This window comes from Quercus lobata, chromosome 6 (genome assembly GCF_001633185.2).
Source record: "Quercus lobata isolate SW786 chromosome 6, ValleyOak3.0 Primary Assembly, whole genome shotgun sequence".
Classification (NCBI taxonomy): Eukaryota; Viridiplantae; Streptophyta; class Magnoliopsida; order Fagales; family Fagaceae; genus Quercus; species Quercus lobata.
In genome coordinates, this window is record NC_044909.1 from 35,076,889 (window position 1) to 35,148,977 (window position 72,089).

General features: G+C 40.4%; 3 protein-coding genes across 3 annotated transcripts; all 3 read right to left on the bottom strand.

The window, feature by feature from the left end:
• Positions 1–997: 997 nt before the first annotated feature.
• LOC115950181 lies at positions 998–2,242 on the bottom strand. The gene is made up of 3 exons (XM_031067421.1): positions 2,117–2,242; positions 1,654–1,999; positions 998–1,605 (listed from the first exon to the last, which is right to left on the bottom strand). Exons 1-3 carry the CDS (start codon positions 2,240–2,242, stop codon positions 998–1,000), a joined length of 1,080 nt encoding a protein of 359 aa, XP_030923281.1.
• A 1,365-nt stretch (positions 2,243–3,607) lies between these two features.
• Positions 3,608–4,567, bottom strand: LOC115950182 (glutathione S-transferase T3-like). The gene is made up of 2 exons (XM_031067422.1): positions 4,181–4,567; positions 3,608–4,090 (listed from the first exon to the last, which is right to left on the bottom strand). The coding sequence occupies exons 1-2, from the start codon at positions 4,565–4,567 to the stop codon at positions 3,608–3,610; spliced, it is 870 nt and encodes a 289-aa protein (XP_030923282.1).
• Positions 4,568–22,152: 17,585 nt separating this feature from the next.
• On the bottom strand, positions 22,153–23,951 carry LOC115995267 (crocetin glucosyltransferase, chloroplastic-like). The gene has a single exon (XM_031119770.1). The coding sequence runs from the start codon at positions 23,612–23,614 to the stop codon at positions 22,247–22,249; it is 1,368 nt and encodes a 455-aa protein (XP_030975630.1). The 5' UTR covers positions 23,615–23,951; the 3' UTR covers positions 22,153–22,246.
• Between the last annotated feature and the right edge of the window lie 48,138 nt (positions 23,952–72,089).

The window sequence follows — 72,089 nt, forward strand, 5'->3', positions numbered from 1 at the left end:
AGCTTCCCAAAACGAAAATGTTTCACATAAAATAAAATGCACTGCTGAGAGCATCTCCAACTGGTTTTGCTATCTCATCTTATTTTACTATCCCAAAAACCTACTTTATCAATTACACCATATCATTTTACAATACACCCAGTATCCCAAAACTCTATTATTTTACCATTTTATTAAAATATTATTTTTTAATCTTTCTTTATTATTTCTTTCCAACGCCATTTCTTTTTCAAATTCAACTGTTCCAACTTTTTCAAATTCAACTATTCCAACGGTTAATTTTCAACAACTTGCTAGATTTTTTTTTTTCAACTATTTCAACAACCTGCCAATTCTTTTTTTCAATTTCTTTCCAACTATTTCAACAACCTGCCAATTTTTTTTTTTAGAAAGAACTTGCCAAATATCAATGTACTCAAATTTGCCAACTTTAAAAATCCACATACATATATATTCCATCAAACCTGCCAAATATCAATGTAAAATTCACGTACATATTTATAGATGCATCCTGTTAAATATTAATGTATTCAACTTGTCAATTTTAATGATCCACACACACACACACACACACACACACACATATATATAGAACCTGCCAATTTTTTTTTTATTTTTTTAATTTTTAGAAAGAACCTGCCAAATATCAATTTACTCAAACTTGCTAACTTTAAAAATCCATATACATACATATATATACAACCTGCCAAATATCAATGTATTCAACCTACCAATTTAAAAAATCCACATACATATATATACATACAACCTGCCAAATATCAATGTATTCAACCTGCCAATTTTTAAAATCCACATGCATATATATACATGCAACCTGCCAAATAGAAAAATGTAGTCAACCTACCAACTTTTATAATCCACATACATATATATAGATACAATCCACATACATAACTATCAATGTTGTCTTTAGAAGACTCGTACATATATCAAATTACAATAAAACCCCACATGCATAACTCACACACTTAAGTTCCTACAACTCCCCTTGTAATTGCCATAAATGCTCAATGAGGTCTAATTGGAGTTGATCATGAATTTCACGGTCTTGAATACATTGATGGGTTTCAATGAACTCCGTAAATTCATTTGTGTGCTCCCGTGATAGTTGTATAGTAGGATTGTCATCAATTTGCTCATAATCTACTTCCTCCGTTTCATTTACATCTCGCTCATCCTCAATGATCATGTTATGAAGAATTACGCATGCTTTCATGATGTCTTGGAGTATTTCACTATAGAAAAATCTTGCAAGTCCACGCACAATTGTGAATCTTGCTTGAAGCACTCCAAATGCACGCTCTACATCCTTTCTATTCGCCTCTTGAACTTTTGCAAATAATTTTCTTTTATGTTCTCGTGGAGATGGAATCGTTTTAACAAATGTTGACCACTTCGGATATATGCCATCGGCAAGGTAGTATCCCATTGTATACTCATGACCATTGATTAAGTAATTAATTGCATTAGCACGTCCTTGTTCGAGCTCAGAAAATATAAGAGACCGTTCTAATACATTAATGTCATTATTTGACCCAAGTAACCCAAAAAATGCATGCCATATCCAAAGATCAAATGATGCCACTGCTTCCAAAACAATGGTTGGCTCACAAATGTGACTAGAGTACTAACCTTTCCATGCAGTCGGACAATTTTTCCATTTCCAATGCATGCAATCAATGCTCCCTAGCATCCTTGGAAATCCACGTCTTTCCCCATTGACTAAAAGTCTAGCAATGTCTTTGTTGTTTGGAGACCTCAAGTATTCCTTGGAGAAAATATCAACCATCGCTTTAACAAATTTTTTCAAACTTTCTATTGTAGTGGACTCTCCAATCCGCACATACTCATCCATAAAATCAACTGCCACTCCATACGCAAGCATCCTAAGTGCAGTTGTTATCTTTTGAAAAGAAGATAAACCGAGCCTTTGGGCATTATCTCTTTTTTGGATAAAGTAAGGTTCATAAGTTTCTACCTTGGATTGAATACAGAGAAAAATAGACCAACTCATCCAAAATCTCCTCCGAAATAAATGAGGAGGATATACTGATGTGTCGGCAAAGTAGTCGAGATAAAGTCTTTTATGGCCTACCAAACGATCATGTTCAATATGCCGACGACGTTTACGTTGTGATGTTGAACCCTTAAGAACTTGCCTCATTATCTCATCCTCGTCTGAGTTGTCAAAAAGCAATTTGCGAAGCCTAGAGTAACCCATAGTGACAACCTTGAAGACAACAGTGTTGGGAAATTATCACTATTATTGCAAAGCAAGTAGAGATTACATTATGGAAAGGGAACAAGTAGATATATTATTCGATAAAAAAAGTTTAAAATTTGTCAAAGCAAAAGTCCCCTGGTAAAAATTGATAAGAAATAAAGCATACAGGGGATGCCAGGACTAGCGTTTTACAGCCCAAGACTTTCAACATCATACTAGACAATGACCCCTTAAACTATTACTCATTATTAAATTAATATCTGCAAAAGCAATAATGGTCCCAACTAGAGGATTTAATTCTCTCCACTCTATTCTTTGTAATGCATATCTCCCTCTCTACTTGTTCGTGTGTTTGTGTTGTGGGCTTAGTGCCTCTTCTAACTTGGAGAGTAATTGATCTTAGGATTCTAAGGGAAGCTATGTATGCATAGATTTAGTTTAGAGTCTGATGGTTTAGAGGTGATATTCTGCTTTAAAGCACCCCAATACTGACAAATAATGTATTGGGCTCTGCACCACAGTGTTTCTTCATGAAATAGTGGCTTTGTCAAGTACATAGTAATTATGAAATATCTACAGGTTCTTTCCCTTTCCAGTTATGTCTCTAGCTTTGTCAATAACATACAATATAGACTCAAGATAGTATCTTAAACTCAATCTCAAAGTTTGAACAGCACAATTTTAGCATACAATATAGACTCAAGAGGTCAAGGGCTAAAAAACATTTATTAAATGGTGAATATCTCTAGCTTTAATTCAAGTATTAAACTCTTGTTCACAGTATAGTAAAGCCTAAATATTCATTCATGTACTAAAGTATTAATCAAGAAATTGAAACACTAGCTTGTCATTCAATTTTACCATTAAATAAGCCAGAAATAGGGAAAGGGCATAAAGTTCAATTTTAATGGTAGGGACATAAATAGGGAAAAGGCATAAAAAAGTTGTCACTTTCCATTAATTGTGACCATCTAGTTTAGTTAATCAATCTTATTATAAGCAAAAATACATCATCAAACATAGAAAGGACATAAGTTTTTCATATAAGCAAAAATGATGTGATTACATAAGTGGCACAACCTACTGCTAATTGATCAAGTTGGAACAATACATCATCTACATGTTACAAACCTACGCTTAAAATAAGCCACTACCAAAACAAGGTTGAAACAAAATATCATCTACATATGCCAAACCCCAACCCAAATATAATTTACTACCAAAATATAGTTATGACAAGACATCATCTCCTTGGGTCAAACCCAACTATTTACTCTAATTGTTGCCTTGCAAGGATTTGATCCTTGAGATTTTCAAAATAAAGTCTTTCTTTGTCATTCATGCCACTTGTATCCATGGTCATTATTCTTCCCTCCTCCCAATGGTTTCAAGACGAATTCTTTCCTTTTCAATATCAACTCTTTGCGCCTCCCTAATAGTTTCAAGACGAAGCCTTTCCTTTTCAATATTAGCTCTTTGCGCATCCACTCGAACCCTATCCACTTTGATGCGAAGAGCCTCTCTGTCTTGTTCATGTGATTCTTGAAGATATTCCAATTTTTTCGCCAAATAATCATCAAAACCCTTATCACCATCTGTTCTCTTTCTCTTAGCCTTTTCGGCTTTTCTGCCAATTGGTCTCTCTACCTCCAGTGTGTCATCATCATTACTACCAACTTGATCAATTGAACTAGGAGTTTGAGGGAGCCCTTTTGATCTTTCCTTAGGCATACTCCACTTTGGTTGGTTCTTCAACACAACCCAACAATGTTCAAATGCAAAAGCTATTTTTTTGCCGGTTGTTGGAGTTGGTGAAACTTTATATAGATCCTTTGCATCTTTCAACTAGATTTTTTTAAAAAAAATAAATAAATAATTAGTGTCTTGAAACTATTCAGAAATTAATATTGTGACACCATAAAGTTCAATTTATACCTTGTCCTCGTCAGTCCCACCACTTTTATTTCGGGCTTCAATTTTAGCCATGAACCTAGCAAACCTACTTGTCTCCTTATTAATATTTCCCCATCGACTTTGGAGGGAGGAAGCAGAACGTGTGGTTCTGTAAGTATTGTTCTCGCAAAAGTATTGCCAAATTTTCTCCCAAAATTTTTCAACCCTTTGGTCAGTACCTTGCACGGCATCCATGCTAATGTTAAGCCATGTAGAGACGAGGAGGTTGTCCTCATCTACACTAAAGTTGCCACCGCGTTTTGTTGGATTAGGGGTGACAATTTCAACTTCCAGAAAAGACTCTTGGATGGGCATTGAAGTATTTTGAGACCCACTTAAAAATGGTGCCAGAAAATCACTATCATCCATTTGTGAGATATTAGCATATCGTGTTATCTCTTCTTGTGTACCAATCCCTTTTAAATAAGGAACTTAAAATAGTTAGTGTATGAAGTCAATTAGAGCCAACTCACAAAGTCCAAGAGTTCAAGTATTTGTGGTAAGTGATTACTACAATTAGAAATACAAACTTAACCAAATCAACAAGAGTTCAAAGCCTTCACATATTATGATTGATGGCAGCTTCTTACATATAGCAACAACCTACAATATATGTTGACAAAAATACAACAGTAATTTTTTGTTATAGAAATACAAACCCTTTACACAGCCAAATATTAATTGAATACAGCAGCAAATATAACTTAAAATATACTCTCTGCAAACACAGCCCATACATGGCCAACATGTACAAACAGAAATCAAATAAAACCATAGAGTTGAACAAAACAAAAACCACTAATAGAACCTTTACATACAACATATTAATTTGTTGAAGAAGAAATCAGTAAACAAGAACATCGATTATCTAATAAAATTGGGATTTTGATAAAATGAGGATTTTGGTAATTGAAGTTGAACCTGAGCAAACTTTCTGAAGATGCTAATCTGATAGCGAGCGAAAACCCTTGTGATGAAGTTGAATCCCACCTCTGCAAACATCAACAGCAATTCTTAGACCAAAACCCGAACACAAACACAAGCTGAATCCCCCTTTTTCTTGCAGAAAGAGAAAAGAAACACAAACACAAAAACTCGAACATGGATCAAAACCCACCTAGTAAATTGCTTTGATTTTGATTTTGATTTGATTTGAGACACTGACGGAGCTTCGTTTGAGATTTTGCAAACAAAATTTTAATCCAAACCCACAAACCCTTGAGAACCCTTGAGAATCTCGGTTTGAAGAGAGAGTGATGGAATGAAAAGGTAAATGGGTATCTAGAGTGTCAGGTTTATGAGATGAGTGAATTGGTAAAACGAATTTGGAGATGGGTGAGGGTGAATCAGAATTCGGCAGAGGCTTGGTGATTCGAAGAGAAAAGCGAGGCTTGGTGATGGGTGAGGGTGATGAGGTGAAAAGTTAAATGGGTATCTAGAGTGTTGGGTTTATGAGATGAGTGAATTGGTAAAATGGATTTGGAGATGGGTAAGGGTGAATCGGCATTCGACAGAGGCTTGGTGATTCGAACAACGGCTTGGTGATCGGAGAGAAAAGCGAGACTTTGTGACAGCGGCTTGGTGATCAGAGAGAAAGAGAGAAGCTTGATGGAGAGAGAGAGAGAGAGAGAGAGAGAGAGAGAGAGAGAGAAGCTTGATGGCGCAAGAGAGAGAGAGAGAAGGGGGATGAGAGCCCGGTACTATAGCAAGAGAGAGGGGCTTGAACGGATTAAAATACACTAAATTTTTTTGGCATAGCGCTATAGTACCATCTCATGTGAGATGGTACTGTAGCGCTATGCCAAAAAAATTTGGCCTCTGATGGTTTTAGCCATCCAGTTGCTGACGTATTTTGGGCCTGTATGCCAAATGTACTTTACATTTGGCATTTGACAGGCCCATTGCTGATGCTCTGACAGCCCATGGAATGACTTCGTTTTGCTAAAATCAAAACCCAAAACAAAATTGTTCAATGAGGTCGTATCAACCCATTCCCTAAATCACATACCACAACCTCCTTCAGCTCTAAAACCTAAATCAACTTTCAGATATCCTTCCAACAAAGGATAAAATCATCATATTCAACCCAAGCATTGATCCTTCATGCCCTTTATGCGGTATGTCTCCTGAATCAACCCTTCATGTTTTTATTTATTGTCATGCTACTAGAGTATTGTGGTTTGGAAGTGGTTCAGGTCTAAAACTTGATTGCGTGCAACTAAGCTCTCCAAGCAATTTAATTGAGTTATTGTTATCCCCACCTATAGGATTAGCCACTGTTTTTAACTTAGAGACCTATTTGCTTTATGGGATTCTGATTTTGGATCAAGGAATATAGTTCTATTTGAAAGGGCTTCCTTGGACTTATGAAGATCCTTGCAGCTAATCAAAAGAAGATTCTAAGAGTATTAGGAAGTCAAACTTGTTGTCTCCTCCAATCCATCACCCCAAAGGGCAGCAACTTGGTCTAATCCAGAGAAAGGAGTCATTAAGATTAATTGTGACACCGCAATTGGCTGTGATAGATCGTATATTGCTATTGTTGCTAGAGATTGGAGAGAGATATTGGTTTTTGCTCTCTCAAAACGAGTAGAAACCAATATCCCTATCCAAGCTGAAACTGAAGTAATCAACTAGACAACCCAAAAATTAGTGTCACACAATATTAGTCAAGCTATTGTTAAAAGTGTCGGACTATGAATTGTGTCATTCCACCTCAAAACCAATTGGTGATGAGAAAGACACACTCAAATCTTTTATGGCATTTAACATCACACCACGCGGTCCTATTTTTAGAGTGGTTATTGAGAGTCAAATTGTGGTCCCTCCAACAATTCCTCCCTCACAATGACACTCTTGTGACTCAAACTCATGATCTTGGCTCTGATACTATTTGTCTGATCATGAGTTGTGTAATTCTACCTCAAAACCAATTGGTGATGAGGAATACACACTCAAATCTTTTATGGCATTCGACATCACACCATGCGAGTCTATTTTTAAAGTAGTGGTAGAGAGTCAAATTGTGGTCCCTTTAACAGAAAGTGATGCTAAGATTTGTATAGACGCTATTAATGGACCATCCATAGCATCTCCATGGAGGATCCCAGTTCTATGTTCAGACACTACCAAGGGCAGCTCTTTGTCGGTCTATTCAGTTCAAATGGGGAGGCAAATCAAGCTGCTCATGTTTTGACTTTCTAGTATCTTAAAAATAAGTACTCAGGTTGTTTTGTTCTTAGCTCTGGCCCATCTGTTTTTTGTGATATATTAGCTGATGAGCAAGCTAAGATTATGGTTTCTAGTTTGTAGTTTTTGTTCTTTTTTTTTTTGTTTGTACGTAGTTTCTGTTCCTTTGTTAATAAAATTTGTTGATTATTTAAATTTTAAAAAAAAAAAAAAAAAGCTCCTTTAGCTCAAAACAACTCAACCCATGAACCTATTTTAGCTCTCAGCTCCAACGTTGATGGCTCCAGCTCGACGGCGACCAGATCAGGTCCAAGACGAGTAGATCGCGACGGTGAGTTTCTTTTCACTTTTGTTGATTGGTGATGCAGGGATTTCGAATATTGTGTCAAGGGCAACAGTGGCAACACCACGTTGGGTTCAGGGTGTTCCCAAGAACACCTTGACCCAAAAAAAAAAAAAATTATATATAATAATTTAAATTTTTTAATTTGTTTATCCATTAAAAAAAAAAAAATAGGACACTCTCAAGCAAAATCAGGAATACCTTCAAAATTTTTATGCCAAACAAATTTTGAACTAAAATCTAAAAAAAAAAAAAATTGTAACAGAGAATCTGAAAAAAAATTGGTTACAGAGCAACCCCCAAGCCCAACATCAATCCTCAAAAAAAACCAACCTCAACCAGATTTTTAAATCAAAATAATTATTAACTAAAATAATTATTAACCTCCGGCTTTCATCTCGTTTGTCAACCACATCACTGGATTTCACCGTTTAATGAGAGACCAAGAGAGGCGAGGGAGAGAGAAGAAGGCGAGAGTAACAGAGATTAGAGAGAATGAAGTAATATAGAAATGGAAAATAGAGACCCAACTTACGCTGGCATTAGATTTTCTGGAATTGAAGTTGAATCATGCATGTTCTAAGAGATGTTTTGTAGGCATTCTAGAAGAGAGAAGATAGACAGCTAAAGATATCATTTTGAATTGACGGTGCGGATAATGTTTTGAATATGAGAATATTGGGATTTGTTAATTGATAAGACTAGAGGGAATAGTTTATAAAAAAAATAAAATAAAATAAAACCCAGAGAGAATAAGGCCAGGGGAACACGTGAATGAGATAAGAATGAGAAGAAAAAGTATTGGGGAGTGGGGCCGGGTAGAGAAAATGAAAGAAAATTGAAAACAAGTAAAAGCAAGTTAAAAAATTCATTATGTTCTCCAAATTTTCTGAAAAATTTTAAATAATATAAGAGATATTTTATCATTTTTGTAATAAATTACAAAAAAATCATCTTTTCTTTAATTAAAATATATTTTAACCTCTTTATATATTATTTTAATTAAAATTGTTAAATTTTGTATATGTATTTTATTATTTTTATATTAATAAATTATTAAAATAATTATGACGTCATCACGGTTCGACCTCGGTCTAACCTTAAAAACCTTGAACCATTCTCTTTTACGGTTCATTGAACAGTCCGGATTTGAAAACCATATGTACATGTACCTTTGTTCATTTCTTTTCTTTTCATTTTTTTCCCTTTTGAGATTTTTTGGTATACAAAATGCAAATTTGTTTTGATTTTAAAAACAATTTTTTTTTTTTTTTTTAAGCACAAACTTCATGCTGGCCAAATCTTGAATTTCAGCTAGTATTTACCGAAACGTCCCGTAACACACCAAAATGACCTGAAATTTTTTCAAAGTGGAATAGGGTAGGTTACTGTTCTGATTTGTCCAGGAACACCTTGGAAAAAATTCCTAGAGCCACCACTGAAAGGCTACTTGTAATTTGAGTATGAATTGGTATTATTCTTACAGTAGAGCACACAATATGTTCAGGTGTTGCTTTGAGTGTTAAGTTTTGATGAAAATTCTGAGTATAGTTTGAGGAGAATCAGGTTAAAAAATTAAGTACAAAATGGAGTCCTACAGTATTTATACATGTTAGGAATTGGCAGCCGCTTTGGAGCTTGCCAAGTGTCAAACTAATATTGGCTAATGTTGTTCCAAATATCAAACTAGCTAATGAGAATCTGTTATAACAGATTAGAGTGGTTGCCACCCTTGTAATTGCCTGAAGCCCATTGTTTGGAAACAAGGAAAGTGCAACTAACTAACCACACGACCTTCCAAGCTACATAGCTGCTTTGCTATTTCCACTAGTCTTGGTGGTAAGCTTCAAAAGGACTTTCTCAATCAATTTGCAGCTACTTAATTGACTTCTTAATATCTTGAAATTGCATATAAGATGCCCATGCATCAAAATTTTTTTTTTTTCTTTTCATTTTGATCTCTAACTAGAGCATTTTTTATTTTTAAAGTTTTAAAAATGAACGTTATTAGTTTCTTGTCAATTTTAGTTAACTATCTTGCTATTTTTTTTTTTTAAGTGACACGACAAATCTTTTAATATTAAAAAGGTACACATTGACATCAACCTCACATCTGAAGCAAACTTTTTTATTTTTTAAATCTACTCAATTCAAACCTATTTCCAACGGATCTCTCTTCCTCCAAATTGAACTGCACACCCATCTACAAAAACTAACATCAAATCTTAAGGTAATAAAAGAAAAATAACAGTAATTATGTTTGCCTTGAAATTGCACAAAAACAAACTTTAGCATTTCCTCTTGTTTTCCATTCTTTTCTTTTCTTTCTTTCTCTTGTTTTATTTTTTTTTACTCTTACTTTAATGGTTGCGAAGAGTATTGTAACTTAGTTGGCATCTCCCCATGCATAAAGTGCTTGGAGTCTAAGGAAGGGAAGGTATTTGAGTTATAAGGTTAGCAGCATATTGTAATTATCTAAAAAAATACATATATTGGTTGTCAAATTTACTCTACTACAACATTTTAGATACTACAAACATACTAAAAAGTGGGTTAGAAAGAGAATGACAAAGAAAGAAGAATGTGAAGTTTGTTTCCAAGATCTTGGGGTTAGAAGAATTGTGTACCAAACATGAAGGAGTTAATTAAGAGGAGATGGGTATAAAGAAGGATCAAGAAGCGCCATAGGACGAAACCATGGTTGCACCACCACCATGAGCTATGGTGGGACTAGTAGTGGTGGCACCAGAAGTGCTGCAACCCCACATTTCTCTCTCTCTCTCTCTCTCTCTCTCTCTCTCTCTCTCTCTCTCTCTCTCTCTCTCTCAAATGGGTATAGGGGTTGATTTTGTGATTTTGATTTTGGTTTTGTGTGGCTAAGCTATGTGGAGCTGATTTTGTGATTTTGATTTTAATTTTGATCCCGATGATTTTGATATTGTGAACTTGCTGGTACCGAGGCTTTTTCATCATTATTTTTCATAGGAACCAAACACTAGAAAATTTTTTTGAAGCATTTTCTGAATTGTAATTTAACACCAAAAATAAAATTTTTTCTAGAAAATAATGTTAGGTGAATATATTTTACGCTTGGAAAAAAAATCTAACATTAAAATAAACACAGCATTAGATAGTAAAGAACAAGTAGTTTCTTTCTAATGTAATAGCTATAGATCTATTTTATTTTAGATTGGCATAAAAAGAACAAAATCTTTTATGACTCTATCCCACCTATTGATTTTTCCTTTTGGCTCAACCAATCATAAATTTTCATGTGTTTTTTTTTTCATTTTATTCATTGGCTATTTTATAAAGAAAAAAAAAAAAGAATATGTGACAATTGTGATTAGTGGAGCATAAAATGGAATGCAAAGTGGTATAGAGTATTTCTGTTTGCATGAAACTGCACTCTTACATTAAATCATGAGTCTCATTTGAGTGAGTTAGGACATCATATTTACTGAGAATCATCTCATGGTATGTGGGGTTCACAACTGAGAGAAGAGGGCTAGATGTCGTACTTTGGAACAAACATGCATGTTCATATTTAGTATCTACCTTCCAAACTGTTGCTTTTTTTTTTTTTTTTGGAGAAGGTCCAAACTGTTGCTAAGGCTACTGATTTGCCAACTTAAAGAGAGGATTAGTTTCTTAAATATAATTAGTCATTTCCGATTTACCCTCTTGTGGTTTAACCATGTCATAATATAATTAAAAATTTTAATTGTTAAATTTACACTCCTAAAGTTTGATCTGAACTAAAGCCAATTGGGTTATGTCAAAAATAATAGATTTTATATGTTGTGGATAAATAAACCTTCAATTTTATCACTATTCTTTGGAATTCTTCTTCTACCGTCATTGATCTAACCCATAAAAACACAATTGTACAAAAATTTAATGGAACTTAAAACAAATATTATAAAGTGAAGTCCTTAATTCAATTCCCATGAATATAAAAATTATTAACTAATAGAATAAGAAATTAATCTCAAAATTAACAAATCTTAATTCATCACAAATTCACAATGCAAATGCAAAAGCAAAAATTTTAAGTTTAGGGGGTAAAAAAAAGCAAATTGAAGAACCACCGTCATTAGCAGCCTAGCTCCCAACCCAACAAAAATCAACCACCTAACATATATAATTGCTTTCATATTATAACAAACCTACACTCTTTTAACAAAAACATCTCCAATCTCATCCACAAATGCCTTAACATTGTTATAGGAAGAACCACTTTTGTTGGCAGCCTCCTTAGCCAACTCCTACCATTTCATGGCATTCCCTTCTCATTTATTTCCCTCTCTTTCCATCTCCCACGACCAATTCCAAGTACATCTTAATCTCATTACCTTTTATAATCCCACCATTATTTGTTGTCACCTTCACGCTCATCTTCAACACATCTTCAATCAACTTCACATTTGTCCCTTGATTCGGCCATTTTGAAAATGCTACCATTGGCACCCCTAATGTGTCACAAAGCATGCATCCCATTGAATGATGTGATAGAACATCCACTTGGGAATTTTTATGTTCAAAAATCAGACAACATAAGATAAGGATCGGTTCAAGTTAATTTTTTTTTTTTAAAAGTTCATAAGTTGAATTTATATAAATTTAAATTTAAATAGGAGTTGGTTCCTATTTTTTAGGAGTGGTTAGGATTTCAGGTTTTGCTATTTATGTGCTTTGAAAAAATTAATGAAAGTTGAAGAAAAAAATTAACCAAAAAGTATACTCTTTCTAAAAAATTAACCCAAAAAGTATACTCTTTCTCTCAAGTTCAAGAGGCTTTTCCCTAAAAAAAAAGTTTAGGAAGCCAGTCACCTCGAACCAACTAAGTTATCTTTTATTTTTATGGTTCATAACATTAAAAATAATATTTTTTATATGTTGTAAATAAATAAACCTTCATTTTTATCAATTTTCTTTTTATTCATTGGAATCCATTTTCCAATTCTTCTTCTACATAACGGTTCTTCTATGGTCATCGATCTAAGTGTATTTATGTATGTACAATTGTGTTTATGTAAATTGAAGAACCACCTTCATTGGCAGCCTCCCTAGCCAACAATAATCAACCACCTAAAATATTTGCTTTCATTTCATTAGCAAACCAACACTCTTTTAACAAAAACATCTTCAATCTCATTGATAATTGCTTAAAATTACACTGTTATCTTAGTTTTGGTAGGCAATATCACTTCAATTGAGTGTTTAATTACACGTAAATATATTACTTTGAAAGATTTCTTTGAAATATACTCACTTAGTGTATTTTTATCTAATAGGAAATTAAAACCAATCAGCTAATCATACAGATAAGCACTCCAAAGAATCCAAAGGTCAAGATCAATTAGGACATGGTTTTTGAAGTATTAAACAAGACAAAGATGTGTGAAAATAAAAAAAAAAAAGGAAAGGAAAAAAATTTGTTCAAGCCGAAATTGGGAAAATCTTGATATCTATGACTCTTCCATTCGAAGGTTTGATTCCAATTCTTTTTATGCCATCGCCGGAAGAGATCATGTTGTGTTGGGTTCTAATGCTGATTGAGAAACAGAAGAGTAAGTTCATGAACCGTTCATCAAGCGAGAGCCCGCAGATAGAAAATGAAATATTGTCAATCACCTGGAAAGATCCTGTGCTTTCTTGCTATTTTTACCATAAATTTTTGCACAAATTTCTGATTGCCCTGATTCTTGTGACCACGAAAAGAAGACTCAAAGATATACAATTTTGTAGTTCGTCACTAATTCAGGAAAATCAATGTAATTAATTTTGTTCTGCTCCAGTCAAAACAGCTAAAATATCTTATACCGACATGCAATCCAAAATAGTAATACCACATGTTCAACTTCGGATCAAATTCTAGCCAATTGGAGGAATTTCGGCCATACCAGTTTTGAATCTTTTTATTTTAAAAAAAAAAATCCTACTTTTTTACTTTTGGTCCTCTGTCAAATGTCAATCTGTCTTTGCTTTTTACTTTTGTATTTTGTTTGATATGTTGTCCGTTACTCTTCCATCAATGCATGCTCTGTCCTCCACTCGGTTTTAAAATTTTTCTTTGTCTTGTTTTAGTGTAGAGTAATATTACCTCCAAAGATTATTTTATAATATTTTTATAAATTATTGATATGATAAATTTTTACTAGGTTTCATTTAGACCCACTACTAACATCATTTTTTTACATACCAATAATCATTCAATATATCAGCAGTTTATAAAATAATTTGTGCCTATAGTATTTTCTTTTGGTGTAATACTCTTCCTTCAATGCTCTTTTGCCCACTTGTGTTTTGAACCTGTAAGGACGCGATTCGTGACGGACCGTAACAGTGTCGGGTTCGCACGTGAAAAGGCCCCTAACAATATCATTTGTAGAGCGTAGGTTTGAAAGGCTAGGCCTCGTTCGATAGGCGGTGGGTTTTTCGCGGTGTTCGTATGAACTTAAGCTTTCCTACACCCCTGGAGTCTTTCTCCTGGAGGTGGGCTGGGAGGCTCTGGTTTCTGGCCATTTTTCCCAACCTCCCAATCGGTGCACCTTCCTTTTTATTATATAGTCCGTCTTGGCTGATCCTGACCCTCCACTTGTAGGTCAGGCAGGAGCTTGTTCCTGTGTCCATCCCATCAACTGTCCCGTCTAACTTTCTATTAGTTGCATGGATCGACGTTTGCACCGCCCAAACGTCTTTTCTCATTAACCAACTCTGGGTATTGGCAGGTACATTTACTGAAGGGGGTGGGACGCACTTTCCTTGGTCCGAGTTCACACCCTGCTTCCCTATGGGCCCCATTCCGTTCACATCCCTTTGAGGGGGCTGTTTGGGGATTGCCTACACCAAGGTGTTGGTCTTCCTATTGAAGCTATGGAATGCCGAGGACAGGGTAAGTTCTCAGCCGTTCCCCTTGCTACCTCGGCCACTGAGCATTTGTCTTCGGCAAGGTACCTCCTCGGCACGGGCCCTGGGCCCAGATAGAGTTTAGGCCGGACTGTAGAGCTCTCGGACCCACAATAGCCCCTCAAAATCCTGCTATCCGTCCCCTCGGACGGATAGGAGGGTTTTGATGACATCATGGATCTGCCAATGCCTATCAATCCTTGTCATCTAGCGATTCCCGAGATTTTTCACCTGCCCAAGGCACGTTCCTAGAGCCGTTGGAAGGCGAAACGTGGCCTCATTAAATACGGGCGGCTTGGTGCTTCCCACGTTCAACGGTGTGATGGGAATCGAACGGTGGTGATCTCCTGGCCTCTTTGGGCGGGAAAAAGGGGCGTGCTGTTTACCCTAGAAAGTATAAAAGATTTTTTGGAGATGGATCCGTCTCTCCAGTTCTATACTTAAGAGTTTTAGTGCGTGTATCCAGGGTTCATCCGAACTTCCGCCCAAATTCAAGTCTATCTCAAGCACATATAGCCCATCCGAAGCGTAATTCTCTTTTTATGTAAGTTCCCTACCTCTATTAACTCACGTTTTTTCTTTTCTGGATTTATTTCTCTTTAGCTCCCTTTCTTTTCCGTCGCGGGTTAGGTTTGTTTTAGTAAATGGCGAAAGCGGCTAAACTGAGATTGAGGAAGTTGGTTGATACTGAAGAGGCGATGAATAAGTTCATCGTTGATTATAGGATTCCCCCTAACGTAAGGCTGGAACACTGTAAGATGGGGGAATGGCACATTAAGAGGGGAACGGGCGCGGTTGTAATTCCCGTCCTCGCCTTTGTAGAGGGAGGTATGAGAATCCCCATGGGACCAGTGACAAGGGGTTACCTCAGGCATTTCCGTTTAGCCCCTACCCAGTGCGCCGGCAATGTTCTTAGGATTTTGGGTTGTGTGGACGCTTTAAACGAGAAGATGGGTTTAAGACTGACCCACCATGATGTAAACTGGTGCTATAACCTCCAAAAATTGAAAGGAAAAACCTACTACATGAGGTCGAGGGATGATAGGATTCGGTTGATCCAGTGCCTCCCTGATTCCAACAAGGGACTGAACAAGGATTTTCTTATCGTCTCTGGGGAGTGGCATGATGGCGATCCATGCCCCGTAGTAGAAGGAGAACCAGGTGGGGTATTAGGAATGGAAGAGGGATAACCCTTTAAACCATTCTAAACTTACTTCCTTCGATGACTAACTATGCATATATGTTTGTTGTTTTTGTAGATGAACGCGCCTATAAACGGCATTTTCATTTAGTCAATCGGGCAGATTTGGAGACCGTTTTACAAGCAGCAGTTTTTGTGAATGACAGTGATGGCCAAGTTCGTGCAGCTCACAAAATACTAGGGTACCCTCCGGTTCAGAAGTCGTTCGGGGACGCGAAGCACGTGATCAGTGCCCGCCGTCCTTGGCTTCCAAAGATTACAGTGGTAGAGAAGGGGTTCTTGATCTCGCAGGAGCCAGCTGTCCCCAAGAACATCCCCCTGGTGGGCCCCTCTTCATCCCATCAAGCAGCAGAGGACGAGGGTAAGCCAGATCAGCCGGAGGAAGGGTTTGGGGTATTCGACTTAATCTACCAATCCGAGGACCCTCCGGGTGACCTAGGTGACCCAGCCTTGTTCGAGGCGGAATTATCATTAATAGGCACCTCTTCTCAAGCCGAGATGGGAGTCAAAAGAATACCTTTAACCCCCCTTCTCCAACTCCTCGAGGACCAACCAGGGAAGGATACCCAGGAGGCACCACAACCCAATGCTCCTCCTCCACCAGCTCGGCCCCTTACAATTCAAACCAGGTCATCCTCCACCAAGTCCCAACCACAGTCCACCCGTTACGAACCTCCCACCTCCTCCCAACCAGCTCGGTCTCCTCGACCCGAAGGTGCTGATTCCAAGAGAAAGAGGAGCCCCAAGGGCAAGGACATCGTGGACGAGGGAAAATCCCAACCTCCTAAGGAGAAGGATGAGACTCCGCCCACAAAACAACCGAAGATCGGACCCCAAGGCAGAGGCAAAGGACCCGCAGTTCAAACCTCTCAAGGCAAAGGAAAAGGAATTGATTCCCAATCCTCTCCGAGCGCCTAGCTTCCTGCCCCAATGCTTCACGGGGGTCCATTACTGGAAATTGCCTCTCTGAGGGACCTTGGAGACGGCGAGGGTGGATACGTGGCAGATGCATTAGGGAGAACCATGCTACTTCCTAATGACATGGAAGAGCTGAAGCGAATGAGGATGCAGGAGGTTTTTCTCAGTACTAAGAGATACTTGGGCATGGTAAGATTTCTTGAAACCTAACACTTTACTAATTCTTGTCACCAGTTTGTCACTCACTACACGTTCATCTTTCTTGACAGGCTCTCCAGGCAACCTATAGGATGGAGGAAGAAGTGCATGACATGAGTAAGGTGGCCGAGAACGAACGCAAGAGGCGCATAACGGCCTCAAAGACTCTCGAAGCTACTGAAAAGGAACTTGCCCAAGTCAAGGATGACTTAACAATGACCACTCGCGAGAGGAATAACGTCTCGGCGGGCCTTGCTAGTGCCCAAAAACAGGCCAAGGACCAAACCAAGCGCGCAATTGAAGCCGAGGACCAGCTGCAAATAGCCAGAACTCTGATCGAGGATTTAAATAAGCAGTTGGCCACGGCTCTGCATGAGAAAGGAGTGGCAGAATATGCCCGTGATGAAGCCGTAAGGGCAAAGCAGGAGGCCGAGTTTGCCAGGAATGAGGCGGAAGCTGCCAAGAATACGGCTGAGGACGATAGTTACAACATGGGAGTAGCTGAGACCCAGGCCATCCTTAAGGCGCAGATCCCTGGTGTGTGTAGGTTTTATTGCTCCCAGGTTTGGGAGGAAGCATTGAAGCGAGCTGGGGTGGATGCCTCATCCGATTTGTGGAGGGCGGAGAGCATATTCTACCCGGCAGCCATCCGCGAGGCCACTTCGACTAGCCCCGCGGCTACTCGTGATCAGCCCGAGGAAGAGATCACCCCGTTGGAAGACTCGCAGGCCAGCGGTTCTTCTAGCAAGGCGCCCAAAGAAGGAGAACTTCAGGATGTGACAGTGATATCCCAGCGCATGAGTTCTGAGGCACCTAAAGAGGTTGCCGAGCCCGTGGCTGGCATTCAGGTGCCTAATACAGAGGAACCCATCATACTTGCAGAGCCGTCGCAGGCCACTTCCCTTGCTGTGGTTCCCCAGAGTACCAGTGCTGGTCCTGTTCAGCCTTCCGCGGAAGGGACCATCCTTCCAGGCACCGAAACTGAATCTGCTCCCATTTCCCAAAATGTTACCGACAAAAAAGCAGAAAAGTAGAAACCCTCGTTGGGCTTTTTTGTATTCGTTTCTATTTGAACGATTAACTTGTTTCTTTTCCTTTCACAAACTTCCTAATTTATTGATGGTTTACAAGCATTTGAACATGTATATATGAAATCTTGCTTTTTCTTTTTCCTTCTGATTACATCGTTAACCGCCCTAATAGACGCGCACTATTTGCTTATGAACTCTGCGCTGATTTATTTTAACATGTACAAATAGCTATGCATGTAATACATTCATCACCATGTTCCCCGAACCCTAATTTGCTTGCGCCCACAAAGGCCTTAGATTTATTCCTAACCTTTGTCTTACGAAGATATAAGCACCATTTTTAACGTTACGCATAATAGTTAAAACTCGCTTAGTGCCTGGTTTTCCTCATCCAAGTAGTGGTTTCCCCGTAGGCTTGAGTCCGAGGACCATACAATGCCTTGGTTCTGTCCAAAACCTAGTTTTCATTACATCCAGGTAGTTGGTTTCCCCTGAGGCTTGAGTCCGAGGACCATGCAATGCCTTGGTTCTGTCCAAAACCTAGTTTTCCACATCCAGGTAGTTGGTTTTCCCCTGAGGCTTGGGTCCGAGGACCATGCAATGCCTTGGTTCTGTCCAAAACCTAGTTTTCCACATCCAGGTAGTTGGTTTCCCCGTAGGCTTGAGTCCGAGGACCATACAATGCCTTGGTTCTGTCCAAAACCTAGTTTTCACATCCAGGTAGTTGGTTTCCCCTGAGGCTTGAGTCCGGTGGACCATGCAATGCCTGGTTCTGTCCAAAAACCTAGTTTTCCACATCCAGGTAGTTGGTTTCCCCTGAGGCTTGGGTCCGAGGACCATGCAATGCCTTGGTTCTGTCCAAAAACCTAGTTTTCCACATCCAGGTAGTTGGTTTCCCCGAGGCTTGAGTCCGAGGACCATGCAATGCCTTGGTTCTGTCCAAAACCTAGTTTTCCACATCCAGGTAGTTGGTTTCCCCTGAGGCTTGGGTCCGAGGACCATGCAATGCCTTGGTTCTGTCCAAAACCTAGTTTTCTCTTTGTGTGGGATCTTGGCTTTAGGGGAGTTAGCTCCTCGGCCAAGCCCCTAGAGTTTATCCATACGGTTAACGTTACCAGGTGCCTAGTTTACTCTTTACAGGGGACCTTGGCTTTAAGGGAGTTAGTTCCTCAACCCAGCCCCTAGTCAAGAAACATAGTCCCTAACAGAACTTTATACTAGAACTCTATAATCGACGGTTAGATATAACGAAGAAACTCTATCGACCCACTTCCTATACCAACACACAAGCCTTCCCCACAGACGGCGCCAATTGTAAGGACGCGATTCGTGACGGACCGTAACAGTGTCGGGTTCGCACGTGAAAAGGCCCCTAACAATATCATTTGTAGAGCGTGGGTTTGAAAGGCTAGGCCTTGTTCGATAGGCGGTGGGTTTTTCGCGGTGTTCGTATGAACTTAAGCTTTCCTACACCCCTGGAGTCTTTCTCCTAGAGGTGGGCTGGGAGGCTCTGGTTTCTGGCCATTTTTCCCAACCCCCCAATCGGTGCACCTTCCTTTTTATTATATAGTCCGTCTTGGCTGATCCTGACCCTCCACTTGTAGGTCAGGCAGGAGCTTGTTCCTGTGTCCATCCCATCAACTGTCCCGTCTAACTTTCTATTAGTTGCATGGATCGACGTTTGCACCGCCCAAACGTCTTTTCTCATTAACCAACTCTGGGTATTGGCAGGTACATTTACTGAAGGGGGTGGGACGCACTTTCCTTGGTCCGAGTTCACACCCTGCTTCCCTATGGGCCCCATTCCGTTCACATCCCTTTGAGGGGGCTGTTTGGGGATTGCCTACACCAAGGTGTTGGTCTTCCTGTTGAAGCTATGGAATGCCGAGGACAGGGTAAGTTCTCAGCCGTTCCCCTTGCTACCTCGGCCACTGAGCATTTGTCTTCGGCAAGGTACCTCCTCGGCACGGGCCCTGGGCCCAGATAGAGTTTGGGCCGGACTGCAGAGCTCTCGGACTCACAGAACCCATACCACATGATATTAAACTAATATTTGGGCTTATATGTACTTTTAAGTTATACCTTTAAAAATTTTAATAATTTATATGGGATTTTTATCGGTAATATATAAATATATATATATATAGCGGTAATTCTGAAACGGTACCCAAAAGTATGCTAAAATAGATTGATACCAAAACATTCCGTTCCAATAGACAAACCGAAATGGTATTCATAACTTTGGAATGAGGTCAAACATGGGCTGAAAGCTAACAGTGAAAAAAAAAATCCAAAACTTAAGGGATTCACATCCTAAATTTGAGGGATTTCCTCTTTTTCTATGGAGAAGGCTGAGGTTAATTATAGAGACACAAAAACCCTAGAATGTTTTTCAATCTTATTATTTATTTCATTTAGACGTTTAGCATTGTTTTTATGGATTTATTTTGCATAACTATGTGTGGCTAAATCTTTAAATAAGGTTAAAGATGAAACCTATTTTTATCACCCCCCCCCCCCTTGACTTTTCAAAAATGCTCCCTCTATTTTTGGTAAAAATAAAAGTGTATTTAATGTATAATGTATACTGTGGGGGCCAGTTAGTCAGGATGTATTATTAAGGCTATACGGATTGGGCCGTAGGCCCAATCCGAGGACATCAACTAATCTGAGAATGACCAAATGAGGTTATAATGGAAATGGTATAAAGAGAAAAATAAAAATAGTACGAGATAAGTTCAACACACGTTCGAGGAGAAAAGCCATATCGAGAATAAGGATCTGAGGTCAGTAAGAGTGTCATATCACCCTAAACCTTCTTCAAAGTTACATCACAACTAGGAGTTGGACGTTGGACAAAGGGTAAGTAGAGAGAGGCAACAAATATCTTCAAAAACTACTACCTCCACATTAAATGCCTCCCAACTAACTTTCTGGCCGCATTAATGTGGAGGTGATACCTGAACAGTTACCAAACAACCTTATAGCTACTATTTGATGGTTCTGGAAGGTGTTAGATGGGATAAGAAAGAGCTCCTAGAATCCAACCTACACGTGTATGGTAGGGATAACACCAAGATTGTAATATATAGCCGGAAAAGGTGACCTAAAAGGGGGATTGAGGAAAACTCAGAAAAAATCTAGGCAATAACATTGTGAATTTTGTAACTGTGTTCATGAACAAGATATTATAAGATACGTTTCTCAGTCTACGCCGATGACAGATTTTCTTACTTTACTTATGCTTAACAATCTTAATTCAATAACTTTGATGGTCCATCTTTTAGAGTAGAACTAGTTCTTTCACCCACGCTCTATAAAATTGTTTGGGCTTGTTGGGCTTAAACCCAATCCTATACTGAGTCAAATCCAAATTTTGTCCTTACATATACCATACATAATTTAATTATATTTTATTTTTATTAAATTGATTTGTATATTTTTATACATGTCAAGACTTACTTTTTTTTTTTTTTTTGAGAAGAAGTAAAGACTTAGTTGATATAAATATTCTTGTCATGTAAGAAAATATTATATGTTAAATCAAAATTACAAACATTCCATGTGTAAACAATAAATAAATATTATATATATATATATCTGTGTGTGTATTATTCTTTGGATTTAATTATATATATATATATATATATTTTTTAGCTTGGCCTCACTTGAAGAAAATTTCTTAGTCCACCATTGAATGTGTTCTTAGGATTATCTATATGTTTTCTATAGACTAATGATTGAGTTCGAAACTGATTTTACTATATAAAATTATTGTACATTGACAAGTTTTTAAGATTTGATTTTTAGATATATTGAATGCTTTGAGAATATATTTAATTCTTAATCTCCCATTTAACATACCAATTGAATTATTTGCTCGATCACTCACATTTAATCTACTCTACATTCTTTTTGAGTGTTTTATTGTTTTATCTTCTAATTAGGTGAGTTGACTCTCTACCCTTAATTAAATTAAATATAATCTAAGTTCATATGATAAAATACTAGGTGAATATTTGAATCTCTAGTGTTTTTTATCCATTCATTTCTCTCAAATTTATTATGTTATTTTCAATTAATAATTATTTTGCTCTATCTTTGAGTGAAAAAACAAACAAATAACTACTTTTTACTTTCTTTTTTTTGAAACTAACTACTTTTTACTTAATAATAGAGGTTTTTACATCAGTCATTCCCTATGATCAACCTCAAACTCACCGAGATATATATCTCGGTTTTGGGTTTGTATTATTCTAACCACAACACTCATCCACAAAAGCCTTAAGATTGCTATAGGAAGAACCACCTTGGTTGACAGCCTCCCTAGATAACTCCTTCCATTTCATGGCATTCCTTCTAATTTCTTTCTCTCTCTCTTCATCTCCCACGACCAATTCCAAGCACCTCTTAATTTCATCACCTACTACAATCCCATCATTATTTGCTGTCACCTTCACACCTGTCTTCAACACATCTTCAATCAACTTTGCATTTGTCCCTTGATCTGACCATTGTGGAAACGCTACCATTGGCACCCCAGAAAACAAAGCCTCCAAAGTTGAATTCCATCCACAATGTGTCACAAAGCATCCCACTGAAGGGTGGGACAAAACATACACTTGGGAACACCATGGTACTATCATACCTTTTTCTTCCAATTCCTTTCTGCAACTCAACTTCTCTTCTTCTCCATTTTCCTTAGCTCTTATGACCCACAAGAAGGGCCGCCCACAATCTAACAATCCGCGTGCAATTTGCTCCATTTGTTGCTCCATTAACACTGATATACTCCCAAATGAAACATAAATCACCGATGATTCAGGCTTAGAGTTGAGCCATTCCATATAATCCTTGGAGCCATTCGATGGATCTCTTTCATCCAAATAAGCAGATGGAATTAGAGGACCAACTGCAACCAAATTAAGTTTTTCGATCGCTTTTAAGGCCTCAATCTCTAGTGCATCAAATGTATTCACTAGAACTCTTGGTTTGCTCAACTTTTCAAGGGCCTCAAGGTCGGCTTGAAATATTGGGAGAAGATAATCATAAGTGTTTGAAGCCAGCATGAAAGAGGGTAGTTCACGGCTATTGAGTAATGGCAGACCCGGTAACTGTATTGAATGCGATGGGTCATTGTTGCAGTTCCCAATAACATCAGCAAAACCATTGTAGTAGTAGTAGTAAATGTCCAAAACCATGGCAGGCTGAATCCAAAAAAGAGTGGAAGGAAGGTGAAGCTCACGAGCCACTTCAGCAGCCCAAGGTATAAGCAAGGTGTAGACCAAGCAGGTGAAGGGACGTCCCTGGTTGGCGTTGGACACAATGAGTTCAGTTAGAGCTTTGGTGCCATTGCGCTTGAGTTGATCCAAGTACTCCTGCATCTTGTCCTCGAGTTTGAAACCGTCGTCGTAGCCATCGGAGAAGGTGGCAAACGACAAGCCGTCAGGAGGAGGGCTTTTGATCATGCGACGGTGGGCACTAATGGTGATGGCAAAGGTGACATGCACTCTTCTTCCTCCTCCTCCTAAGTGAATAAGGCGGTTGGCGAATTGGAGGGCTGGGTTGATGTGGCCATGTGAGGGATATGTCACGAGAAGGAAGTGAGGCTGTTGCTGCTCCATGAATGATTTCCTTTCTTTTTGGATTGGGAAATCAAATCAGACAGTGGGTGTGACTGTGAATATATTCTATTATGCTAATAAGCAAAAAGGGATGCGAGGATGAGAAATTGAATGGCCCTAATGCTTATATAGTGTTCATCAAAAAAAAAAAAAAATGCTTATAAAGTGAGTGGATTGGGCAGGAGTATTATTAACGACGTTAGCGATGACGATTTGGAGATGGTGGGGCTCTGTGATTTGCTTTTTTTTGTTTTTGGTTTCATTAATCTGGTTGGTCTGACAGAATATTGTGTGACGTGTGGTTATCATGCATGCAGGTATATGATTAGACTAGTCATCATCAGTGGCGATGCCACGTTGGGTTCAGGATGTACCCAAGAATACCCTAACCGGAAAAAAAAAAATTATAATAATATATAATAATTTAAATTTTTTAATTTGTTTATCCATAAAAATAAAATAAAATAAAATAGAAACACTCTCAAGCAAAATCAAGAACACCTTCAAAATTTTTATGTCAAACAAATTTTGAACTAAAATCTAAAAAAAAAAAATTTGTAACAGAGAGTCTGAAAAAAAATTAAAAAAAAAAATTGGTTACAGAACAAGCCCCCCCCCCCAAAAAAGCCCAACATCAATCCTAAACAAAACCAACCTCAACCAGATTTTTAAATCAAAATAATTATTAATCTCCGGCTTTCATCTCGTTTGTCAACCACATCACTGGATTTCACCGTTTAATGAGAGACCAAGAGAGGGGAGGGAGAGAGAAAAAGGCGAGAGTAACAGAGATTAGAGAGAATGAAGTAATATAGAAATGGAAAATAGAGAGCAAACTTACGCTGGCATTAGATTTTTTGGAATAGGTGTATGTTTGGATAGCACGTTTAAGTGCTGCGTCTGCATTTTTTTTTCTTTTTTTTTTTTTTCAGCTGCAACTGTTGATTGGTCTTTTGTGAACAGTGCATAAATACACTGTTTACGGGTCCTACAAACTCCACTTTTTATCAACTTTTTCATTAAAAATAGGTCCCACGGTACTATTTACACATTTAAAAATTATTTAATTACAGTGTTTTCAGTTTTCAATTTTAACAAAATAAGTTCTATCTAAACATACCTTAAAAGTTGAATCATGCATGTTCGAAGAGATATTTTATAGGCATTCTAGAAGAGAGAAAATAGAAAGCTAAAGATATCATTTTGAATTGACGGTGCAGATAAAGTTTTGAATGTGAGAATATTGGGAATTGTTAATTGATAAGACTAGAGAGAATAATTTATAAAATAAAATAAAATAAAATAAAACCCAAAGAGAATATGGCCAGGGGAACACGTGAATGAGATAAGAATGAGAAGAAAAAGTATTGGGGAGTGGGGCCGGGTAGAGAAAATGAATGAAAATTGAAAACAAGTAAAAGCAAGTTAAAAAATTCATTATGTTCTCCAAATTTTCTGAAAAATTTTAAATAATATAAGAGATATTTTTTCATTTTTGTAATAAATTACAAAAAATATAATCTTTTCTTTAATTAAAATATATTTTAACCTCTTTATATATTATTTTAATTAAAATTGTAAAATTTTGTATATGTATTTTATTATTTTTATATTAATAAATTATTAAAATAATTATGACGTCATCACGGTTCGACCTCGGTCTGACCTTAAAAGCCTTGAACATTTTCCTTTTATGGTTCATTGAATATTCCGAGTCTGAAAACCATGTGTACATGTACCTTTGTTCATTTCATTTCTTTTTATTTTTTCCCCTTTTGAGATTTTTCGATGTACAGAATGTAAATTTGTTTTGGTTTTAAAAACAATTTTTTTTTTGTTTTTTTTTTAAACACAAACTTCATACTGGCCAAATTTTGAATTTCGGCTAGTATTTACCGAAACGTCCTGAAAAAGACCAAAATGACCTGAAATTTTTTCAAAGTGGAATAAGATAGGTTACTATTCCGATTTGTCCAGGACCACCTTGAACAAAATTCCTGAAATCGCCACTGGTCATCATGTGTTCAGATTTTTCTCCTGTTCGAGTTTCAACTTTCAACATTTTACTTTCATAAAAAACAAATGCTTACAAAGTGAGTGGATTGGGCAAGAGTATTATTAACGACGTTAGCGATGACGATTTGGAGATGGTGGGGCTTTGTGATTTGCTATTTTTTGTTTTTGGTTTCATTAATCTGGTTGGTTTGATAGAATATTGTGTGACGTGTGGCTATCATGCATGCATGTATATGATTAGACTAGACATCATGTGTTCAGATTTTTCTGTAGCGTGTTCGAGTTTCAACTTTCAACATTTTACTCAGTCACAGTTTGAATACAACTTATTTTACTTAAAACTGAAAACATTATAGTAAAATAATTTTTAAATATATAAATAGTACTGTAAGATCCATTTTTAATATTTTTTTTCTAAATAAAGTGATTGTGGGTCATATAAACAGTGCACTTTGTCTTTGTATGGTGAATCTATGTGCATGAACAGTGCGGTTACGGTTCATACACGCTAAAAAAGAAGAAGAAGGAAACGTGAAATAGAAAACGCAGGCACATAATAAGTCCTATCCAAACGCTACCTTACTAAAATACTTTAACACAACTTTTAAAACTCTTTAAAATACTCATATTTTTTAGTTAAATAATTTTAAATTAAAAAAACACAAATTGATTAAAAAGGTAATTTACTATTCCTAAATTTTAAGCTTTTTTCTTTTATCTTCTTAGTTCAGCCTAAAATTTAAGACATTATTTCTATCTCATTTTAAACATTATTTTACGTTTCTTAAAAAAAAAATACAAACGGTTATTGTAGAGACACGATTTTAGTCGACCCGATTCTTGTTGGTCAGGTCTTGGCCTAAAAGGTCCCACACAATGAATTTCTTGTAGAGTATGGGCTAAAGAACTTGGTTTCAGTTAGTTTAAACGGTTTGTTGCATGGGCTCAGGGGATACAGAAATAAGAATATAAGGAGATAGCAGTGAAGAGAGATCCTTCTCAAATGATCAGGTTTCAAACTTGATTAATGGGCACAGATTCATGCAAATAAAATTTCTCTACAGTGTTCTCTCCTCTCTTTTTCTCTGTCTCCCCCCCCCCTCTTGGGGGACTTTTACATATTATATAGGCCCTCTCCTATCATCTGAGTTTTACACTTGTTGATCATCCAAACCCCTACTTGAGCACCTGTCCCATCAGACACCCTTATCAGTTCTTTATGAGTTGCAGTGGCCAAGGTAACACTGTTCAGGGGTCTTCTCCTCATTAATGCGGCCAGGAGAGTAGTTGTGATACATTTAATGTAGTAGTGGCAGCCTTTGCTGAGATATTTTGGGTCTCCTTCCTTTTTGCGTATTCGGGGAATGGGCTACAGTGGCTGAGACGCACCTTCGATCTGGATTTTGCAGTGTCCGAGGAGGAATTCCTCCTCGGACATATTCTCTTTACCCGTGGGCCTAAATAAGGATTCTGGGCCACAATGTCTCCTCGGACGGACTGGTCCTCGGACGGGCCCAAGGCCTAGTCAACCTATCATTCTGGGCCGGTCCCCACAATAGCCCCTCAAAACTCCGATTTTTGATTTCCTTCCGAGGAGAAAAGCGGGGTTTTGACATTTACAAAGGATGGAATTAATGAGATTTTGATTCGCGCGTGCGGGCAGTTACTTTTAACGCGCTACAATTTACGAGGCGCGACCATTTACTCCAGGTAGCTTTATGTCTCCTTTATCCAACGGCGAGGCGTAGATCTGACGGCCAGCATTTTTCCTTGAATTTTTGAGCAGGAGTGATTTTCTCTCTCCCTCTTGCTATATAAAGCGCTAGAGAGGCTCATTTTTTCTTTTTTTATCTGCATATCAGAAGTACAGAGAACTCCAGAGAACTCCAGCACCCAGAGATCTACGAACACTTCCGTTCTTCAGATTTCCATAACCGTTTCTACGAAGCGTCCTTCCTAGAGGAGATTTTCAAGCATCTTTCTGGTCTTTTGTGAAGATACTCATAAGTTCCGTTCGTTTCGTTGCTTTGAATTTCTCCTCAATTTTTATTTCCCCTCCCCCTCTAGTTCAACTTAGATGGGTAAATTCAAGGATCTAGTAGACACTCCGGCCGCCATGGAGGCCTTTAGGACGAAATACCACATCCCGCAGAGGGTGGTTTTGCGGTACTGTCCCCCAGAAGGAGTATTGATAGATAGAGACGTGGGTGAAGTTGTCATTCCTATGATTGCCTTCATTGAAGGAGGAATGACACTCCCCATGCGTGCGCTCTGAACATGTTCAGGGTATTAGGCTGCATAGATGTCTTGAATGAGCGGATGGGTCTAGGCTTGACCTGGCATGATGTGGTTCACCTATACGAGTGCCACTACGTCGAGAAGGGAGGGTATTACCTTAAATCTCGGTCTGAGGTGGTTAGGCTAATCTCCTGCCTCCCCATATCCAATAAGAGTATGAAGGATGACTTCCTCATTGCCTCAGGAGAGTGGAGCGATGGTTTTCATTGTCCAACTCAGGCAGGAATTCCAGGTGCGGCGCCCTTAGGGCCAATCCTTTAGGGAGGGGGCTTAGCTCTTTGGATTCACTCTTTTTTTTTGCTTAAGGGTTATAAATTTTATAGTTTAACTCTAATCTCCTTCTTGGCTGTATTGCAGATAGAGCTCTGGTTGCTCCCAAGCTGAGCCACGTGAACGTTCCGGCCTTGAACTATCTTCTAAGGTCTGAAATCTACGTTACCGAGGACGGGCAGCTGCGCGCGTGTCATTTGGTTTTAGGCTACCTACCACTAACCCGCTTTTTCCAAGCCATTGGCCACGCCATAAGAGCTGGTAGTCTAAGGTTGGCTAGGATTGACGTATCCAAGCCCAAGTTTCTGGCCCGACAAGATCCTAAGCTAGTCGTGTTACCTAGCATTCGGAATCTTCCACCAGCCGTGCAACTGCCTCCGCCAGACAACCTTGACGTTGCTGCGCCAATTGAAGGAGAGACCGAATCATATCGTCTTTCTCTTGAGGAGGAGATAGGCGAGTTCTATTTTGAAGAGGAGGTTCATCAAGCCCCTTTGATTGAGCTTTCAGACCCTGAAGGGGAGCAGGATTGAAACTCCGTGGTCGGCGCTCCGATTATCATAGCCTGCTCGGACGACTCTTCGAACGAGGAGGTAGACAATATGGCTGGTAAAGGAAAAACCTTACGAGAATTGATGTCCTCCTGAGGAAAAGGTCAATCTTCGAAGGTGCCTGCTCAGTTGCAGGCCTAGGACCTTCCTCCAGTCGCTCCTCAGGTTCCTTCTGACCTCGGCCTCAAGGTTAACCCGAACTTAAAAAAGAAAAGGCCGACCGAAATCCCTGAGGAAGGCGAGGTGGTGCCCCGCCAGGGCAAGCAGCAAAAAACCACCCGGGGGCAAAAGAATAAAAGGGCTTCCTCCGTAGAGAGCCAAGAGGAGGAGAACCGGGCTGAAGTGCATGTTCAACCACGCACTTGGAGCCCAAAGCTAGAGCTAGATGGGGTTGCTATCCCTTACACTGCATCGGTCCGAGAATATAACAGGGGCAGAGCAGGGTACATAGCTGAGGCTTTGGAGCAGCCAGTACTCCTCCCTCGGGATATGGAGGCCTACAGGCGGTTCTCTCAGCCTGAGCTCTTTCTATCACTTAAGAGGGACCTTGCAATGGTAAGCGACTCTTCTACTCTTTCGTTAAATCGTTAAACATTGTTGCATTCTAAGAAAATTTTGGTTTTGTTGGCAGATCACTCAGTAGGTGTTTGTGGCAGCAACCGCAATTTAGCTGAAGCTGAGGCCCAATCTCGGACAGAGGTGGAGAAAACTGTGGGGTCCCTCAAGCAAGAGAACTTTGATCTTGTGGAGAAGTTCAAGGAGGCGGAGAAAAAACGCCGGAGTGCTAAGGCCAGCTTGAAGAATGCTGAAACCCAAGCGGAGGACTAGCGTCAAAAATTGTTCGTGACTGAGACCAGCCTTGCCACTGAAAAACAAACAGTGCTGGATCTCAAGGCCGCGCTACAAAAAGCCGAGGAGCAGGTCTGGCTGGCTAAAGAAGAGGTTCAGCTAGCTCGGGAAGCAGCCGAGGCTGAAAAGAAGGCCTCTTATCAGCTTGGGGCTGAGGAGACTGAAGCCAGGCTCTCTGAGGAGATTCCAGAGGTATGCAAGGATTATTACAGCATCTCATGGGCTTATGCCCTTGATGCTGCAGGATTTCCTGTAGACTCGACGCTGAGGTTGCCCGGGAAGATCTTTTTTCCGCCAGAGATCCGAGAGAATCTTGATGGCGCTCCTGAAGCTTCTAAGCAGGCCATGGCTATTCTTGATACCATCCCTTTGCTTGATAAAGCCAAGGATCCTGCCAAGGAGTCCATCTCCGAGATTCCTCCTTCTCAGCCAGAACAGAAAGAGAATCCTCCTGCTGAGGCTTAGATTTTAGGTTTTTAATTATTGTACTTTTTTTTGAATGAGAGTTGTCTTATTTTTGTTCTTTTGTAAAGACCTCTCTTTGTTTTGACCTCGGAATATTAATATAGAATGTTCTCTTTATTCTCTTCGGATGTTTACTAACACTATTCCTCTATTTAACGTTCGCAACAATATAAACAAATATAAACGAATAAGAAAAAGGAATGCCGTGCGGCGAATTTGAATGATAGTCGTAATTATACTAAACTACGCACGTACCTTGAAATTGCACAAGAGCTCTAAGCTATTAATCTCCCCTAAGGCTGTGGTCCGAGGATCCACGTAAGACCTAGGTTCTGTTTAAAACTTGTAGATGCCATAAGTTGTTAATTTCCCCTAAGGCTGTGATCCGAGGAGCCATGCAGGACTTAGGTTCTGTTTAAAACTTGTAGATGCCATAAGTTGTTAATTTCCCCTAAGGCTGTGATCTAAGGAGCCATGCAGGACTTAGGTTTTGTTTAAAACTTGTAGATGCCATAAGTTATTAATTTCCCCTAAGCCTGTGGTCCGAGGAACCATGCAGGACTTAGGTTCTGTTTAAAACATGGATAGATGGAAATGTACCAATGCGATGATCATGGAACGAAACATAGGCAGAGCCGTTTTCATTAGTAATAATATCTTCTTAGATTATTTACATTCCACGGGCGAGGTACAGTTTTTTCATCTAAGTCTTCTAGGTAATAGGCACCTATTCCGGCCACAAATGTGATGCGATACGGTCCCTCCCAGTTGGGCCCCAGCTTGCCCCAAGAAGGGTTCTTAGCGCTGTCGAGAATTTTCCTCATTACGAGGTCGCCTGGATTTAGGGGTCGCAGCTTTACATTGGCGTCATATCCCCGCTTTAGCTTCTGATGATAATAGGCCATATGGATCATCGCTTTTTCCCTTTTTTCCTCAGTTAAGTCTAGACTTCTCCCTAGTAACTCGTCATTGTTTTCCGGGGTAAAGGTGCTAGACCTCAATGTGGGGAATCTGTTCTCGATTGGGAGTATAGCTTCGGCCCCATAAGTCATTGAAAAGGGAGTTTCGCCCGTTGACCGTCACGGCGTTGTTCGATAGGTCCATAAAACATGCGGGAGCTCTTCCACCCATCTCCCCTTTGCATCATCCAATCTCTTTTTCAAACCGCTTACTATGACTTTGTTCATGGCCTCGGCTTGCCCATTTCCTTGGGGGTAGGCAGGAGTGAAATATCTGTTGGTGATGCCAAACTCATTGCAGTATTCCCTGAAGTTCTTACTATCAAGTTGAAGACCGTTGTCCGAGATGAGGGTGTGAGGAGTTTCGAAGCACGTAATAATGTTTTTCCAAATGAATTTCTTGGCATCCACGTCCCTGATGTTGGCCAAAGGTTCAGCCTCTACCCACTTGGTGAAATAGTCGATGCCGACTATTATGTATCGCTTATTCCCTGCTGCTTTAGGGAAAGGACTGACAATATCAAGACCCTATTGAGCAAAAGGCCAAGGGCTGGAAAGGGGGTTAAGGATTCCTTCAGGTTGATGGATATTTGGGGCAAATCTCTGGCATTGATCACACTTCTTCGTATATTCTTGGGCATCTCTCTGCATATTCGGCCACCAGTATCCCTGGGTGAGTGCCCTGTGCGCCAGCGACCTTCTTCCTGTGTGACTCCCACAAATTCCCTCATGTAGCTCATCAAGCAAGGACTCGGACCCCTCTGGGTGTATACACAATAGGTACGGCCCAGAATAGGAACACCGGTATAGCTTGTGGTCTTCCGACAACCAAAACCGGGGAGCATTCCTTCGTATCTTCTCGGCTTCCAGTTTTTCCTCTAGTAATATCGTCTTTGAGGAAGTTCATTATAGGATCCATCCAGCTGGGACTGTTTCTAACCTGATGGACCTGAGCTGGGTCTCTTCTAATTGAACTCGCTTGGACTAGATCCTCAACAAGGATTATTCGCGGCAGATCATGCACCGAGGACGTGGCAAGAGTGGTTAGCGAATCTGCATAGGTGTTCCCACTTTTGGAAACGTGTGTCAGATTGAAGGATTCAAAACCTGACTACAGGCGTTTGACTCGTCCGAGATACTCTTGCATTCTAGCATTTCTAGCTTCTAACTCACCCATCACTTGGCCAACGACCAATTTGGAGTCCGAGAATGCTTCCATTGCCCTTCCGCCCAATTTTTGAACCATCGTCATCCCTTGAAGTAAGGCTTCGTACTCGGCCTCGTTGTTCGTAGCCGAGAACTCGAGTTTTAGTGATTTCTCAATGGTAATACCTTTGGGCGATATTAAAACTAGCCCAATTCCAGATCCTCTTTGGTTGGCTGTGCCATCCACGTAGACCTTCCAGCGCAAGGTCTCCCGTGCTGAGATTGTGCCAACCGATTTTCCATTCATGTCTTTCTTCTCGGTTATTGTTTCTGTAGAGGGTTCAGCAAATTCTGAGACTAAGTCCACGAGGACTTGACCCTTGACAGAGGACCTAGGCATATATTTAATATCAAAGGCTCCCAAAAGTGCACTCCACATGGCGATCCTTCTTGTGTAGTCGGCGCTTCGAAGTACTGCTCGAAGGGGAAGCTGGGTTAGAACGATGACCGTGTGTGCCTGAAAGTAATGAGGGAGCTTCCGTGTGGCGTGCACTACCGCCAGAATTGCTTTCTCCAATGGTAAGTATCGCACTTCAGCCTCATGTAATGACTTACTTACGTAGTACACTGGTCGCTGTACCCCATTGTCATCCCGTATCAATACCAGGCTTACAGCATGAGGGGCTACGGCTATGTATGCAAACAGTACCTCGTCTGCCTCAGGGCTAGACATGATGGGTGGTCGCGACAAGTATTCCTTAAGTTGCTGGAAGGCCCGAACACAATCCTCTGACCACTCAAATCCTTTCCACTTATTTGTCAAGAGGTAGAAAGGTCGACATCGGTCTGCAGATCGTGATATGAACCGGTTTAATGCTGCGATCATGCCAGTAAGTTTCTGCACTTCTTTCGGATTCTGAGGAGCCTATAGGCTATTAATCGTTTTGATTTGATCTGGGCTTACCTCTATCCCTTTGTGGGTTACCATATAGCCTAGGAATTTCCCAGACCCGACCCCGAATGAACACTTGGAAGCATTGAGCCGCAACTTGTGCTTTCTTAAGATGCCAAAAATGATCCCTAGGTCTTTCACGTGCTCGGACACCACCTTGCTTTTTACCACCATATCATCTATGTAGACTTCAATAACTTTGCCTAGTTGTGGTTCAAACATTTTGGTCATCATTCTTTGGTACGTTGACCCTGCGTTCTTTAGTCCGAAAGGCATCACCAAATAATGGTAGTTTCTGACGGGTGTCATGAACGTCGTTTTCTCCTGATCCTCTAATGCCAGAGGTATCTGATGATAGCCCTGGAAGGCATCCAGGAAGCTCATTCGAGGGTGGCCTACAGTCGCATCTACCAGTCGGTCTATTCGAGGTAACGGGAACGGGTCTTTCGGGCATGCTGTTAGGGTTTTTCTAATGAATTAAGCAGAAAATGGTGTGGGTCACTTCAAGGGGACCTGACCTCCATGGAAGAGAAGAGAGAAAGAGAGAGAGATAGAGAAAGTAACTGAATGAGTATTATTCATCAATGCCTATCTGTTACAAGTTTATGCCCCTTATACCCGTGGACCCTTCTAACTAACCCATGGTCCACTAACTAACTCCTTAACCACTCATCCCTTTATTAACCAATGTAACAATCATTAACCCATAGTAACTAACTATTAACCCATAGTAACTAACTATCAGTTACAACCAATACAAGCCCATCACACCCAATGATATAGACTCCTAACATTACCTCTCCCTTTTACAGCACCTTGCCCACAAGGTGAGGGAAAGAAAGTTGCAACTGATGTAGAGACTCCCAAGTTGCATCTTCAGGTGAAGCACCCAACCACTGCACCAACACTTCAGTTATGACTCTGGATCTTAAGGACTTACTCCTGGTCTGCAGAATTGCAACAGGTTCCGTATACACTTGCCCTGAATCATCTGCTGGAGGCAAGGTAGGTAAGGGCGTGACATGTTGGCCCAACTTCAACTTCAAACATGACACATGGAACACAGGGTGGAGCTTTGATTCTGGGGGCAGTTCCAACTTGTAAGACACAGCCCCAATTCTCTTCAGCACCTTAAATGGTCCAAAGTATCTTGGAGACAACTTCCACTTTCCTTTGTAAGCCAATGACTGCTGCCTGTAGGGTTGCAACCTGAGGAAAACCCAATCCCCTACTGCGAAGGACCTCTCTTGCCTATGTTTATCTGCTTGTGTCTTCATCCTGCCTTGAGCAGCAGCCAAATGATCCCTTAAAATGTGCAGAACATCCTGCCTTTGACTTAGCAAGGAATCTAGAGCAGCCACTCTAGTCGTGCCAGGAACATAACTGTGAAGCTTAAGGGGAGGAAAACCATACAAAGCCTCAAAAGGAGTTAGCTTCAAACTGGTGTGGAAAGAGGAGTTAAACCAGAATTCTGCCAAGGGTAACCAAGAAGCCCACTGATGAGGTCTATCACTGGTAAAAGCCCTCAAGTATTGTTCCAAGCATTTGTTCACTATCTCCGTCTGCCCATCTGTTTGAGGGTGATAGGCAGTGGACATTGCTAGAACAGTGCCTTGTAGTTTAAATAGCTCTGACCAAAACAAAGAAGTAAAAGTTGCATCTCTATCACTAACAATGGAAGAAGGCATTCCATGTAGTTTGAAGACATGTTGCATGTAGAGAGAAGTAATTTTGGTTGCACTATAGGGATGTGAGACAGGAACAAAATGCACATACTTAGTTAATCTGTCCACCACCACTAAGATAACCTCAAACCCCATAGATTTAGGAAGGCCCTCCACAAAATCTAGGCTCACATCAGTCCAAGGGGTATTAGGAATAGACAATGGTTGAAGCAGGCTAGCTGGAGAAGAGGTATCAAATTTGATCCTCTGACAAGTATCACACTCTCTAATAAATTTCTTAAGGTCAGTCTTCATCCCTTTCCAATAAAAATCACTCTTTGCCCTTTGATAAGACTTTAAGAATCCCGAATGACCTGCTAAGGGACTGCTATGGACATGATGCAGAAATTGAACCTTAAGGGGGCAAGATGGACCAATGTAAAACCTTCCTTTGTAAAATAACAATCCATTCTGAAAAGTGAAACCCTTAGGTGGAGTCCCTGCTTGGATAGCAGCAATAAGCTGTTGGACAGATTCATCCAAAGAATAACTATCTTGCAACACCTTCAACCAAGTAGGATCAGGGACTGTCAAAAGCATTAGACCACTTGCTTTGGAATCAGAAATAGAAGCAGAAATAGAAGTAGACAAATCAGGAGCAGATCCAAAAGTTCGTGATAAGGCATCTGCCACCCTATTATCACACCCTTTTTTATATTCCACCACAAAGGCATATCCCAAAAGTTTGGCAAGCCACTTCTGTTGAGATGGTGTAGCAATCCTCTGTTCCAACAAGAACTTAAGGCTTTGATGATCAGTCTTCACCACAAAAGGCCTACCCAACAAGTAAGACCTCCATTTTTTAACTGTAGAAGCTAGAGCCATTAACTCAGTTTCATAAGTAGATAAATGAAGGTATTTATCTTTCAAAGCTTGACTGTGGAAAGCTATTGGTCTCTGATCCTGCATTAACACAGCTCCCAAACCCTTCCCTGAAGCGTCACACTCAATGATGAATGGCCTAGAAAAATCTGGAAGAGCCAGCACAGGGGGCTGTGTCACAGCCTCCTTTAGCTTTGTAAAAGCTTCCAAGGCCTTATCATTCCAATGGAAGGAATCTTTTTTTAGGAGATCAGTCAAAGGTTTGGCAATGGCCCCATACCCCTTAATGAATTTCCTATAGTATTCAGTCAGCCCTAAAAACCCTCTCAAAGCCTTGACAGAATCAGGTATAGGCCACTGAACCATAGCTGAAATCTTCTTGGAATCTGCCCTGACACCCTCCCCAGAGATGACATGACCCAAATATTCAACTTCAGTACAGCCAAATACACACTTGGACTGCTTGGCATATAGCTGGTTAGACATCAACACCTCCAAAACAGTTCTAAGATGAGACACATGAGCTTCCATGGACTGGCTGTAGACTAAAATATCATCAAAAAACACTAGGACAAATTTCCTCAAATAGGGTCTAAAGATAGAGTTCATTAAGGCCTGAAAAGTAGATGGTGCATTAGTCAATCCAAATGGCATAACCAAAAACTCATAATGCCCTTCATGAGTTCTAAAGGCAGTTTTAGGAACATCCTCACTCTTCATCCTAATCTGGTGATAACCTGATCGGAGATCTAGCTTAGAAAACACTGAAGCACCTGCCAATTCATCTAATAGCTCATCTACAATGGGAATGGGAAATTTGTCTTTAATAGTAGCCTTATTAAGAGCCCTATAGTCTATACACATACGCCAACTTCCATCAGCTTTCCTCACAAGCAAAACAGGTGAAGAAAATGGGCTTTGGCTAGGCTGTATTGACCCTACTTCTAGCAACTCATTTACTATCTTTTCAATTTCAGATTTTTGAAAATGAGGATACCTGTATGGCCTTTCACACACAGGCAAGGTTCCTTCCTTGAGGTTGATGCTATGTTCATGACCTCTGATAGGTGGTAAGCCAGTAGGAACAGCAAAAACCTTGGAAAATTCATTCAACAAATCTGTCAGCACAGGTGGAAAATGGGGTTGGTCAAAGGACACAGGGGCTGCAGTCGTAATTTGCAGCACTAAACCCTTCCTTGTTGACCCACTGAAAATCTTGCTAGCATCAGAAATGATCAAGGAAGTAGGCTGCAATCCCTTGAGAAACACCCTTTTTCCCAAATGTAGAAACTCCATAGTCAACAATTGAAAGTTCCAACTGATTACCCCCAAAGTACTCAGCCATTGGGTACCCAAAATTACCTCACAACCCCCCAAATGTAAGACATTAAAATCCAACACAAACCTATGTCCTTGCAAAGTGATATTGACCCCATGGCAACTTCCCAAAGTCTTAATAACTGTGCCATCAGCTACTTTAACCTCTAATATCTGAGAGGTATCCAAGTGCAATTGCAGCACAGGTAACACAGTAGCATCCAAAAAATTATGGGTGCTCCCAGAGTCAATGAGAGACACCACCTCATGATTCTGGATTCTCCCTTTTATCCTCATGGTATTGGCAGTAGGATTCCCCACCAAAGCATACAAGGTGATCTCAGCAGAATTAACTTCATTCCTTGAACTAACATTTGTATTGTCCATCAGAACTTCCTCCTCAGTAATCTCCACCAGTGGTATCCCAGAAGTTTTAGGTTCTATCTCATTTACTCCCTCCAACAAAAACAATTTAGCCCCTTTACACTTATGCCCAACTTGCCATTTTTCATCACAGTTGTAACATAACCCCTGTTTCCTTCTTTCCTCCATTTGGGCTTCAGTCAACCTTTGTAAAGGAAATTTGGTTCTTGATTCTATTCTTGGTTCTAACTTCGGTGACCCAAAAACTGAAACTTTACCATTCTCAATTGTATTCCTAATTCCCTTCCTACTATGGCTTAAGTATTCCTCCTGAATTTTTGCCAACCCAAAAGCCTCATTAAGAGTTTTAGGAACCAACATCCTAACAAGTAGTCTAATTTCATCCTTTAACCCACTTAAAAAACAACTCAATTTGTGTGTCTCAGATAAACCCAAAATTCTATTTGACAAAATTTCGAAGTTACCTTTGTAAGCTATCACCGTGGAAGTCTGTTTGAGTCTAGTAAGAGCCTCCATAGGATCATCATACGCAGTGACACCAAAACGTGTCTGCAAGGCTTTAATGAAGACCTCCCAGCTACTAAACCCACCCGATTGCTCTGCATCTTGGAACCAAATAAGAGCTTCCTCCTCTAGATGATACGAAGCCATCATCACCTTTTGGTGTCCTGGGGTGTTGTGATATGAGAAAAATTGGTTGGCCTTGTAAACCTAGCAAGTGGGGTCTTCTCCATGGAATCTTGGAAAATCCAATCTTAGGTTCTTGATAGAATTGAGGGTTGAAGACTCTGAATTTCCCCCATTATTGTTGATAAGAAGAGCTCGGGAACCTGAATTTGGGATCTGTTGGCGTTTTTCCTCTGCTTCCGCAACTTTTTGCATGAACCCAGCGATGGTTTGCAATTGCTTCTGGATTTCTTGTAATGCATGTTCATGATTTTCAGAGATCCTTGCTAAAGCCGCCAATTTCTCTGAATTTTGCTTCTCTGAATTTTGTGAATTGGGATTTTGTGAAGTGGAACGTGTTTCTGTCATGGTGGTATGAAAGGATCAAAGGCTCTGATACCAAATGTTAGGGTTTTTCTAATGAATTAAGCATAAAATGGTGTGGGTCACTTCAAGGGGACCTGGCCTCCATGGAAGAGAAGAGAGAAAGAGAGAGAGATAGAGAAAGTAACTGAATGAGTATTATTCATCAATGCCTATCTGTTACAAGTTTATGCCCCTTATACCCGTGGACCCTTCTAACTAACCCATGGTCCACTAACTAACTCCTTAACCACTCATCCCTTTATTAACCAATGTAACAATCATTAACCCATAGTAACTAACTATTAACCCATAGTAACTAACTATCAGTTACAACCAATACAAGCCCATCACACCCAATGATATAGACTTCTAACACATGCTTTGTTCAAGTCTGTGAAGTCTACGCAGACTCGCCACTTCCCCGTTTTCTTTCTTACCACCACCGTATTTGCCAGCCATTCGGGGTAAAAGACCTCTTTAATAGCCCCTGCCTTTTTCAGTTTTGTCACTTCGTCTCTAACGGCACTGGCATGTTCCTTTGAGGGACGTCGGGGTGGTTGCTTCTTTGGAATGGAAGACGGGTTAACATTCAAGTGGTGACAAATAAGGCTAGGGTCAACCCCCGGGGTGTCGAAAGCGTCCCATGCAAACACATCGACATTTCTTCTCAGAAATCCGACCAGTTCCTCTTTTTCTTGAGGAGGCAACTCGGAGCCGACCTGGAAAAATCTCTCTGGGTCATTGTCGACGATAAACTTTTCTAAACTTTCACACCTTATCTCCTCGGCTGGCTCATTGACTTGCCCTGCTGAGGTGGCTGGTTGCTATAAGTTCTCAGAGGCTGAGGACTCGGCATTGGACCGATGTGAGATGGCGGTCACCATACACTGCCTGGCCATGGCCTGATTTCCATGAATCTCTTCTACTTGACCTCTGGATGGATATTTTACCTTTTGGTGAAGTGTGGAGGATACAGCTTCTAGGGCATGGATCCATCGCCTGGCTATTATCACTGTATAGGGCGAGTAGGCATCGACCACGATAAAGTTCACCTCTACCACCTCTGACCTAGTCTGTATGGTAGTTTGATCTACCCTTTTGGCGTAACAGTCTTCCCTTCGAAGCTGATAAGGGGAGAGTCATAAGCCATCAAATCCTCCGGCCTCAGGTTCAGCCCCTTGTATAGATCAGGGTACATTACCTCTACTGCGCTACCCAGGTCTACCAGCACCCTTCTCACATCGAAGCCTTCGATTCTCAGCGTAACCACTAAGGCATCATCGTGAGGTTGGATAGTTCCCCTCTTATCCTCGTCCGAGAATCCTAGTATTAACGAGCTTCCCTTTTTAGACCTTTTAAATTCTCTTCCCCCGTCCTCAGTAGAGAGCCGAGCCACAAACAGCACCCTGGAAGGAAATGACCTGATTCTTCCTGGAGCGGCGAGGATGACATGGATCGTTCCTGTGGGAGGTCTTAAGGATACATCTTTTCGAGGCTCTTGCATTGCCTGGCCCGGATGACCGCTCGAGGGGTGTAAAAGGTGACGTAACTTTCCTTCTCGGACCAACTGATCTAGGTGATTCCATAGATTCCTACAATCCTCAATGGTATGTCCATGGTCCTGATGATAGTGGCAATACAGGTTCTAGTTACGTTTTGAAGGGTCTCCAACCATCTTTCCCGGCCATCTGAAGAAGGGTTCGTTCCTCACTTTCTCCAACACTTGTTGTACTAGCTCTCTGAACACGGCATTCACCGTTTGCATGTTACTTTGTCCAGCCTGTCTCGAAAAATCTCTCTTCAGCTGGTTATGGTTATATCGTTTCGACCTGAAATCATTCACTTTGGGGGAAATGATCTTCTCCTTTCCCTTTCCTTGTAGCTGATCTTCTTCCACCCTTTTGTACTTATCAATCCTATCCATCAACTGATGAACGTTGGCAACTGGTTTACCAGTGAGAGATTTCCTTAAGCCATGCTTGGTGGGGAGACTGCTTTTGAATGTGCTGATAGCGACATCATCATGGTTCTCATCCAACTCGTTATACATCTCCCAATATCTATCCGAATACGCCTTCAAGGTCTCTCCCTCGTGCATGGATAAGGACAACAACGAACTTAGGGGTCGAGGGACTCTGCTATTTGTAATAAAGTAAGAGCAGAAAGCCTGAGTGAGCTGCTTATATGAGCCTATGGAATTTATCTTCAGGCTGTTGAACCATCTCATCGCCATTGGTCCCAAGCTGGATGGGAAGACTTTGCACATTAGGGCTTCATTTTGCGAGTAGATAGCCATTTTTTGGTTAAACTGACTCACATGCTCCACCGGGTCTGCTTGGTCGTTGTAGATGGCGAACGTTGGTTGATTAAAGCGTCGAGGCAACTTAGCCCCTTCAATTCTGTAGATGAAGGTTGATCTTGAAATCTGGTTTAGTGGCCTATTCATAGCATCGTTTCCCAAACCCTTGCTGGATGGGCTTTCATACTTCCGTACAGGGCGAGACTCCTTCTCGCAAGAAAAGGTTTCGCTTGGGGGTGTTCTCGATCTCCGTTGATAACTCACGTCCTCCTCATTGGAGGACGCATCTGAGCTGGAGGGAGATCGCTTTCGCTGCGCACGTCGCAACTTCCTTTTTAGGTCATCTATCTCTCGCTGCATGGCCTGATGACTGTTTCGCCTTTAGGATACGTGACTACCTATCTGGGTATGACTTTGGCTCATCTGGGTAGTATGTACGCTTCCCTCACGATTCCTTCTGCTGCCTGGGTTGGCAGGATTATTTTGCCGCTGGGACTTAATGGGTTCTGTCTGTTGAGGGTTAGCCTGGTGAGGATTCTACTAGTGTGGACCTAGTTCTGCCATGCTTGACCGTTGTGCTTACTGATATTTTAGTTCTTCCCATAGACGGCGCCAATTGTAGGGACACGGTTTTAGTCGACCCGATTCTTGTTGGTCAGGTCTTGGCCCAAAAGGTCCCACACAATAAATTTCTTGTAGAGTATGGGCTAAAGGACTTGGTTTCAGTTAGCTTAAACGGTTTGTTACATGGGCTCAGGGGATACAAAAACAAGAACATAAGGAGATAGCAGTGAAGAGAGATCCTTCTCAAATGATCAGGTCTCAAACTTGATTAATGGGCACAGATTCATGCAAATAAAATTTCTCTACAGTGTTCTCTCCTCTCTTTTTCTCTGTCCCCCCCCCCCATTGGGGGACTTTTACATATTATATAGGCCCTCTTCTATCATCTGGGCTTTACAGTTGTTGATCATCCAAACCCCTACTTGAGCACCTGTCCCATCAAACACCCTTATCAGTTCTTTGTGAGTTGCAGTGGCCAAGGTAGCACTGTTCAGGGGTCTTCTCCTCATTAATGCGGCCAAGAGAGTAGTTGTGATACATTTAATGTGGTGGTGGCACCCTTTGCTGAGATATTTTGGGTCTCCTTCCTTTTTGCGTATTCGGGGAATGGGCTACAGTGGCTGAGACGCACCTTCGATCTGGATTTTGCAGTGTCCGAGGAGGAATTCCTCCTCGGACATATTCTCTTTACCCGTGGGCCTAAATAAGGATTCTGGGCCACGATGTCTCCTCGGACGGACTGGTCCTCGGACGGGCCCAGGGCCCAGTCAACCTATCATTCTGGGCTGGTCCCCACAGTTATTTATATATCACTTTTAAACATTATAATACTAAACCAAAAAAACAAATAAATAAAAAAGAGTATTATTGCATGAGCAAAGTGCGTGTGATGAGTCTAGTGTGTATATATATATATCATATATTATTATATCATAAAAGTTGAACTTAGAAGCTGTGGTTGCGCTAAATAACTACTTTCCTTAAATTGTAAATTTATTTTATATTATTTGTTAGGATATATTTCCTCAAATTAAGGGATAATATATAACAATGGTTTAATGTAGGTAAAATGACAATTTTGTAATTATTTTAACTATGAGGCCCACGCAAGCTAACTCAAATGACTCTGTGTGTGTGTGTGTGTGTGTGTGTGTGAATATAAATTATATACTCATTACCCACCAACCCATTTAATTTAACATCCCACCCAATTAACCCATTAGACAATTAAGAGTTGAGGACTACATTTTCAGGAAAAAAAAATATCAACTATTTTATTTATTTTTTATTAAAAGATAGAAAAGAGCCAATTACTTTAAGAGATTGAAAACTCCTACTTGTTTTATATTTTCCTCCGCATTTTCTTGTGAAACAAAAAAAAAAAAAAAAGACATTAAGCACAATGACAAAGAAAATGGATAGGGTTTAGGATTGACCCTCCCTCCTCTTTAATTTGAACCTCTTAGCCACCAAGATAATATCTTAGAGTTTATTGAGGATTAAAAATTAAATGGCTCTAGAAGACTAGAAGTGAACAACTCCTTAGCCACCAAGATGATTTTGGCGCTGGATTCAGAGTCAGAGACAAGGAATTTGCTGAAGGAGGCAACGGTGGTGATAAAGTCGTTGACGAATTTACTAGGGAATTTGCTGATGCTCATAACCACAAACTTATTCACAAATATTTCTATTCCAAATCAAGAAAGAAATCCATAGATCTGAAATAGTCAAGAGTGGATCTCAACTTTAGGAAGGTGGGAAAATGAGAGGAAAATATTATACATTGCTACCAAACAGAACCTTAGTATTTACAACTAACGATCTGTAAGTCCATTTATTTCAAAGTAAAATATTTTCCTAAAATGTTTTCATTGTAAAATATTTAACCGTTTTTGGTTGTGTAAATGAAAATACTATGAAAATTATTTTCCTATATTTAGTTCCTTTTGAATTTTCTTTTTTAAAATCCTTTAATTAGAAGGACCTAAACTTAGAATTCTCAAATTCTTTTTAATGAGAAACATAACCATTGAATCAGAAACACAACAACCCAAACTAAAATAGGCTCAAAAAATTTAAATATGCAAGAGGAAAAAAAAAAAAAAAAAACCAAATCTGCAAAAAAATTTTAGCAACCCAACAAATCCAACACCACAGTCAAGCTCACAAAACCATCCCCAAACAATATAATCAACTAATTAATGAGATGTGGGTTCCAGTTAGTTCAACTGGTAAAGTCTCTAATGGTTGAATAAGAGATCTGAGGTTTAATTTTTACCTACACCAAAAACTGATTGGTGTCTTGGTCTGATGATAAAGAACTATTAGAAGTAGACGCCATAGGTTGAAACTTTCTCAAACAAAAAAAACTAATTAATGAGATTAATTAATACCCACTAATATTTATCTTATAGTTCTAGTTAGTTTTCTAATATTAGGAGCATTGAAGTTCTAATTAGTGTTGTAATGCTATGAACATGATAAACTACTATTGGTACTATCAATAGTAGTTTATCATTCATATTGTAAATACGTTGTTGCAGTTTATAGCCTTTTAAGTTTTGAATTTTTGCTAACATTTTTAACAAGTCTACATATAATTAAGGAAAATGCTAACGAATGACTTTAGGGCAATAGTTAATAATCTATTTAAAGAAAGTTTTTATGGGAAAAAAAAATATTAATGTTTTAACAGCTTTTTTCATTTCCCATAAAAAGTGGTGTTAAAATTTTCTTAAAATGGATTATTAACTGATGAATCATGTGATATCAGTGGGCTGAAAGTCTCGGGCATTGATGAGTTTGTGACTGAGTTCTGAGAAAACGAATAGAAAATCAAAGGAGACCGGTGGAAGCCGGCCAAGAATCCTCCGATGGTAAAGTTAGCCTTTTTGTAATTCCCAATAAGTTGGAAGTATCAGAAATCAGAATCCCTTACTCTTTTGTTGGCGAGTGTTTATATAGCATGCGGGGAGCGGTTACTCATTTGGTAACCGTTCCTATTGTTGAGGAGTTCAAAAGGCTCGGAGGTAACTTCCATAACTACTATGGAAGTTACATTATTTGGGTCTGCATTCCACAACGGTTAGACTCGACTAGCAATGGTTCGATTTCTCTCACACCTAGTGGAGATATGTTCGTCTAAGGCTAAACATGCTCATGGTGCAGTAACCTCATCCGTCCTTTAAGGACGGACGGACGAGGTTGAACTTGGGCGAGGATCTTCCTTCTTTCTCTCTTTTCTTTGGACGATTCCTATGGACGAGATAAGACTTACATGGATTTTCATTACACCATCAGTTGCCCCCTCGTCCATATGGGTCGTCTAAGAGGGGGGGATAACTTGGTGTCACTTCCTTGAATGCATGTGCGTCGAGGTGCCACGTCACCTTTTTATTGGCGATGAGTCCCGTCGATTCATTTTTTTGAGGTGAACGCCACGTGTCACCTCCTGATTGGTTGTGTCGTTTTATATGCCCAAGTCAGTTGCCTATAAATAGGGGAATTCCTCCGCTACCCTCCACATTTCTGAGATTTTCCTTCTGTGACATTCCTCGTCTAGGAATTTCCTCGCGTCCATAGCCTTCGTTCGTCTTAGAGCCAGGTATTTCTTCTTCTCTCATCTTTTAGGTTTCTCTTTGATCTTTTCAAAAATGTTGTCTAGCGATAGTCTAGAGAAAGCCATAGACGAGTATCAATACGAGAGTAGTTCAAGTTCTAGTGGCTTTAGTAGTAGTGGTAGGGGGAACTCCACGGACGAGGAGTATATTTCTAGCGTCCCTAGGTTTCCCTTGGACGCTATACAATAAGAGCTTAGAAAGGCCTCGGGGTCCCAGGCAGGCACCTCGTCCAACGTCCCTCCGTCCGACCCTTTGGACGAGGAGGAAGTCACCGTGTATAGTTGTGCAATAGAGATCCCTTCCAAAACAGACGAGCAAAGACTTAATAATCTAAGGACATGGTATCAGATCCCAGACGAGCTTAAACCTAGGTTGCCCGTCCGTGGAGAATGGTGCTGTGATCCTCATTTTGGGATAGATGTCTATGAAGCTTATCTTTTGGGGGGGTTTGAGGTTTCATTTGAATGCTTTTACTAGGGAGTTATTAGTTAGGCTAGGTTTAGGAATATGTCAATTCAATCCAAATGCATGGAGATTAGTCATCTCTATGCAAGTTTTATGGAAGGAGGTATTCGGGGGGGACTGTCCTCTTACGGTGGAAGAGTTTCTTTACTGTTATAAACCCTAAAAAATCCACCAATCCCTTGGCTTTTACCAGTTCACTGCCAGGGGCAAATATTGTAGAATGATTAGGTCCCTACCCTCGTCTGATAGAAAATGGAAGACGGAGTTTTTCTTCGTCTCCGGCTCCGGGGTTGGGAATCCTTCTGACGTTGGCCGGGACATATTTGGCCATTATACTGGGGACCTAGGAAACCTTCGTCCTGAGGGTAAGTCCCTCCTTTTTTTTTTGGTCTAACTTGTTCCTTTACAGCTGTTGGACGACCTTATTTTAGCAAGTTTCATCGTGACCGCATCCACAGAGTTCGTCTACACGCAAATAAGAATTTTCATTCTTTAGTAACGCTTAGATGACCTGCTAAGTGGGGGTTAGGGCCTAATCCTTTTGAAGAGGCACTCGCACACGAGATTACAGTGAGGACAAGTAAGTTTTAAACTTAGAGCATCCCTACACACTTTTCCTTTTTTTATTTTAGTTCTAAAAACTTCTCTTTTTCTCTTTTTTTATTTTATTTTATTTATTTTTTATAAGGAATGGCATCAATGAAAGAAACAAAGGAAAAGAGGTTGCAGGTGAGGGGGATCGTCCTAAGGCTCAAACTCAGACTCATCCACCAGCTGGGGACATTCGTCCTGAGATTCCATCCCAGACTCATCCGTCTACTGGGGACAAGAGGAAGTCCCTACCAAAAAACTTGGATCTGGGAAGTCTCCCCAGCCGTCGTGACAAAAGGGTTAGGCATGTGTCGTCTAAAGTAACCAAGCCTAACCTTCCTCAGTCCCATCCTTCCGTCCAGAAAATTGATGTGAATGTGTCTCCACCGGTTGAGATTATCCCGTCCAAGACCCCTCCTAGGACGATTGCATCTGTCTCGTCTCAACCTCCTCCGAAGGTTCCCTCGAACATTATTGAAAATGAGGATTTGGCTTGGGAACGCTTCAGGGAAGCTGTGAAGGACGAAGACATAAATGTCTGTTACAACATGTCCCTAAAGGATTTTGAACATTCAGGTGATCATGATCTTTTTAAGGTAACTTTATTCTCGTCTCGTCTTTATTATTTCATAATTTTTGGCCGTCTAACCAAGCATTTTTGTCTCTTGTAGGCCATGCCCAAGTTCATCGCAGCGTCTAGGCAGGCCACTGAGTTGGACAAGACGAGGATCTTACTAGAGACGACAATCCAAAATGTGAGGGACGAGAGTAAAAAATGGGCTAGGATAGCTGCTAAGGCTAAAGAGAAGGCAACGGAGCATCAAAACTTAATCGAGGAGTTGAGAGATGATATAGTGGAGAAAGATACTCATCTTGATCATATTCAAAAGAAGAATGACGAGTTGAGTACTCTTCTCTCCAAGGCGAAAGAAGATGCCGTTGCGGAGTTCAAGGCGTCCAAAGAATTTACGGACTTATTGGATCGTAACTACGCAGCAGGTTTTGAGGATTTCAGGTTGGACGCTGTTGAAAACTTCCGTGAAGTAGACTTCAGCTCCATCAAGCTTAACTTGAATGCTGCTACCAGTTCTCTTCTTCAAACCAACTCCGAGGACGTTAACATTGAGGACGATGCTTCTACCCAGCCGTCCAAGGAAGATCCCAAGGTGGATGCCCCCCCTGCTTAAGGACAAGTTTTTATAAAACTTTGTAATTTTTCCTTTCTTGTTTTTGTTTGGTCCTTAGTTTTGGGACCTTTTGATGCAACTCAAATACATTAGGCTCATCCATGGTTTTAGGATGAGTTATTAAACTTGTTCTTTCATAAGGGTGTTTGGACGTTGGTCGTCCGCCCTTAAAACAATTGAATGAATGCAATTATTTTTCTTTTATATATGCATGGACGAAACTTTTCATTTCCATATACAAGACTTCATGCTTGACTCATCCATATTTCATATATATACTTCTACCATTTTTATTGGAATTTCACCAAATGTAATTTGTTTGTAAAATGGTAATTACCCGTCCTTGGACTAAGCTGATTTTTATGTTTAATAAGGATAAGACGTGCATTCTGCTCGTCCACGGACTGAATTGTTTTAGTTCAAAACACTCGTCTATGTATTTCCTCGTCCATGATCTGGATATGCATTATGCTTTACCTCGCCCATTATATGGACGAGTATGCCTTGGGCTCATTGGTTTGCTCAAGGTATAGGCTTTACCTCGTCCTTTGGTCTGGACGAGGGTGCCTTGATTTTGCTTTACCCTTAGGAAAGCTTTAGATGTTACATCTCCACGTCCAGAGAATTTATTCGTCTTAAAAATTTTTTAGCCCCCTTGTGGGTTAGCTTGAACGAAAATAGCATGGACATTTGAAATTCACACAACACTTTGTACATAACATAAATATTGTTTACAGATAAGGCACATACATGCTGATGCCTTTTTTATTTAATAAGTACACTCCATAGCTTTGTCCATAATCACGACAAATAACCACAACATAAATAACAAAGTAGTAGTATCAAACACAAACAACATCAAACATAAGTAGAACGTAAGTAGACAGACAAGCTCCAAGCTCGTCCATAGTAATACTCGTCCAAGCTCACTTTTACTGATAGTACCTCCTCAGGCGCTCCACGTTCCAAGGATGTTCCAATTTTCTCCCGTCCAAGGCCTCCAAGTAGTAGGATCCTTGCCTTTTACAGTTGATAACTTTATAGGGTCTTTCCCAATTAGGGCCCAATTTCCCATGAGCTGGGTTTTTGGTTGCCAAAGAGACCTTTCTCAGGACGAGATCTCCTATATTAAAATGTCTTGGCTTCACCATTGCATCATATTGCCTAGCCATGAGGTTCTTGTACTTCGCTGCCCTGTGCTCTGCATCTGCCCTCACCTCATCTATTAGATCAAGGTTCAAACGGAGTTGCTCCTCATTATCCTTATCCTGATATGACATCACCCTATGGTTAGCCATGTGCACTTCCGCAGGTATGACTGCTTCGCTTCCGTAGGCTAGCTTAAAAGGTGTTTCCCCTGTAGGGGTCCTCACCGTTGTCCTGTACGCCAATAGGACACCAGGTAGCTCATCTGGCCATACTCCCTTTGCCCCCTCAAGACGAGTCTTGATGATTTTCAGCAAGGATCGGTTTGCAACCTCGGCCTGACCGTTGGCTTGAGGGTGGGCGGGGGAGGAATAATGATTTTGGATTCCAAAGTGTTGACAGAAGTCCCTGAAAAGGGAATTGTCGAATTGCTGCCCGTTGTCGGATACTAGTACTTTGGGCACCCCAAACCTGCATACTATGTTCTTCCAGACGAAGTTCTTTACATTCTGCTATGTGATACTTACTAAGGGTTCTGCTTCCACCCACTTGGTGAAATAATTAATCCCTACAACTAAAAATTTCATCTGTCTAGTTCCGAGTGAAAAAGGACCCAGGATATCTAGGCCCCATTGAGCAAAGGGCCACAGGGCCATCATTGAGGTGAGATACTCTGATGGTTGTCTGGGGACATTACTAAATCATTGGCATCTGTCACATACCTTGACATAAGCTTTTGCATCCGCTTGGACAGTTGACCAATAGTACCCTGCACGGACGACCTTATGGATGAGTGATCTAGCTCCCGAATGATTTCCACAGGCTCCTTCATGAACTTCCCTCAATACATAGTTCGCCTCGTCCGGAGCCAGACACCTGAGATAAGGTTGAGAAAAGCCTCTCTTGTACAGAACTTCGTCCATAAGGATATACCTGGCTGCTCTAATCCTGAGTTTTCTGGCCTCATCCTTCCCCTCTAGAAGCCTTCTGTCCTTCAGGTACGACACTATTGGGGTCATTCAATTTTCTTCATTCCCTATTTGCTGCACTTCCGAGAGATCTATACTTGGGACGTACTGAACTTCATTGAACTCGTCCATGGCTCCAGTCGCTGAGGCTTCCTTCGCTAAAGTATCTGCTTCTGCGTTCCCCTCCCTTGGGATTTGAACGAAGTTAGCTTCCTTGAATTTCTTCACAAGCCATAACACCTTTTCTAAGTGTTTTTTCATTCGTCCTTCCTTTACCTCATATGTGCCATTTATTTGGCCCATGACCAACAGAGAATCTCCCAGGACGAGTATTGACTTTGCTTCCACAGACTTAGCCAGTTCTAACCGTTTGAGCAGGGCTTCATACTCAACTTCATTGTTGGTTGCTCGGTATTGTAGATGAACCCTATGCTTCAACTTATCTCCTTCAGGGGATTGCAAAAACACTTCTATTCCTCCTATATGTTGCGTAGACGAGCCATCCACATGGACGACCCATTTTTTATTGTCCATTGCTTCTACATCATCGCAGCTTGGTGTGAACTCCGCAATAAAGTTTGGCAGGGCCTGAGCCTTTATAGCATGTCTTGGTTGGTATCGGATGTCAAACTCACTGAGTTTAATAGCCTACTGGATCAATCATCCTGCAGCTTCCAACTTGTTCATGGCTTTCTTGAGCGGGTGGTCTGTCATAACATTGATTACATAGGATTGGAAGTAATGCCTCAGCTTGCTAGAAGCCGTGATAAGTGCGAAGGCTAGCTTTTCTATTAGCGGATATCGTCCTTCCGCTCCCCTCAATACCCTGCTAATATAGTATACTGGCTTTTGCACTTTTGCTTCTTCTCTTATCAATGCCGAGCTCACAGCGTGCAGGGTCACCGCCAGATATAAAAACAACTCTTCTCCCATCACGGACGGACTCAACAATGGAGGCGTAACAAGGTACGTTTTCAAGTCTTGGAAGGCTCTTTGGCACTCGTCCGTCCACTCAAATGCTTTCTTTAGAACCTTGAAAAATGGTAAACACTTGTCAGTAGCTTTAGAAACAAACCTATTGAGGGCAGCAACTCGCTCGATAAGAGACTGGACTTCTTTGACACTCTGCGGAGGCTTCATATCTAGAATTGCTTTAATCTTTTCCGGGTTTGCCTCGATTGCTCTGTGTGAAACCATGAATCCAAGAAATTTTCCTAACGCTACTCCGAAAGCGCACTTGCTGGGATTCAACTTCATACTGTACTGCCTGAGTGTATTGAAGGTTTCTTGTAGGTCGTCCAGATGTTTTCCCTTCGTCCAGATGTTTTCCCTCGTCCAAGCTTTTTACCAACATGTCATCCATATAGACTTCTACGTTTCGCCCAATCTGAGGATGGAACATGTGGTTGACCAGTCATTGGTATGTTGCTCCAGCGTTCTTCAAGCCAAAGGGCATTACTTCATAGCAGAATAAGCCTTGACTAGTAACAAAGGATGTCTTCTCCTAGTCGGCCTCGTCCATCCGTATTTAGTTGTATCCTGAGAAAGCATCCATAAAACTAAGTAATTTGTGGCCTGCAGTAAAGTCCACCAGTTGATCAATGCGCGGTAATGGATAGTTGTCCTTGGGGCAAGCCTTATTTAGATCAATAAAATCTACACACATCCTCCACTTGCCATTCGCCTTTTTGACCATTACTATGTTGGCCAACCAATCTGGATAGTACACTTCTGGTATAAACTTCGTCGCCATCAACTTCTGAACTTCGTCTTTAATAGCATTATCTCTTTCAGGGGCAAACACCCTTTTCTTTTGTTGCACTGGCTTGGAGGAAGGATATACATTCAGACGGTGGGTGATGACATTAGGATCTATACCCGGCATATCCTCATGACTCCAAGCAAATACATCTGTGTTTTCCTTCAAAAACTGGACGAGGTCCTTCTTAATCTTCTCTTTTAGATCTGTCCCAACCCTGGTACACCTCTCAGGGTTATTTTCATCTAAGGAAATATCTTCTAACACTTCGATGGGTTCTACCACAATTCTCTTTTCTTCAATATTCATGGTTTGAACTTGCTCGTCCGTCGCCAACATGGCCAGGTAACATTCTCTCGCTGTTAGTTGGTCTCCTTGTACTTGTCCTAGTCCTACTCCATAGTCTGTTGGAAACTTGACCCACAGGTGGTAGGTGGATGTAACAGTCTTCCAACTGTTTAAAATTGGTCTTCCAATTATGGCATTGTAGGAGGACGAACAGTCTACCACAAGAAAGTTCACGTCCTTGGTGATTTGCTGTGGATATGCCCCCACTACCACTGGCAATGTAATAGTACCCAAGGGCGGCACCTTCATTCCACCAAAACCCACTAGAGGGGAATTCACTAGACGAAGCCAGTCTCGTCCTAGCCTCATTTGCTGAAAAGCTGGAAAATACAAAATATCTGCCAAGCTTCCATTATCCACCAGCACCCTTCTAGTTGTAAAGTTAGCAATAAGCAAGGAAATGACGATAGCATCGTCATGAGGATGGTGAATTCTTTCAGCTTCATCTTCCGTGAATGTGATTGCTTGTTCATCCGTGGTCCTATCTCTGGTTGACCGTCCAGAGAGTTGGACGCTCTGCACCACCTTCAGGTATGCCTTCTTGGACTTAGACGACTGGCCTGTAGAACTTCCCCCTATGATAACTCTGATTTCTCCTAGAGGTGGTCGTGATGACTCTTCTGCTTTACCCTTGAATTTCTCGTCCTTGTGGTCTCGTCCAAGGAAACTCCTCAATTTTCCCTGCCTTATAAGATTCTCAATCTGCTGCTTTAGATCAAAACATTCGTCTGTATCATGCCTATGGTCTCTATGGAAGCGACAATACTTATTCCTATTGCGCTTATTAGGATCTCCCTTCATTTTCTCTGGCCATTTCAAGGAAGGATCATCCTTGATTTGCATGAGGACTTGCTCGAGTGGCACGTTCAGTGGTGTATACTGTTGACTTCGTGTTAAGGGGCCCGCCTTCTTGTCTCGATCCTTCTTGTCTTTCGTTCGTCCCTTTTTAGGACGAGGACCTTGTTCTGAATGGCGTGTTGGGTTGGCTTCCATTTTCTCAACTCTCTTCCTCTTCTTGGCTATGATAGCATCTTCTGCATTCATAAAGTTCTAGGCTGAATGGACGAGTTCAGCCATGGTTTGAGGCTCCTGCTCATATAACTTGTGGATGAACAAGTCAGAATGAACCCCAATGTGGAAAGCCGCCAAAAGGAGCTTGTCATCCATCTCGTCCACTGCTAAGGCTTCCCTGTTGAACCGCGTAATAAAGGACCGCAAACTTTCATTCTCTCCCAGTTCTATGGTAAGCAAATTGGACGAGGAATGCTTGTGCCTCTGTCCTCCGATAAAATTGTTGACAAATAACTTGCTTAACTCCTCGAAGGACGTTACCGTGTTCGGAGGTATTTTGCTAAACCACACTCGTGCGGGTCCTTTGAGGGTAGTAGGGAAAGCTCTGCACATTATTTCATCCGGAACCCCTTGAAGGTGCATGGTAGTTTTGAAGGTGGCAATGTGGTCAAACGGATCCCACGTCCCATCATACGAATCTAAAGAAGGCATCTTGAACTTGGGTGGCAAAGGATGAGCATTGATGGAAGCCATGAAGGGAGAATCAGTTCTGTGAATCAAATCTTCTACAGGGTTTGTCCTCTTCATACTCTCCTTCATCTCATCCATAGTTCTTCTCACTTGATCCATTTCCCTTTCCAAATGAGGCACCCTCCGTGAAGCGGTACCCCTCGACTGGCTTTCAAATTCAACATTCCTCCCATCTTGACTCTGGGCCTGTCCTTCAGTGCTCCCATTGTGACGTTGCCTCCTTAAATTAAGTTCTCTGACTAACTCCTGGTTCTGGCGGGTTAACTCCGCCATAGTGGCGGCCATGGATTGCACGTGTTGGACAAAAGATGGTTGCATGGTAGGCACCAATTAACGGTCGCCCTTACTCTCTTGAGGGCCTGGGCTAGTAGCCTTTGACCCTGTCCGAACCATTTCAGCCCTTTGTCGAAGAAAGAAATCGTAGAATTCAATGATGAAGTTCAAACGCAAAAAATTCCTTTTCCTTCCTACAGACGGCGCCAACTGATGAATCATGTGATATCAGTGGACTGAAAGTCTTGGGCGTTGATGAGTTTGTGACTGATTCCTGAGAAAACGAACAGAAAATCAGAGGAGAGTGGTGGAAGCCGGCCAAGAATCCTCCGATGGTAAAGTTAGCCTTTTTGTAATTCCCAGTAAATTGGAAGTCTCAAAAATCAGAATCCCTTACTTTTTTGTTGGCGAGCGTTTATATAGCATGCGGGGAGTGGTTATTTGTTTGGTAACAGTTCCTATTGTTAAGGAGTCCAAAAGGCTCGGAGGTAACTTCCATAACTGCTATGGAAGTTACATTATTTGGGTCTGCATTCCACAACGGTTAGACTCGACTAGCAATGGTTCGATTTCTCTCACACCTGGTGGAGATATGTTCATCTAAGGCTAAACATGCTCATGGTGCAGTAACCTCGTCTGTCCTTTAAGTACGGATGGACGAGGTTGAACTTGGGCGAGGATCTTCCTTCTTTCTCTCTTTTCTTTGGACAACTCATATGGACGAGATAAGACTTACATGGATTTTCATTACACCATCATTAACCATTGCCCTAAGGGTACCCTTTAGCATGACCCATTAATTAATAGTAATAGTAATAATAATAATAAATTGGATAAATTGCAAATTACACCCCTAAAGTTTGAGAGTGATTGGATTTTACACTCTGAAGTTTTAGAATTTGAATTTTACCCCCTGGAGTTTGGGGTGTTTGGATTTTACACCCTAACGTTTCAGAACTTGGATTTTTACCCCCTATATTTTAGGAGTGTTTGGATTTTACTCCCTAAAGTTTTAGAGTGTTTGGATTTCACACCCTAACGTTTCAGAATTTGGGGGTGTAAATTCCAAATAACTCTAAACTTTAGGGGGTAAAATCTAAGTTCTGAAATGTCAGGGTGTAAAATTCAAACACCTCAAATTTTAGGAGATAAAATCCAAATTATGAAACTTCAAGGTGTAAAATCCAATCACCTCCAAACTTTAGGAGCGTAATTTGCAATTTACCCTAATAAATTTATATCTTGTAATATATATGTCCTAATAATAAATTCATTGTTAATTTACGTTTTGTTTCCTAAATTAATGAAAAAAAAATTTTGATGAGATTGAATGAAAATATATTTTACTTATTAACTAATGTCCTAATCATAAAATGCTCGGTTATTAAATGCCTTATAATAAATATGGCTTGGAATAATTATCTCTTGATAATAAATTTTTTCTTTGCTAACAAGGTGAAAATTCATGCGAGTTATTAACAAGTGATTCAATAATAATAAGATCTTCTACGACCATGATAAAACCTCAAAACAAGCTTTTTTTGAGAAATCTAACAACTGATCTTTATTTAGTTAGCTGGTAAATCAGCTTGCAAAATATTAAAAATGTCTGGAGGAACATTCTCCATCCAAACTTCAAACGAACAACAAAGTCCAGCTCTCGTAGCTAAGGCATGTGCTACTGCATTACCTTGCCTTGCCTATAAGTGTGAGAGAATGATCAACTCCGAAGGGTGTTTACAAAAGACAAAGTGTCTATAACTAGATGACCAATATCAGAATTCAACCTATCACCATTTTTTAGAACCAAAACAATAGATTGGGAGTCACCCTCAAAAATTGAGTCAGCAATACCGATTTCTTGCACAAAGTTGGCTGCCCGTCTAGTTGCAAGTATCTCAACAGCTTCCACTAATGATGGGAGCGGAGTTTTCTCGGACAACAACGCCATTACTTCACCAGCAGAGTTTCTGATCACAATCCCTATACCTGCTTCGTTAGTTTCTTCAAACACTGCACCATTGAAATTCGTTTTATACTGACCGAGTGGAGGAGGATTCCATCTTGTTCTTGCCTGTGGTGTTCTTATTTTTCTGTTGGTTTTTCCTTCCCATGATACATTGGTGGCTCTACAAGTAAACTAGGGTGTTCATATTCCCTTACTTGCGAAAATAAAATTATACTTGCAAAAAGAAATTAATAGGCATAATTTTTTAAAAGTATCATGTTTTATTTTTATCTACCTAAAAAAAATATTGAACATCCTAATTTGAGAATTTCAAGAATTTTTCTTCAACAAAAATAATCTTGGAATCAAAATTTGTTGTCTGTAACACAATTGTAAAAAATAGCCCAAATAACGACAAAATTAGGCCAAACAATATTTTTATATAATTTTGCATAGTCTAATCAATATGAGTGAATTTTGGGCTTAATTGATTAAAAAAATGGTACTTTTTCAATTATATAAACAGTGATGTAAGTGCTCTTAAAATGGTTGGTTAAACAGGAAGGGATTTGGATCCAAGAAGAGGAGAGTGAAGCTAGCTAGGTAGATTTCATTGGCCTCAATAAAGTTTGTCTTTAAGACAGTTGTCCACCGCCTTGCATCAACTTAATCTAGCTTTTTACTATTTGGGATCCGATTAAATCCAGCTTTTTGATGAAATTTTTTTTTTACTATTTGCATTGCAGGTCCCATGGGCCGCGGCAAAGCTTCTTTTATTTCCCAACTTCACTTGCTTACTCCTTTACACCGGCAAAGTAGCTTTTTTGGTCAAAAAGCTACATCATTTGCTCGTCCATTTCTTTTCTTTCTTTTTCCCTTCACTTTTTTGCTTATCGTGGGTTCTATTATTTTACTCTTTTTTTTTCTTTTTTCTTTTTTTTTCTTTTTTCTGTAGTACTTTCAAAAATAAATTTAAAAAAAAAAAAAAAAAACAAAATCAACTAATTTTATTTAGCTATCTTTTAAGTTTTGTCCACAATACTTTTAGCTAAAAACTAGGTAAATGATTCCTAAACAGATACAAAATAATTGTTGACACCCTATTTTGCAACCCGTATTTAACCTCACATGGAGGGTAAAAGGGTAATTTCACATTGAAAATATGCATCTTGATTTTGGTTATTAGATCTTTAATCTCATTTCACCAAAATTATCTTGATATTGTAACGATCAAATCGACTGGTCATGAGCCCTAATCGGACCATTAGATTGAAAGTTATCATCAAATCAAGTTTTAATGGCTGAGATGCACTATCACAAATTGAGTCCGACTATATGTGATTATGAACAATTAATTTCAATTGGTTATAAGTATAATCAATTTGAAATCGATGATGTGTCATAATTTGATTGATTAGGACTATATTTTATGGTAGAGTTACACACACCTAATTAACTAGATAGTTAAACATTAATTATTCAATGAGTAATTTGTGCAATTATCTTTTAATTAGGATAAATTTGGAACCAATTAAGTCTGAAATGGGAGTGATTGGAGCCATTTAATGTTAATTGAGAGCTAATTTGGAACCTATTAATGTTAATTGTGCTGAAACCATTTTCTAACAAATGACCTCTGCTCACCATTTCATCGATATCTCTCAAAACATTTTGAATTTGTGAATGAGGTTAATTTTTCCAGAAACTAGACATTCGGGGCTTCAATTTGAGCACAAGAATAAGACAATTCCGATCAGAATTGAGGCAGATATGATTTTTCAAAATTGGCTCTATAGGTTGTTACAGCAGCTACGGGAAAACTGAACTTTACTTGCTCTTCACTCTCATCAATCTCCACATTTAATGTACCAGATTTCCCCAAAGGCTAAAATGAAGTCTAGATTCATGATTTTTTGTCAATCCTCATTAAATGGCATTCCATTCATATTTCCTCCACCACTACTATATAAACCCCCCCTCTCCTTCATTCCAAGATACACAAAAAACCCCCCCTCTCTTCTCTTCTCTTGAGTTCTAGTGAAGTTGAATAGTCTTGTCATATCTTGATCTTCCAGAGACTCAAGGTATTGAGTGAGACTCACTCTCTCTCTCCTAGATCTTCTTTTCCTCCACCCTTAGGACCTCCATCAAGAGTCTCCTCCTCCACCATATGAATCTTGTATGAAGGTATAATCCCCTTCGCTAACTGTTTGTTTATGTTGCCATGATGAGAATTTAAAATTAAAGCATGATAATTTCCTTGAATATGTTTGAATGTTCTTAATTGTTCTTATGTGTTCTTCACATGTTCTTAGTTGTTCATCACATGTTCATGCATATCACTAGATTTAATCTTAAATCCACATCAAAAATATAAAAAACATGTTTGTTTCATAATTCTTTCAAGTCCTTGAATCTAGGATATTACCATACACACACATTCACTAGAATTTATTTTTTTAATCCAAATGTAATACTTAATAAATTGAATTAGGGTTTTATCACTCGCACACACTTTAAACTCAACATGTAAATTGATTGACATATTGGATGATATGATATGAATGTTGATCACCATAGTTTAGAAGACCGGTTTCACCGGGCAAGGTGGGTGCCTAACACCTTCCTACCTTGTAACATAGCCTCCGAACTTAGATCAAGGGTTAGTAGATCAAATGCTTATCCATGTAATTTTCAATTTCTAGATTGTAACTAGAAAACAAAACCATGTACTTTATCTGAGATTGTACTTAGGACCAAAGCCATGTAATTTTCCTATGATCAATGTAAATTCAATTTCAAATTAATAAAATGAAGAATTTTTCAATTATGATTTTCTTATTTTTCCAATAATTAAATAAGTGGCAACTCCATTGTAAAAACCCTTAATCTAAAGGAGGAAATATAACTAGTTGAACCTCTATTTTGAGAGGCAATAACACGACTCTACCCATTCATGTGGGTTTGGCCCCACATCCTATAAAAACGGGCCGGGGACGCGGTCTCTCACAATAATTAGCCAACTTCATATCAAAATGAGCATTGAAGTCGGGAGTGAAATGAGACCTAACCCCAAAAAAATAACACCAAAATAGCATAGTTTGAAGTTATCATTTCATGTGTGGGCGTGGATATGGTTGTCTAACTTGTCTTTATTCTCCAATGCTAGCTCTCATCTCACTCCTAACTATTTCAGTAATTGAAAAACGTATAAACCCTACTGGTCTTATGCATAAACCTCTAATTACAATGAATCTAAAATTTTGAAATTAAAAAAGGAAAAAAAAAATGCCTATGCTCATGCGTAACAAATCCAACTTCTTCAGTTATCTATATAGGTTTGGTGGCAGTGGCAGTGCCACGTACAGGCCAGGGTGTTCCCAGGAACACCCTGACCTAAAATAAAATAAAAATTATATATAATAATTTAAAAAAATTTATTTGTTTACTCTTAAAAAAAATTAGGAACACCCTCAAATAAATTTTTTTTTATTCGTTCTACTTTCAAGCAAAAAAAAAAAAAGCCCAAAAAAATTTTTGTACTAAAATCTGAAAAATAAATAAATAAATAAATTTGTAATAGAGCAAGCCCACCAAGAAAAAACATGCTCAACATCAATCCTAAACAACAGATTACAAATCCAATCTAAAGAAAAAAAAAAAAAAACAAGATAAAGCAAACCCAACATGGTAGCAAACCCACGAATTCTCAAAAAAATAAAAAACCAAAACCCAAATACGCAATTACAAGTTGTCAAAACAAATAAAAAACTTCAAATTCCTAATATTTTTACCTTTCTTTTTCTCATTCTTGCTCTGTTTTTTTCTCTTAGCTCTTGCTCTCCGCCTCTCTCATTCTTTCTCTCCACTCCCACTGTCAGGGCCGACCTAGACCAAGCTTCCTCCAATCTCTTTTTTTTTTTTTTTTTTTTTTTCGTTGCTGCGTTTGGGTTTTGATTCTACAGAACTGAAGAATGGCTGAATGACTTTTGAGTTTTGACTTTTGAGGTACTTGGACGTTTCACCACGTTTGGGCCTTCAAGCCCCCCACCCCCTCCTTTTTTTTTTTTTTTTTTGGCAATAGGATTTGTTTTATGTTTTTATGGGTGTCATCTTGGCAAGCATCCTCTTGGCTAGGTTAGGGCCCTGGGCTTGTACAGTGTTGTGTTTTTTTTTTTTTTTTTATCTTGTGTTTATATATATATTTAAAATATTGGTAATATAATGAATAAATCTTTATTTATGCAGGTTGAGATTGCTAAAAACTTGTTATTATTCAGTGAAACTACAATAATACTTTTTATATAAATCAGGTTTTATTTCTCATTTGCTCTACACTTATTTTTTATTTTAGTATTTATAAATATAATGTTTGATTAGAAATATCTACTAGAAAATATGCATCTAGATATGAAAAATTTTTAAAAAGAAAAAAAGAAGAAAAACTAATTGAGTCTCAAAAAGGACCAATGGATAAATTTGTTATTAGTAATTAACAAAATATAACACAAAATTTAGATAAAAATATCACAAATGAGCAAGAAATTCACCAAAAATAGATTTTAAATTAAATATATTATAATATAAAAATATTAAATAAATATTAATTTAATTAATAATAAGTATAAACAATAATGTAAGGACACAATTCTCTGACGGCCCAATAAGGATGTTGGGCTCGCGCATGAAAGATCCCTCACAATATGATTTGTAGAGAGTGGGCTTGAAAAGCTAGCCGCTGGTCACGGGGCGGTGCCCGGTCCTGGTTTTAGAGGAATTCGTGTAGAAAAAAGGAGTTGGGCTTGAACATTTAAGCCCTAAGGCGTCGCACCCTATGGGATGGGACTCCTCGGAGTTGATCCGAGGACCATTGAGGCCTTATCCCGGTTATCCAACGACGGACTTTCTTCAGTGAAGTCCGGTGTTGTTGAGAGGTTCTCCCCCATGTGATCTCCCTTTTTCGGAGGTGGGATGGGATCCCCTTTAGAGGTACTTACTTTCTTCTTTTATACTCGTCTGCGTTAACTGTCTTTCGTCCACGTGTAGGGTCGATCTTTACAAGACTGATATTTGTCCCATCAGTCTAATCCCAGAATTGTTGGGGATGGTTGATAAGGCTGCAGAGTACGGCCCTGTCATGTGTTGGGTCTTATTTGGAAGGGTAGTAAGGATAACTTCCCCAAGATATTTTGGATCTCCTTACAAATTCGTCCCTATACCAGTTTTACCCCTTTATTCCGGTGGGATTCAGGATCTGCCGAGGACTGAACTGTCCTCGGCTGCCTCCCAAAATTGTTTTGTGCTCTGTATTGCAGAGCTTGGGCCACAGTTGTCCTCGGCTCGGGCCTTTGGACTCTCTAAGGGCAAATGGGCCTGGTCCATGAATTATTGGGCCCCACAATAGCCCCTCAAAACCCTTCTATCCGACTTCCGGGTTGGGAAGGAGGGTTTTGGCAAACCCGGGCCCTTAATGTGGCTTATTTAGTTCAACCCCGCATTTATGTGAGCGGTTTTCCACCTGTCCAGGAAGTTAGCCGGTTTTCAAGGGATTCCGTTTAATCTGCTCGTGATCTACTCCTGCCGCTTGGCTGTCCCAGACGCGCCCTTAATGAATCCCCTTTATGAGGCTCATTTATGTCCGGCGGCTCATCTGATAAGGTGGGGAAATGGAACGGACGCCTCTTTTTTCTTCAGATTCTTTAGGAAACTAGAATGCATTTAATACCCTCCGTTTTGCCCTTCCTATAAGAAGGCAAGCAGGAGGCCATCACTTTCGTGCAGACCCCTTTCCTTCCTTCTGAGATCTGAAACTTGTAGCCTCCTTTAGCGTCTGCTTAGCCCGTTTGTTATACACCATATCAGTATACGCCTACCATAACGAATGATGAAGGAACCATGCCCCTCCTCAAAACACCATGTTCTGATAAAGCTTGAAATGGCTCGATCAGGGCAAGGATGGCGCAGACTTAAGATCTGTCCCGCCTCTCTTTCAGTCAAAATCCGAAGCAGGGGCTCGTCACGTCAAATTCTCGGCGTGACTGAGTCGGGAACACCTAATACCAGCACCACCCGGCTCCTCACGAGCGTACCTAACATGGCACCAGTGTGTTAGGAGTTAGGGTTGAGGCAGGGGCGAAGTGCTTCTGCTTCTCCCCCTCTTTGCTCACTGGTGCCCTCCTCCGCCTTCCTCTTATAGTCTTCCCAGCACCAGTTCCGCCCCGGTGCTGTCCTTCTCCCTCTTTTGCTCCTCTCTTTATCTCTTCATCTCTCCCCCTCTTCTTCTCCTCCTTCTCTTACTCATGTCCTCCATCTTCTTCATTGATCTCCTCCATCTTCTTCATTGATTTCTTCCTTACTATTTCCTTTTTCTTCATTCTTTTTTTTTTTTTGAAGCGAGTTCTTCTCTTAGTATGAGCAACAATGAGGCAGAGATTGGAGAGACTTTGAAGACAAGTTTAAAAGGCGCTTGACCGTTTGCTTATCTGTACTGGGGATGTTAGTGCTGCTTCGGCAGCCCCTCTTTTGTATAGGCTTGTTGAAGCCCCTTTTTGTACATTGTAATGATTTTTCATATTAATAAAAGTTGTTTCTATTTCATTTTGCATGTTTTGTCTCTGTTTTATAAATTTGCAAGCGCCGCTCGGCACAATAATATAGCATCTAAATCAATGACGACTAAGACCAAAATACTTAATAATAAAAAGATGTTGCCATAACTTTAATGGAAGTGCTTGGCATAATAAGGCAGACCAATAAAAAGTAATACTTACCCCCTTGGCTTTGGTCCGAGGACCATGCAAGGCCTTGGTTATGTTCAGAACTCGTAATAATAATAATTTTTTGTACTTGGTTTCCCCATAGGCTTGAGTCCGAGGACCATACAAGGCCTTGGTTCTGCCCCAAAACTTGTAATAATAATAATTTTTTGTACTTGGTTTCCCCATAGGCTTGAGTCCGAGTACCATACAAGGCCTTGGTTTTGTCCAAAACTTGTAATAATAATAATTTTTTGTACTTGGTTTCCCCATAGGCTTGAGTCCGAGGACCATACAAGGTCTTGGTTCTGTCCAAAACTTGTAATAATAATAGTTTTTTGTACTTGGTTTCCCCATAGGCTTGAGTCCGAAGACCATACAAGGCCTTGGTTCTGTCCAAAACTCGTAATAATAACAATTTTTTGTACTTGGTTTCCCCATAGGCTTGAGTCCGAGGACCATACAAGGCCTTGGTTCTGTCCAAAACTTTATGCTCTCCCTTTTTTTTTGCACTTGTCTTTCCTCAGGTGTCTCATAAGCTGCCGAGCAGGAAGTTGTCATCGGCAACGGTTATTCCTTGGTGTGGGCCATAGTCCGTGAGCTTCCATGCAGAATGGGCCTGGGCCGCGAATTTACCAGGCCCACAGATTTAGAGGCATTTCCGTAATTTTTGGTCACGCGGTACTTTTTGGCGTCCCAGTGTTCGAGGTGCGCCTTCTCGAGGATCTTCAAATCCTACGACTGAGGATGAAGTTGGAATTGAGCCAAGTCTGCTTCGTCCGTAGCGTTCCTTGGAAACTTGCACGAATCAAATGCCACCGGTTAACTTCTGGGTATAAATAGGATAAGGGATCACTTCACTTGCACATGAACTCTCCTACTCCCCTCAGAACCATATTTCTTCCATATCCGCGATCTCTCTTTCTAGTGCCACTGCCTTAAAGCAAGATGTTTGAGGCGTGGATGGGGGTGAAAGGTCTCCGCGTGCTTCAGAGGCACCGAATCCTCAAGGGGATACGGTATGGACAAGGATGGCACAGATTTGGGCCAGTCCTCCGTTTTGACAGGAGAAAAATGGGGTTCCTCCCTCTTTTAGTCAAAATCCGAAGCAGGCTCTGGTCATGCCAGATTTTTAGTATGTCCGAAGAAAGAATTTCCGCCATCAGCGCCGTCTGCCTTGTAGCAGGCAAATTTTTACGGGGGCTTCCCCACTTCCGGCTCCCTACACCTTTTCTGTAGATGGTGTTAGCCTGAGGTCAGGTTCTTTGGCTGCCTGAGTTATGGGCATGTAGAAGCGTCGAGGAATAGTTTCCTTAGACAACATCTTGGAACAGTAGCCAATCTCTCCTCTGAGCTATCTCCTCGGCATCATCTTCACTCTTTTGTACTTTTCTTTTGCTTACGCAGTTAACTCTAATGTAAGCTTGTTTCAGCTTTTATTGTACACTGTACTGTTCTTTTATCTTAATAAAAGATGCGTTTATTTCTTTATACATACTTTTTTTTTGCAACGACCACTTTGGGTCTGAATATTAAGTCTAAGCCTGCCCTTAACAGTATTCTGGGCAGAAGAACAATTTAGCACAAACCCTTATTAGTTTAAACTCGCAAATATTATCAAGTATAACAATGGTAATCTTCAATAGATTAAATTCATGGAACTAACCGAGATAGCTGTTGAGCGCTACGCGATGCACGCTAGACCAATTCCCGAGAATGATAAACTCTAAACAATTCATCTGAGATGATAGTCGAGTAGCGAAGGATTTTGTGCTTTCGGGTAATATGCTGTACCGTAGCGCATCATTCCCTTTGGTACGGGGGATCCGAAGGTAGACCGGGGAACCCGTGCAATTAAGGGATTGACCCAACCGTTAACGAGAAGTTCTCTTCGGATGGATCTTGAGGTTTACGTGCCCTAGTACTTGGTTTCCCCTTAGGCTTGAGTCCGAGGACCATGCAAGGCCTTGGTTCTGTCCAAAACTTATGAGATTTTCTTTTTTGTACTTGGTTTCCCCATAGGCTTGAGTCCGAGGACCATGCAAGGCCTTGGTTCTGTCCAAAACTTATGAGATTTTCTTTTTTGTACTTGGTTTCCCCATAGGCTTGAGTCCGAGGACCATGCAAGGCCTTGGTTCTGTCCAAAACTTATGAGATTTTCTTTTTTGTACTTGGTTTCCCCATAGGCTTGAGTCCGAGGACCATGCAAGGCCTTGGTTCTGTCCAAAACTTATGATTTTCTTTTTTGTACTTGGTTTCCCCATAGGCTTGAGTCCGAGGACCATGCAAGGCCTTGGTTCTGTCCAAAACTTATAAGATTTTCTTTTTTGTACTTGGTTTCCCCATAGGCTTGAGTCCGAGGACCATGCAAGGCCTTGGTTCTGTCCAAAACTTATGAGATTTTCTTTTTTGTACTTGGTTTCCCCATAGGCTTAAGTCCGAGGACCATGCAAGGCCTTGGTTCTGTCCAAAACTTATGAGATTTTCTTTTTTTTTTTACTTGATTTATTTTTTTGACCATAAGCCCCTACACCAGGGCGGGGAAAGTTGGCTCGAGACTGGAAGCCCCTAGAGATGCCCGCGCCCTTAGTACTGCGAGGCGTAGCCCTTAGCAGAAGTTTTCGTCGGAGCGACAACTATATGTCGCCGGAGACGGAGGAGATCCCAGAAATTTCTGCTTGCCAATGAGTTGATTCCACCGCCACCTGCGCCAACGCGCAAGCTTTCCCACAGACGGCGCCAATTGTAAGGACACAATTCTCTGGCGGCCCAATAAGGATGTTGGGCTCGCGCATGAAAGATCCCTCACAATATGATTTGTAGAGAGTGGGCTTGAAAAGCTAGCCGCTGGTCACGGGGCGGTGCCCGGTCCTGGTTTTAGAGGAATTCGTGTAGAAAAAAGGAGTTGGGCTTGAACATTTAAGCCCTAAGGCGTCGCACCCTATGGGATGGGACTCCTCAGAGTTGATCCGAGGACCATTGAGGCCTTATCCCGGTTATCCAACGACGGACTTTCTTCAGTGAAGTCCGGTGTTGTTGAGATGTTCTCCCCCATGTGATCTTTCTTTTTCGGAGGTGGGATGGGATCCCCCTTTAGAGTTACTTACTTTTTTTCTTTTATACTCGTCTGCGTTAACTGTCCTTCGTTCACGTGTAGGGTCAATCTTTACAAGACTGATATTTGTCCCATCAGTCTAATCCCAGAATTGTTGGGGATAGTTGATAAGGCTGTAGAGTACGGCCCTGTCATGTGTTGGGTCTTATCTGGAAGGGTAGTAAGGATAACTTCCCCAAGATATTTTGGATCTCCTTACAAATTCGTCCCTATACCAGTTTTACCCCTTTATTCCGGTGGGATTCAGGATCTGCCAAGGACTGAACTGTCCTCGGCTGCCTCCCAAAATTGTTTTGTGCTCTGTATTGCAGAGCTTGGACCACAGTTGTCCTCGGCTCGGACCTTTGGACTCTCTAAGGGCAAATGGGCCTGGTCCATGAATTATTGGGCCCCACAAATAACTTAATTAAACAATAATTATTATTTTTTTGATACTAGATAGAATTTATACTCTAACCTAATCTAAGTGTATATGTGTGTAAAGCTTTTTCTTGGAGACTTGAACCCCAGTCCTTGCTCTCCACACTTCACAAACACTTATACTTATAGAGTGACCACTACACCAAGGGTGTGCGGTGATAATTAACTAATAATTAATTGGGGAAAGTAACTAATAAACAATAATTAATAATTTAATTAACCAATACATTATAAAAGACAAACAAATTAAATTATGTTAGGCTAAACAACAATTAATAGTTTTATAATTAATGAAACAACAATATAACAAATTATAGTTTATAAAAGACAAACAAATTAATGAAACAACTAAACAATAATAATTAATAATTTTCTTAATATTTCAAATGAACTTATAGTTTATTGTTTATTCCTTTACTAGAATTATGGACAAATATTTGATAAGAAAACCACGTAGAAGGCAATTGTAAATTTTATGTATTTGCGTGTTTTTTGATTGTTGTTGTTGTCACTATACAAAATTTTCTTTTTATTAAATTGTGTAATTTATACTTATTAAGGAACACCCTGAAAAAAATTCCTAGAGCCGCCACTGTTTGGTGGTTATAATAAACCATTATTTCTTCCTTCAAGAATATCTTTTAAGTTGTTCATTGTTTTCAAAGTTTTTATTTTCAAAATACTAAGTATTTTTAACACACACACATGGGGAGGGGTGAAAATATTTTTTTAAAGAAACTTACAATATTGTATATTTAAAAGAGTCTAACTCTTGAATACATAGTACAAACTTTAAACCTCTTTCCTTTCATAGATCATATACCAAAAATGTGAAATAAAATCTAAATAAAAAATCAACAACCTATGCAATTAATTATCTATTGTGCCCCGTGTCATTCAAACAAAAGACTTTTGTAGGTTTGGCATATAAAACACGCTGCATGTTACTTCTTTCGGTTGCTTTTTAACGATTGGTGACTTCAATTCACAGTCTCAAGTGATTTTCATTTGGTGTGTAAAATAGTGTATAAGAGTGCGTAATTGTTTTTATCATTATGTTATATACAAATATACAAGTTATGTATTACATTTTTTATATATTCATTTTTATAGGTTAAAATGTGGACTTATTTAAAATTTAAATATTTCTACATTAATTGTAAAAATATATGTGAAATAATAAATGTGAACTATTATGAAAAAGGTCAAAATGCAAAATGTACCCTCTAAGTTTCACCACTTTTCATTTCAGTCCTCTAAGTTTAAGTTTTGTCAATTCAATATTTTAAGTTTTATTCATCCTCAATTAAGTCCTCTGTTAACAGTTTGTTAGTTGCTGCAATTATCTACCCAAAAGTACCATTTTTGTCCTTTATTTAATTTTTAATTTTATATTTATTTATTAATTTTAAAAAAACGTTAACTTCAAATAAATTAATTAAAATTAAAAAAAATTGAAAGAATCAACGTTGTCCCTCCATTTGAAGCCTATCCTAATACTAACAATTTCTTTCCTTAGTTTTCTTTTCTCTATCCAACCAAATCCTAAGTTGTAACAAAGCAGTGGGTCATTATAGAATTATGGTGGTGGAAAGCAACAGATTCCCTAGAAACTTTTGATGGGGGATTTCCTCCTCTAGAGCTTTTCTTTTAGATTTGCTAAGGTGTAGAGTATGAGGAGTATCCAGTTTAAACATGTCAACTCATTTAGCAACTCAAATGGGAGATTACTTAATGCCATGGGAAGCCTATGTGCCCAAGGTATTTACATTTCTGGGAACCATAAGACTGAAAGGGAAGACTTTGGGTGGCTTTGCTCTGATCGGACTGTACACTACAGATTCAATGGCTCCAGTTCCCTGTTCTCCCTCTCGATCTCTCTTTCGCTCTCCTTCTCCCTCTCAATGTCTCTCTTTCTCCCTCTCAATATCGAGCTGGGCTGGGGTATCAGGTGGGTGGGATTGCAATTGTGTTCTTTCAGATGGGAGGGATGACATTGATTAATTTCTGTTTTTTTTTTCTTTTAATTAACGTTTTTAAAAAAATAATTAATTAATTAAAAAAAATTGATGGGAGTGATGAGGTTACCTATCATGACAAAGATAACTCACATGACGAAGTCATCCCTATTGATGAAGAAGCTAGTCATCCCTGACGAAGGTAAGGGAGTCATTTAATACAATCGATCAATGACCTGAGCAGTTATAAAATCATCCAGATGGACCGTTGGGAAGCTATTAAAAGCCCCATTATTGAGAAGGAGGCGTTACTAGGAAGGGCATTAACCACCACAACGGCTAGCACCCAAAGCCACATATATAAAGCCTCCACATTGTAAACCAAAGGTACGGATATACATTCACACTTTGAGTGAGCACTCTGGTTCTTTATCTTGTTCTCCCATTTTTCATTTCATAAGGTGCTTTCATTGTTCTGACTTTGGCATCGGAGGCATTATGGCTGGCACCACACCGGTGACCCTTATAGAGGATACATTCGCATCAACAAGGAATTCCATTTGCCCACTTTGACTGACGAACTCGCGCTTCATCAGTTTGGCACCGTCTGTGGGGACGACATTTTCAGATTCATATTTGAAAACATAGTTTCCATCAACCCTCTACATTCAGATGGAATCCAACCTAAATTCAGCAGCCTTGGCCCAGCAAGTTCAAGCCCTTGCAACCACCATTGAAGAACTCACCAAACAAAACCAGGAAATGAAGCTACGACTCCAGGAGGTTCAACAGGCTCAACAAGAAGAAAACCGGTCCAAGGGTAACCTGGAGGGAGAAGGGGATAGCCATAGGAGAGGTACCCCTCAGAGGCCAACTACTCCGGACGAGCAGAACTCAGATCTCCTTCGAGAAATGAGGAAGGAGATGGACGAACTGAGGAGCGCCATTAAGGAAAAGACGGACTGAAGCGTAGACAAAATGGTAAGGGCTACAAACTCGCCTTTCACCGCGGCGGTACTTGAATGCCCTGTACCGTCAAAGTTTCGCTTACCTCAACTTGAGCCATTCGACGGACTCAGAGACCCTCAGGATCATCTTAATACCTTTAAGACGACTCTAGGTCTTCAACAACCACCTGACAAGATACTGTGTCATTCCTTTCCCACCACCCTCAAAGGAGCTGCAAGAGAATGGTTCACGAAGTTGCCGACCTCGTCCATAGACAACTTCGATCAATTGAGTAGTGTCTTCTTGCGCCATTTCATAGGGGGGCAACAACCAAAGAGGCCGGTAGACTACTTACTCACCATAAGACAGGGAGAGAAGGAAACTCTGAGGTCGTATGTCAAATGCTTCACCCGGGAGACTCTGGAGGTGGACGAAGCAGATGACAAGGTGCAGCTGACGACCTTCAAGGCGGGGCTGAGGTCCAAAGATCTCGTGGCCTCCCTCGCAAAGAACCCACCAAAGATGATGGCGGAAATGCTCCTGAAAGCACAGAAGTACATGAATGCTGAAGATGCTTTAGCTGCCATAAAGGATGCTGAGAAGCCAGGCGACAAGGCAAAGAAGGAAGACGACCGTATGGGGCAAAAGAGAAAGCGACCGGATCATCGGAATAATGACGGGAATAGGAGGAAAGATGATAAAAGTCCTCGGTCGGTAAGGTTTACTCCTTTGGTTATGCCTGTTGAAAAAATTTTCACGCAGATCAAGGACAAGCATTATCTCAAATGGCCCAGACCATTGCACTCATCCCCCAATGTCCGTGACAAGAACAAGTACTGCCGGTTCCACATAGATCACGGCCACAACACGGAAGATTGCAGAGACCTAAAGGAGTTGATAGAAGAGTTAATACGGAAAGGGAAGTTACAGAAATATGTGAAGAAAGGAGAATATAGCAAGTTCAGGGACGACAATAAAATCCAGCATGAATCCTTTTCCCGGGATGATGACCGTCCGTCCCAGCCTCCACACAAGATGATCGGGGAGATAAACACGATTACAGGAGGGCTGTTTTCAGGAGGATCGTTTAAATCACTCAAGAAGGCATACCAGAGACACGTAAACAATGTTCACGCCATAGCTCCGTCTAAGCACCGACGAACATACCAGGACATATCCTTCAAGGAAGGAGACGCCATGGGAGTGAAGCAGCCCCACAACGATCTTTTGGTCATAATGCTGAATATAGAAGGATTCAATACCAAAAGGATCCTCGTCAACAATGGCAACTCCGCAGACATCATCTACCTCCCAGCCTTCCAGTAGCTGAGGCTGGATCTAAGGAGATTGTGCCCCTTTGACTCTCCGTTCATCAACTTCAGCGGAGACAGGGTATACCCCAAGGGCATAGTGACATTGACAATGACGGTGGGGACCTACCCGGTGCAGCTGACCCATCAGCTAGACTTCTTAGTGGTGGATTGCCCCTCATCCTACAACGTCATCATTGGAAGGCCCACACTCAACAAGTGGAAAGCGGTGACGTCCACCTACTGTTTAAAGGTAAAATTCCCAACAGATAATGGTGTCGGTGAAGTGAAAGGAGATCAAGTCCTGGCAAGAGAATGCTATCAAGTCGTCTTGACTACGAAGGAGAACAACACGTGGAGGATTGAAGAAAAGGAAGAAGATAGAATGGAGGCTCTGGAAACAGTGGAATTGGTTGAAGGAGAAGCAAACAAGACGACAAAGATAGGGACGACGTTAAGCCCCAAGATGAGAATAAGACTGATAAGGTTCCTTAAAGAAAACCTAGACGTCTTTGCATGGAGCCACGAGGACATGCCGGGCATAGATCCAAAGGTCATCCATCATAAGTTAAATGTGAACCCGGAACGGAAGCCCGTCCAGCAAAGACGAAGAACCTTCGCCCTAGAACGAGATCAAGCAGTTGCAGAGGAAATTACTAACCTCTTGACGGCAAGGTTCATCCGGGAAGTGTACTATCCTGAATGGCTCGCGAACGTCGACCTAGTAAAGAAAGCAAATGAAAAATGGAGGATGTGTGTAGACTTCACCGACCTAAACAAGGTGTGCCTGAAGGATAGCCTCCCTCTACCGAGAATAGACCAGCTCGTGGACTCTACAGCTGGGCACAAGTTACTGAAGTTTATGGACGCCTTCTCGGGATATAACCAGATAAGGATGCCTTTTGGATTGAAGAATGTTGGAGCTACGTATCAGAGGTTGGTGAACAAAATGTTCAGTCAACAGATTGACAGGAACATGGAAGTGTACGTGGACGATATTCTCGTCAAGAATAAGGAAGAGCTCACACATCTAGACGACCTGAAGGAAACGTTTGCAACCCTCAAAAAACACCAGATGAGGTTGAATCCAAGTAAGTGTGTTTTTGGGGTAGTTTCGGGGAAGTTCCTGGGATTCATGGTGTCCTAAAGAGGAATAGAAGCAAACCCAGAGAAAGTGCAAGCCATCATCGACATAGCGTCACCCAAGACCATCAAGGAAGTTCAAAAACTCATAGGAAGGATAGCAGCTTTAAACAGGTTCGTTTCCAGAGCTACAAACAAATGTCTGCCCTTTTTCAAGACCTTGAAGCAGGCTTTTGCCTGGACCGACGAATGTGAGGCAGCGTTTCAGGATTTAAAGCGTTACCTGAGCAGTCCACCTCTCTTGAGCCCGTCCAAAGAAGGGGAAGATCTATACTTATACTTGGCAGTGTTAGCCTCAGCAGTAAGTGCAGCCCTGATCAGAGAAGAAGGCGCGAAGCAGCTCCTAGTTTACTACGTCAGCCAAGCATTCCAAGGGGCTGAGTCCAGGTATCCAAGGATTGAAAAGATCGCGTTTGCATTAATAGTGGCCTCGCGCAAGCTAAGACAATACTTTCAGGCAAATCCTATCCTCGTAATGACGAACCAACCAATCAAGAAATCAATGAACAAGTCTGAGGCAGCCGGAAGAATGGTCCAATGGGCGATTGAACTTAGTCAATTTGACATCGAGTACCATCCTAGGACGGAAATCAAGGTGCAAGCTCTAGCAGACTTCATCGCAGAGTTCACCCTTCTCGACGAAGACAGCCTTATCGACGGAGTTGATAGATGGACGATACAAATTGATGGTTCGTCAGCCCAGAGGAAGGGGGGAGTAGAGGTTGTCATAACTACCCCCGACGGAGAGGTGCTAAAATATGGGGTCCAACTAAAATTTCCGGCCACCAACAACGAAGCTGAGTACGAGAGGATATTGACGGGACTGAGGCTTGGAAAAGCACTTGGTGCTAAAAACTTGTTGATCCAAAGTGATTCAAAGCTAGTGATCGGGCAAATTAGGGGAGAGTACGAAGCAAAGGAAGAAAGGATGCAGAAATACCTCAAGCTGACGAAACATCTAACTCGGGAGTTTGATACAGTGGAGTTCGTGCAGATCCCAAGGAGTCAGAATATAGGGGCTGACGAAGTCTCGAAACTAGAGTCATCAGAAAAAGGGGAGATTAGCATAGATTTGGCGATGGAGGTCCAGAAACACCCCAGCATCGAAGAGATTGCAACATTCACCATCCAGAGCACAAACAGCTGGATGACACCCATAATATCCTTCCTCCAGGATGGGCACCTCCCTCAGAACACAGAAGAAGCTAAAAAGATCAAGAAAAGGGCGGCCAGGTTCAGGATCCTTAATGACGCCTTATACAAGAGAGGCTTCTCTATGCCTTACTTGAAGTGTGTTGACGAAGAAGAAGCTAGATACATCCTGGAAGAAA

Bases quoted from the DNA above. Each gene is read 5' to 3' on its own strand.
- LOC115950181 (XM_031067421.1), bottom strand. From the start codon at position 2,242: ATGGGTTACTCTAGGCTTCGCAAATTGCTTTTTGACAACTCAGACGAG. The intron at 2,000-2,116 runs GTAGGCCATAAA...ATTCAATCCAAG, and splicing joins ATATTGAACATGATCGTTTG to GTAGAAACTTATGAACCTTA. The intron at 1,606-1,653 runs GTTAGTACTCTA...TTTTGGAAGCAG, and splicing joins TTGTCCGACTGCATGGAAAG to TGGCATCATTTGATCTTTGG.
- LOC115950182 (XM_031067422.1), bottom strand. From the start codon at position 4,567: ATGGATGATAGTGATTTTCTGGCACCATTTTTAAGTGGGTCTCAAAAT. The intron at 4,091-4,180 runs GTATAAATTGAA...AAAAAAATCTAG, and splicing joins GTGGGACTGACGAGGACAAG to TTGAAAGATGCAAAGGATCT.
- LOC115995267 (XM_031119770.1), bottom strand. From the start codon at position 23,614: ATGGAGCAGCAACAGCCTCACTTCCTTCTCGTGACATATCCCTCACAT.